This window comes from Carya illinoinensis, chromosome 4 (genome assembly GCF_018687715.1).
Source record: "Carya illinoinensis cultivar Pawnee chromosome 4, C.illinoinensisPawnee_v1, whole genome shotgun sequence".
NCBI lineage: Eukaryota > Viridiplantae > Streptophyta > Magnoliopsida > Fagales > Juglandaceae > Carya > Carya illinoinensis.
The window spans coordinates 35364922-35437010 of NC_056755.1; the positions used below are offsets into that span (position 1 = coordinate 35364922).

General features: G+C 33.4%; 4 protein-coding genes across 8 annotated transcripts in view; 1 reads left to right on the plus strand and 3 right to left on the minus strand.

Moving 5' to 3' along the window:
• Positions 1-4062, plus strand: part of LOC122308181 (vacuolar protein sorting-associated protein 32 homolog 2-like) — a 5035-nt gene extending 973 nt beyond the window's left edge. Inside the window, exons 3-8 of one of the 2 annotated variants that reach the window (XM_043121373.1) lie at positions 1547-1646; positions 2148-2233; positions 2360-2451; positions 2868-2982; positions 3095-3287; positions 3699-4062. In XM_043121373.1, coding sequence (XP_042977307.1) covers positions 1547-1646; positions 2148-2233; positions 2360-2451; positions 2868-2982; positions 3095-3283 — 582 coding nt within the window. In that variant the 3' untranslated portion in view covers positions 3284-3287; positions 3699-4062. Of the gene's footprint in view, positions 1-1546; positions 1647-2147; positions 2234-2359; positions 2452-2867; positions 2983-3094; positions 3288-3688 lie in introns of both variants that reach the window. The other variant, XM_043121372.1, reaches the window with a different exon arrangement.
• A 3741-nt stretch (positions 4063-7803) lies between these two features.
• LOC122306793 (meiotic nuclear division protein 1 homolog) lies at positions 7804-11331 on the minus strand. 3 transcript variants are annotated; one of them, XM_043119308.1, is made up of 10 exons: positions 11175-11330; positions 10378-10458; positions 9971-10087; positions 9705-9743; positions 9479-9586; positions 9337-9399; positions 9190-9241; positions 9029-9073; positions 8812-8891; positions 7804-8298 (listed from the first exon to the last, which is right to left on the minus strand). In XM_043119308.1, exons 1-10 carry the CDS (start codon positions 11175-11177, stop codon positions 8242-8244), a joined length of 645 nt encoding a protein of 214 aa, XP_042975242.1. In that variant the 5' UTR covers positions 11178-11330; the 3' UTR covers positions 7804-8241. The 3 variants fall into 3 exon arrangements, with proteins under 3 accessions (XP_042975242.1, XP_042975243.1, XP_042975244.1); XM_043119309.1 differs by lacking the exon at positions 9190-9241 and having other exon boundaries at positions 11175-11331; XM_043119310.1 differs by lacking the exons at positions 9190-9241; positions 9337-9399 and having other exon boundaries at positions 11175-11331.
• An 8776-nt stretch (positions 11332-20107) lies between these two features.
• Positions 20108-21815, minus strand: LOC122307729 (transcription factor MYB36-like). Of its 2 annotated transcripts, XM_043120794.1 has the most exons (4): positions 21518-21815; positions 21204-21333; positions 21016-21097; positions 20108-20922 (listed from the first exon to the last, which is right to left on the minus strand). In XM_043120794.1, exons 1-4 carry the CDS (start codon positions 21651-21653, stop codon positions 20479-20481), a joined length of 792 nt encoding a protein of 263 aa, XP_042976728.1. In that variant the 5' UTR covers positions 21654-21815; the 3' UTR covers positions 20108-20478. The 2 variants fall into 2 exon arrangements, with proteins under 2 accessions (XP_042976728.1, XP_042976727.1); XM_043120793.1 differs by having other exon boundaries at positions 20108-21097; positions 21518-21813.
• A 32789-nt stretch (positions 21816-54604) lies between these two features.
• LOC122308102 (zinc finger CCCH domain-containing protein 20-like) lies at positions 54605-56376 on the minus strand. The gene has a single exon (XM_043121275.1). It carries the CDS (start codon positions 56330-56332, stop codon positions 55151-55153), a length of 1182 nt encoding a protein of 393 aa, XP_042977209.1. The 5' UTR covers positions 56333-56376; the 3' UTR covers positions 54605-55150.
• Between the last annotated feature and the right edge of the window lie 15713 nt (positions 56377-72089).

The following is a 72089-nucleotide window of genomic DNA, read 5'->3' on the forward strand; positions in this document are numbered from 1 at the left end:
GATGTCCACCCCTTGCTCATATGCTGCCGCCTAGATCATGAACATTCTCTCTCTCCCTCCCCACCATCCACCCCCCCCCCCCCCTTCTGCCCCGGGGGCGGGCCAGGGGAAAATTATCTGCTCCACCTGTTATAAAATAAAACCTCATATTTAAAGATCAGTCATCCCCAAAAATAATCCCTAAATCAAACAATTTAGATCAAGTAAGCCAAATCAAACAAGCCACAAGGCGAAGAAGAAGAGAGAGAATGTCAGATTTAAAATGGATCTCAAATTTCAATTTGCTTAAATTTAATTTTTTCAAAATAAAATTGATATTTTTTTATATATATTAAATAAGACAAACTGATAGGTGACTCATGGGCTGAGTTTTGACCTGTCTGTCTTTCCTAAAATCATTTCAGAATCTACCTGCCTGAGGTAATGGTTGGAAAATCTGCCCATTATCCTTACAGATGGGCGGCCCCATCTTCCGGGGCCCCACTGCACCCACATAGATTTTCTTCAGTTGCAGCGTTTTATGGTTTGATGTTACCGTCCGTCAAAGTGATTACTTTTTCTCAAGGAACTGTTATGGATTTTGTGAGATGTTAACATATTTGCATCAAGTGCTGAAAACTTGAAGAAGATGAATATTCTTACTTATTAATAAATTAAGAGCATGAATTCCCAAGTAGCAAAGACGATATGAAGCTGATTCTACATTTCAAAAGAAGATACCTGAGAAACCTAGACTCAGTAATAGGTTAGTGAATGTTCCGTTTAATGCAATGATCCATCGCTGTTCAATTTCATGATTTTCTTGCATACTTTGAAAGGTTATTGTGGTCAACACTGAAACAGAGGAGTTTTACATATGCAATTTAAGAGTAACCAATTATTATGAATCACAAATATTAAGCGAAATTTGCAATGGGGGTTTATGGAATTTATAAACGTTACTTGCCCCTGAGGGTTAGCTCTAGTGGTCAGGGCCTTGGTCTTGGGAGTATGCTTCCCTAGATCTTAGGTTCAAACCCTTGGGTGCAAACAACTTTTAGTGGTCACATCCCATGGGTGAAAAGCTGATGATTTACCTGATATGTGTGATGTGGACACACTACATTGTTTCATAGTCTAACCTGGTAAAAGACACATTGTGTTTGGATGGTCTCTAGGGTCCTCGTCATAAAAAAGGAATTCATACAATTTACTGCTTTAAATAAGTATTTTTATGTATTTGAACTATGTGATCAATTCTGCCTGTTTCAAAAATAGCAGATTTTGTGGAGGAAAAAAATATATTAAAATTTGTTAATGTTCACCCGCTTATTATTGGTTTTTGCTTAACAAACAACAAGTAACGCTCTTGAATTGAATCTTTAGAAATAGGTTGATTCATAGATAAAGCGGAAATGTTTTTGGTAGTGCATTATCACTTCAATTGTGAGATTGGTTTGCCACTCGCACTATTGCTTTTTTTGTATTTGATTAATAATTTTTCATTTATTTTAAATAAACATCGATTACTGATTTGTTCAAACTCTTTGATCCCTGAACTATGTAGACACTTGAAATGCTAGAGAAAAAGGAGAAAGTACTTATAAAAAAGGCTGCTGCAGAGGTTGAAAAGGCCAAGGAGTTTACCAGAGCAAAGAACAAAAGGGGTATGGTCGGATAGCACATTCTTGTTTATCTGTAGAATCTAAACTTTTCTATTGTTGGATTTTTTTCTTGAACTATTATGTAGGGATTTCCATTCGCTGGAAGTTGTAGTTGCATTTTTTTTTTGGTATAATTAGTGTACTAGTGTACTACCTTGCTGATAGACTTGGCACACTAACGTCATGTGCTTTTAGTTCTGGTTTTACGTTCCTGTGGTTTTATTATGTGGGTCCTGTTCTTGTACTGTAAGGGAATTTGATTTAGAATCAAAATACATGATTGGGTTTCTGACCCCGAAAGCCAATGATGTTTGAGGAACTTCACGTTGAGGATCTCCAATAAATTCTGCTGCTACAGTCACTATTTTTCTTAGAGATTTGTAAACATTGGCATGTTTGAATTTTAGTATTTTGGTTTTTCAATGAATAGATTTTTCTACAGTATTATTCACATTTTCTCATTAATTCTTAGATGGTGGAATTCTAACTTATCATGTCGTGCAGCGGCTATACAATGTTTGAAGAGGAAGAGGTTGTATGAACAGCAAGTGGAGCAGCTTGGAAACTTTCAATTGCGTATCCATGATCAGGTGTGCTTGTTATGTTATTTTTAGAGAGTATGAAAAAAGGAGAAATGGAGGAGGGTGGAAGAGCCTGATCTGCTTTATGTTTGTTGTTGGGATGATCCTAAAATTGCTGGTATATCAATGTTGCAGATGATAATGTTAGAAGGGGCAAAGGCCACCACTGAGACTGTAGATGCATTGAGAACTGGAGCTTCTGCAATGAAGGCAATGCAGAAAGCAACGTATGTAGCATTTTCCGGGTCTACTCTGCATTGGTCCATCAATTTCCTTCTTAAATTGCTACTCGTTTGTTTATGCATTTTGGGACAACTCTGTTCATCCTGACCATGTTTCAATTCATGGTCTAATATGCAACTTGCATTTTAGCTCAGAAGCTGTCTATATGTTTATCATAAACCTCAATGGAATCATGGTTCCCCGTAAATAGTTCCATGAAGCTTTTACAAATGATTATTATTGGAATGGTTTCTAGTCATTCCAGTGGTGCTCACTTGAGAAGTAAAAAGTATATGAGGACTACAGCCTCTGACCTAATTTATGTAACTAAATAGCTAACTGTTCTGCTTAAAAGTTTTTGTTTTGGTAATCAACGTAGCACCTTGGTTGAACTAATAGCAATCATCTTGTCATTGAACAGGAATATTGATGATGTGGACACGACCATGGATGAGATCAATGAGCAGACTGAAAACATGAAACAGATTCAGGAAGCATTGTCAGCACCAATTGGTGCAGCCGCTGATTTTGATGAGGTTAATGATCTCATGATTTATTTTCAATCCCCCACAAAAAAGGGCATTCGTTGATTTATCAATTTCTTGAGCCCTGTCGTTTCTGTTGGAGAGTAAGGTTTTGTAATTGCAGGATGAATTGGAAGCTGAACTCGAAGAGCTGGAAGGTGCTGAGCTGGAAGAACAACTTCTTCAGCCTGCAACGACTGCTCCTGCAGCTCCAGTGCAGGCCCCAGCAGGTCCACAACGAAACCGTCCTACTCCAAAACGTACTGCTGAGGAAGATGAACTGGCAGCACTACAGGCTGAGATGGCACTTTAAGCAGGTCTTTTTTTCTCTTCTGATATGGTTCATCCACCTTTTTTTTCTAATATATATATATATGTAAATTGATTCATCCACTTTAACAATGCTTATTTTACTTTTCTTGTAATATGATATATCTATATCTATTATACATCTTCTAATTTACTCATAAAAAATAAATAAATAAATAAATAAATAAAATTATACTTCTGAATATCTGTTGTTCATTCCGTAGTGCATGAAGTATTGTAGTTGGTTGGTGTTCAGTTTGTATAGTCTAGAATGGAACTACGAGTGGTTGACAATGCTATTTTTTCCCAAGTTGGAAAGGCCATACTAATAACAATTGAAACAAATCTACTTTTTATGCAGTTAAGTATTTTTTCATTATTGGCTTCTAATAGTGAGTTTGTTGGTCAGAATTTTGCAGATATTGCTCATTTATTTAATGTCAGGAGTCTATGTAAGGAATTGCTTGATTGTTTGATGGAGATTACTATTTCATGCGTTCTGATTTCTATATGGAATATTGGTAAGCAGACAATGTATATAAAGGTGGCATCAAATAAAAGGAAAGTCGCCGTTCTGAAACTTGTAATCTGCCTTATGGAGCTTCCAAAGTTCCAAACAACTCTTCTTTTATTTTCTTTTTCAAATTTTCATTTTCCAATATTCTGTGGACCATATCTGATAGCTTACTGAATATCTCCCATGTATATATCCAAGGGAATCTTACCCATCTTGGAGCCATATTCATATATCAAATGAAGAAAGTACCACCTTGTTGCTGTCAACCTTGGACTTGCTTGAATTATTGCTAGCTAGAATTAACATTATATTTTTTTGAAAAGGGGGAAAATTTATTGAGGTTAAACATTTTTTTTTTTTGTGGCGGGGGTTCAATTGGTATATTCATTTAGAAGACGTGTAGTGGCAAGTAGTACTTCTTGGGAAAGGAGCCCATCTCATCTGCCTCTGCATTGGCCAAGCACTCAAACATGCAGTTTACAGGACTCTATGATATGTTCCCTTCTTTAATAGCACGTATATTTTGCGGGAAAAATCTAGTTGCAAGTATAATTATGTATTAATTTTATGTGATTAGTTAAAAAGTAGATTTTATTAAAAACAGTGTTAATTTAAATTTTAAGTATGAATGAATCAATATTGATATGCAGATTAGTGTACAATTTTGTTTGTATGAAGTAAAATTCTTTCTTACGTGTGTGAAATGCGATCTCTTTCTCTATAAGGCAAGAGCACCTATATCTTTCCCATTTTCATTGGCGGAGGAGTAAATAAAAAAAGAAAAGTGATATGGTTAGATGTGATATATTATATTTGCTTTACATGTAAAAGAGTTTTGCAATCTGATGAACTAAAACAAGCTACGTCAATTTGATGTTTTACTTTTGTGAAATTTTTTTTATAGATCAAATATTTCTCAGCTAGAAAGTTGGTCTAGCATTTCTATACTCACGATTAAAGAGCAAGTTTAGTCTAAAAAAATTTGTGTTTTTCTTGTAATTGTTCAGACTAAAATACCCTTCATGCTGATTACTATAGTTGTTATGATATTGGTAAATAAGTGACATTGTATTATTTAACGTCATTACCCTTGCCGTCAGCCCCTTCTTTACGTTTAGCCTTTTGTCTTGTCATTTTAGCAAGTCTCTTTTTTTGACATTCAACCTTTTGTCGTCATAGAGCTCGGCAATGTGTTGAGCATTTTGCGTACCTTTTGTTCCTTTGGTTGGGGCAAGTATGGGAGTAGGAAGAGACCAGGTGATCTAAGCAATATCATTAGTGGTTGGACTTCGGGACGAACACTGAGGGCTCGAACTCTAAGGCAAGAAAAGTGGGATCACATGGGAACTTGGTTCTCGAACATACAAAGATCAACCTTCGATCTAACAACCTAAAGTATTTAAACCCTAAGGTGAGCACTAAGTTCTCGAACTCCGGGGCAAGGAAAGCGAGATCACGTGGGAGTGAACTTGCAATGTGCTTGTATCCAAGGTGAATAATGCTGAAGACAAAGTGCTTTTACCTTAGGTGAGAACCCTTGGGAGGCGAAGTGCTCGTACCTCAAGCAAGCAACCTAAGCTAGTATCCCGAGAGAAAAAGTGATCATACCTAAGGCGAGTAACCCAAAAGGCAAAGTACTTGCACTAAGGCAAGCACTGATTAGGCCAAATTGCTCGAATTCCGATCGAGTACCATGAGAAGCAAAGTGCTCATACCCCAAGCAAGAGCACTTTGGAAGGCAAAGTGCTTGTACATTATACGAGCACTCAAGTATTCGCCAACCGCAAAGTGGAAAGCAAAAGTGCTCGCACCTCCCATCCTATTGCATTTTCCGTTTTACTTCATTTACCTGTCCAATTGCAGTTGTTTGTCCTATTTTCTTTTTTCAATCTTATCTTCATTTTCAATCCTATTTCATTTTTTTGAAGTATCTTTCTATTTTTGACCTATTGCATTTTTTAGTCCTATATCTTTTCTTTCCATCCTACCTTTATTTTTTCGTCTTGACATTTTTCTGTCCTATGTAATTTTTTTCGTTTATTGCTTTTTCCATCGTATGTTTATTTGTCCATCATGTTGCATTTGTCAGTCCCATCTTCATTTTTCTGTCTTGTTGCATTTTTTCCGACCATGGTATTTTTCTGTTCTATGGTATTCTTTTGTCTTATCTTCATTTTTTCATCCTCTTGCATTTGTCAGTCCTATCTCCTTTTTATTTTCAATACTATCTTCATTTTTCTATCATGTTGAATTTTTCTGTCCTATCTTCATTTTCCCGTGCTATTGCATTTTTCCAAGAATATAGTTTTCACTTTGTCATGGATTATTATTTGACTATTATAGACATGCATATTATGATTTTTTTAGCATTTGTTTACTCAATTAAATTTGATGAGTTTGACACATTTCTAGCGTGGAGAATTAAGCATGCATTGTAGTGGGATTCTCGACTAATATGTAAAAAACAGACTCAGAGAGATAGGTCTGCATAATACATTCTGATTGGGATTACATTCAGATATTTGAAACGCACGCATAAATGCAAAAAAGGATTGCCGGTCCTCAGAAGAAAGGAAAATGATTTATACAACATTTTTCATAACACTTTACATAATTATGTTTTAAATGAGGGGTATTCTTGTAAAACACCTTATAAAAGTAACATCATTTTACAAAAATTGCCTCATCTTCCATCATTGTTGTGAAAATGTGTTGTGTGTATATCATTACTCAAAAAGAAAAACGTTTGATGGTTTAGGGTGGGGCTAAGCTAAGGCATTCATATTGGGAATCAACATAAGAAAGAAGCGTGTGGTATGAATGAATACATTCTTTTTTTTTTAAGGTCCACTTTGAAACCATTTTTATGTGCTATAAATTACATAAAAACAAAGACTCCTCTCTTGAGTCCACAGACATTCACACACAGAGAGAGCTTCACAGAAAAGGATGGGGAAAAGAAAAAGAATCTTTAAATTGGAAAGAATACGGGTGTTCACAAATGGTAGTACAAGAAGAAAGAATAGGTTCCAAGCATGAGATTGAAGAATTCTCAATGAATCATATAGGTAAGTAGCAGAGCAACTGCCATCAACACGTACGCAATTCCTTGGTCAATTGCTAATGCTATCCCTGCAAAATTAATATCCATAACCAACCATATTAGACTGATTTGCAAACCCAGGCCGATAATTCAAAATTAATAATAATAATATAGAAAAAAATCACCACGCAAAAAGAAACTATGAACAATTCAATCAGCAAAACCTTTGAAAATATATTTCCCCTTCGTAACAACATGTATTTCCAGTGTGTGTGTGTGTGTGTGTGTGTGACAGAAAGGGAGGAAGCAGACCAGGCGCAGGTGCAAGGCTCTGGGCATGGATGAAAGGCATCCCCATTATCAATAATACAAGTGCAAAAGAGGCCATTACTAGCAAATGAACCCTCAACATCTCCATTGTAATTGAATCTAAAACTCCTATTTGGGATTTCTTTCTTCTATATGACTTGAACTCCTTCAACACCTCAATGTGTTTGATTTGATTTGGCTTTAGCAATTATAAAGAGGAAGAAAAAGAGGCAAAAGTCTCGGGCTGGGAGAATCTTCAGAAAATAGAAGGCCAATCTTCCTTATATAATTGGTGTTACATAACAAGGTTTTAGACCCATATATTTGGGTCTCCAGATTATTCAGCGTGTACCGGCATATGTGGGTGCACGTTCACTCTCCACGCAATGTCGAGCTGTCTACAGAGACAAGACTACTCCTTTTTACTTTACTAAATAATAGGGCCACATGGGTAAAAAAATAAAGAAAAACTCAAATATACAACTGACTACCGGGTCGTTGCTTTGGCCTGGTCTCAGAATTGAAGAGGGACCGACCAGGAAGGCCTTTAAATTTTTGGGGACAGCTCGATATTATCTTCTTCTCTTTTCTCTTTTTTTTTTTTTTTTTTGATATCTCTTAAAAGAAACAGCAAAGAATAATAGAAAATTGGGAATGGGCAGCTCGATATTAACTTAGCAATGAGCTGGCATGAACACAACATGTATTAATCAATACCATTACAGAAAAGAATTCGCAACAGATGGCTGCTTAGAGGTTGTGGGCATATTAAGATACTAAAATTATGCTCATTTCCTTTTATTAAGGTTAGAGGGCAGATGAGAAAAGAAACTGCCATCGGAAACGAGATTTCTCATTTGATCAAACATCATCCACTGAATGGTTCTGCGACACGGGAATCAGACACTATTTTTTCGAGCATCAAAACCAATTTTTAGCTCAGCATTCTGATTTCATAAATGTCATGTTGGAAATTGTCTCGAGGCTGAATGTTAATCTGCACTCTAGTTGTGAGAAACTCGTCAAAAGAAAATATAAGCCATAACTCCCATAGCTTTAGGAGTTAGAATTCCTCAAGCATCTAATCACCACCTCAGCTTAGTGGAACTGCTGATAGCTCCAGATAGTCGAAATCATCAGATATTCCAACCTGCAATTAGATTTAATACCAATACATCAGAAAGGAGAGAAGAGAAACTCACCAAATAAGGCTACTGGTCTTGAGCACATGCTATTGCTCTTCCAAATTATGGAAAAGTTATTGTCCTTTAAAAAAAAAGGGGGGGGTTTAGTCCAATTTATGGGGAATGACCAGAACACAAAGGTGCCTGATCTTCATTACCAAAAAAAAAAAAAATTCATTGGGTTTTCTTTTAGGATGCATTCTTGAAACCCAAGATCCATATATTGGAGTTCGCTCCAGTCTTTCTTTTTTCCTTTATGAAAAAAAGCGAGTTAGTAGAAAATGTGGATGCCCAAACACTGGATAGTTAGTAGGTATCATGGCTATGTAAGCTTATTGCACAGACTAACACAATTTGAGGAAACAAGCCATAAACAATGAAAAACGCCATCCAACACCTAAGTGGCAACGATGTGTTTTATTTATCTGTACTGTTTGCAAATACACAAATACGTGTAATGAAGAAATCAGGCAATGTACCTCCTTGTACATGTTTTCAAGCTGTTCTTTGGCCTGGGGAAAGTTGTTTGAACACCATTGCCGCAGTGTGAAGATGTTATCTGTGGAGTTTTAGCCCACAAAAATAAAAAATAAAAAGGACACCGTTAGAGTTCAAGATCTATGGGAACCAAAAACATCCAAGTAAGAAAACAAAAAAGAAAAAACAAGGGAGAAAACATAGGCGTAGAAGGTAAACCTGTCCATCTGTTAGCTGCTGCATGGGCCACTTCAATTGCTTCCTCTGCCGTTAAATTTTTAAAACGATCAGTACACAGTATCATCAGTTAAATTCCTATATTTGATAAAGTTAAAAATATACTATTTTTGTATCAACTGGGATTATAAGAATTTCTCAACTCATTGCTTCAAAAGCAGCTGGATCATTATCTGCATACTGACACATCTCATCCTGATAATGTAAAAGACTTGTAATCACAAGCTTGAATAAAAAATACATGTTTCTTGATGCATTAGTCATTACAAAGGAACAGGATCCAATCCAACCTTCAGCATATTATGCTTTTTCTCTATGGCTTTTAGCTCAGCTAAAGCCTTCTCACGTTCATCCTGGTAAAAATTTCTAGTCAGATACATGGACATGACACTCCATCCTTGCCCTTCTAAGAATGAGATGAAATGGACTTACAGATTCCTCTCGTCCCTTCTTTAATGAATTACATTGGTCAACTAATTCCACAAGCCGTTTCTTACTGCTTTGGAGATCAGATTCAAGTTTGTGATACACATTCCTCAGCTGGTCAAAAGTATCGGGGAAGTTCAATGAATTTGTTACATAAACATGTATTAGAATATGGGACACCAATTCAAAGCACCAAAATTCAGGTTAACAAATAAAGCACTAAAATCCTCACCTGATTTCCAGCACAGCTAGGAAGGCTCCAAAAGTACACCTGGTATTTCAAAATTATTAGCACTCTAAAATGATGGGATAAATTGTCTATGTAATATTGTAATATCATTGATGGTTACTGATGAAATAAAATTATCATCGACAGTTGTATAGAACAACTTCATCTGCAAAATTCGCTTGTGCACGCATGATATCTCTACAACAGAGCTACGTACGCAAAGATATGAAACTTCAGTTTTAACATCCCCTCTAAAAATGTTTACTTACGGAAGTTCCTATCTTGTCTTTTGAAACAAGGTCATCATCCACTAAACTTTGGACGACATCTTTCACAGACTGAGTAATCACCCCTTTCCTGGGGCCCAACTTCTCAAGCTCCTTAAGCTGAAATCATCAAGAAAGCATATAAATGTTGCAGTTTTCCACCATAATGGTATATAATTCATCAATTTAGTTGAGAGAGAGCATAAGAATACCCTTATGAAACCGAAGCTTGAAACTAAGGCCATCAAATGATACAACGAATAAGTTCATAAGTCAACTTAATAAACACAAACTTTCCATCCTTTGATGGTCATCTTTTTTAGGATATATATTTTCCATCAGGCTACGAAAACATGAAAGAAAGAAACAATACTGCATACTCGACTAAAAAAGCAATCCAGTTTACTCACAAGGAAGAAGTCTTGAGATTCATAGAATATTTGAAGCATCTTCTCACGCTTCTCTTCCAATGAAAGACCCCGTTTCTTAGACTACAACAAGAATCAAGCATTGTTATGCAAATAAGACATTATGGCTAGCAAAATCAACAAGCTATAGCAATATGTTGAGGGGAAAAATAGTAGAACCAGCAGAAAAAATTAGTAAATGACATGCTAAATATATGTAGTCCTGAAATGACAATCGTTTTCACAGATAGGGAAGGGGCGCTCTCATTTCTCTCAGTTATTCTTCCATTTATAACACACTTAATTTTGAATGCATCCATAACTTAAAACAATGTAATTCTGTAAGCCTATGTTTGGTAGTCCGAGAAAATTTGTCAATTTCACTTAAAATGTAATCTTAATTATACTTCTAACAGACTCAAACAAATAAAAAATAAAAATAAAAAATTTGCTGCATTCCTCTGTGAGTAACCAAACAGAGCAGTAATGCATGAGCCGAGGAATCAACGCTAGGGTTTATAATTGAATCTCACAGACCATAATCCAACATCTATTAAAAAATTTCACGAAAAGCTCAAAAAATTGAAAATATACTCAACCGCCCGACCCCCAACCCAAAAAAAAAAAAAAAAAAAAAAAGAAGAGAGAGAGAAGAAAATATTAAGTCAAAACAAGTAATATGGGTAGAAGATACGGATCTGATGGTATGGTCAGGACTCGGGATCAGATATAACAAGGCAAAATAGTATAGACGAGAGATTAAATTGGGGTTTGAGGGAATGAGGGAATAATTAAACTACCATTGCAATGTTCGGGTCGTTTCGCGACGAGGATGGCGACGACGACGAAGGCTCAGATAGAAACAAGAGTGTCAAAGGAGGCTCTCAAGCAGTGATCTGTGCGAAATCAGAACCTTCTGATTAGGCGGGAAAATGGTGGATGCAGCCATCTACGTATTTATAAGATAGAATTACCCGTATGCGGATATGGAAGTGCTACTCTACAATTAGGGGTATAACCCTCCGGTTCGGTTTAATTTTGAACAAAATTTAATATTGAATCGGTATGTATTAATTTTATATTTTTTAAAATCGATTATTCTCTAAACAGGTACTCTAGTTTTCGATTTTAATATACTATATTATATATTATATAATATATATAATACTATAGTGATAACTTATTGTATAATATTATAATATATATTATAATTATATTATAGACTATAATGATATATTATTATATATAATATAGTGATGTATTATAATATATTATAATATATAGTAATGTATATTAATATAACTATTAATATGCACTATATAACATTAGTATAATTATTAATATAATAAACAAAATAATATAAGATTTTAAAATTTAATATTATATTAATTAGTAATTTATCTTATAATACAAAATTATTTTATATATAATTATATATTATATATATAAATTATATACAATAGAAAAAATTAAAATATATATATGAACTGGTCTGGTCCAGTTTTTGAAAAAAAAAACGAAACCAGATCAATTTTAATCAGTTTTAAGAAAAATAAAACTGGTATCAAACTGAACCAAACTCGGGGTCGGACCGATCTCACCGGTTTGGTCTGATTCAATCTAGTTTACTGGTTCATCGATTTTTTGTATACCCTTATCTACAATTTATCTCCAACTTTATATTAAAAAGTTATTTCTTTTCACTCTAATTCCAAATTATTGTCCTAACAACAGTTTAAAGTACATAAAAAAATAATTACTTAATATTTAATTGTAAATAGATTGTGATAAAGTTATTATTAGAAAATTTCTACTCATTGTCAGGGGTATTTTCGTCAGGGCCTAAAGCCCATAATACCGTTACAAACCCATTACTTCGCCAGACCTCATGAGTCGTAGGAATGCCAGCCCGAGTCTGGAAAAAGCCCCATTTGGTAGCCCGAGGCGGGTCCCAGACTCATGTGAGTCAGGCGGGCTCCAGGCCATACGAATCGGAGATAATCATCAACATTGAAATGAGACGTTGCAAAAGAACACGGGAAACCATGATCGAAAAAAATGGAAGCGACGGCATCAAACAACTCTGTCAGAGACCCACGCCACATTAAATGACTGACATCAAGAAAATTATGATGCATTAAATGCAACATGGCGATAGAGACTCCGGGGGGAGGTGTCCCTCTACCCCAGAACACAGGGCATGACCCACCTGACCTAAAAGATCAAGTATAAATGCTGCCCCAAAAATGCAAGGTAAGGGGGGATGAACTCAAGTCTGTTGTGAATTATACTCCATTATTGTCTTTTTCTTTAAAATACTTTGATCTCTATTATATACTAACTTTAGCATTGGAAATTCCCTGGACCATCGCAGGGCCACCCCTCTCTTGACTCAAGATCCGACTCAAGCGAAGACCTGGACCAGCTGAGCGACCCAACCTGAGGGCATACAAAATACGACATTAAAACTCATCATCTTTATACACCACACACCATATATAATTTTTTATTTTTTCTTATCAAATGTGTGGTATATAGATAATGAGTAAAATAACTCAATTATTTTATGAAGAATAAAACAAAAAATAATTTAAAAATAAAATATAGTGTAGTATATGGAGATGATGAATAACAAAACTTTTGTTATTAGAACATTTTCCAATGCATATATTTGTTTCTGGGAAAATTATTGAACACCCACGAATCCACGACCATATGGATTAGGTAACACTTACTATAGTATGTTGGTTGCCACGTTAGTTTAGAAATAATAAGTTTTAGATGATTTGAAAGTCAAAAATAGAATAAAATATTGTTAAAATATAATTTTTTTAAAAAATTGTTAAAATAATTTGTGTAACCTAACGAAAAGTAAACACAAAATTAAAACTGAGAGGACACAAAAGTTGAAAATTTGGAAATAATGAGTAATTTTACATATAACTGTAAAGTGCATAACTGCTGCATAATCGCTTTGAAAAATAGTGAAGTTTACTATTAAAAAATTAATTTTTTTTCATGTAGGTCTCATATTTTATTCATTTTTTTAAAACAATTACACGACAATTACACAATTTACAAATTCAAATATATTTTCTCTTTCTCTTTTTCTCTCCTCACTTTTCTGATCTTATCCCAGTTGCCCGTCAAGTCCTTCCTCCTCTCCCCTTCTCTACATTGAATGAATGAAAATGATCCATGTTCAAAAGAAAAAGGAAAAATATAATTGCAAGCATAATTATGTATTAATCTGTGCACTAATATGATATGATTAGTCAAAAAGTAAATTTTAATGAAAAAAGTATTAATTTAAATTTTAAGTATAAATAAATCAGTATTAGTATACAGATTAGTGCACGATTATATTTGTATGTAACAAAACTTAAAAAAAAAAAAAAAAAAAAAAAAAAAAAAAAAAAAAAAAAGAGCAAAGCTTTGCGAATCAGCCACCCCAGGCTAGGGCGAGTTGTGAGGAGGGCAACTAGAAGCCCATATAGAACGGGCAACAAGCCCATATATCTAGTCGATAAAAATAATAGATATATTATTTTTCAAAAGTGGAATTCCATTAATATAGGTGACGAAGCACTTTGAAATCCAGAGTCTCAAGGTCTTTGGGCAATCAAAACTGCCTAGTTTGTATGGGCTTTCCGGTTGGATCTTGTGTGGCAATGGCCGTGACTACCCATAAAACCGAATCTGCTTAATAGATCTCCATGACCATTATTACTAATTCAGTTCCGATGAAATCTTGGATCAAATTTCGGATATTCTTCTAATTTGGTGCTTCAACCTCGAGTTATGTAATCAGTAACTACTGCAAAAAACTTCATTTGCTGCTTTCCTTGATGAAGGATTCAGACAATATTGACCCCTTTTTGTGTGAAGGGCGAAGATCTTGCAACCCTTTTGGCAAACTCCTTTGTGTTTTTGAAGAGTTTTGGCTGTAGTTATTGCATTTTTTGACGAGATCTTGTGCATCCTTTTGCATTCTTGTCTTTGTTAAAAGGGCCAGCTTGTACGTAGGCCAATGCGTAATATTTAAAGTGTTTTCAACATATTCTCATGATCGAGATCTCAGATTTATAATATACGAAAACTTCAAACGCCGAAAGGAAACGAATGTGTAGATGATTGAAGCTCCATGGATACATGATTCTGTCAATCAAATATGTACCTTTCAATCTAACTTTGACCTTCCCAGTTTCCTTTCTATTCTCTGAAAATCCTGAGAACGGGCTCACCCCTTGTGCTTGTTTAAGGAGTACTACTTGTGTTGAGTGTTGACATCCATATTCTCTTCATTTTTTATTATCTAACTTCTCTTATTGCTTAACCATAAATCTTGCCATGAAATCAGCCACAACTTGTCCTTTGATCTTTGTTCTCCAGCAATACCAATTGATATCAAATTCACCTAGCTCGATTGATCATTGGATGAGACATCTCGATCGATGTGTCCCATTTATATAAGATCATAACCTTCTTTTAAGGGAGAGAAATGTGTACATACCCTATATATACTTTAAGGGAAAAACCTTGGGGATCACACAAATTCTAAAATCAAGGTTTTCGTAAAAACTATATGACCTAAATTAAGCTATATATTAAAATAAGAACAAACTACACAAAATCAAAAGTCTAGTACTACTACCTAAAGCAAGCTAACTTATCTTGAGCATATGAACCGAGTACTTGACATGGAAGATGAGATATCTTTCCATAGTTCAAACTTCAAAGTATCTACGTACAGGCATGCATATATGGTGGTTTACCAACTTGCTACTTATAAGTTTTCAGTACTGCTGGGATCTCAGCAAATACGTTTGTGCCTATTAAAAAAAAAACATGAAAACCCCAAATCATGAAACGACCATATGAAAATTTGAAAACTCCCCACAGCTAGCTAGCTACTCTAGAGTTAATTACCTTTGGAAGCACCATTAATATTATTAATTCAATTTAATTTATCTTACCAGGAGGAGGCAGCCTGCATCTAACAAAATGCTATTTTCTTGTATCTACTTCTTACTAGCTTTTTGTAATAGTAAGCAGCTGATACGTATATGGCTGATTTGCATATATGTAGGCAATATATTACAAGGCAAGCTAGGTACGTGACTAAGTTGATGATGATGAGCATGCATGCATCTATATATATTCAAGTGTGCAATGAATTTGAAGTTGATGATGATCATAAGCTGAACAATTCAAACTTGACCTCCATCATATATCGATCGACTTCCAATTAAGTTTAACTTTTAGGAAAATAATCTTTTCTTTGTAAGCAAAAACAAATCAATCGCGTGCATATAACCTGCCACATAAGACTCGAGATAATAGTAGGAATTTCAAACGTACGTGTGAATATTTTATAATTTATTTATGTGGAAAAAGGCACAAACTCCTATTAAACTACGATGTCATTTCATTTAAGGAAAATGATACTACACTGTCTGAGTTTACTCTCTCGATTTGATTGCTCTTATATTTTATTTTATTTTTTATTTTTTTTGTTTAATCTTTAGAAGTGACTATTAGTATATTAATATTAAAAAAAGATATTTAAAAAATATTCAATTTGCACTCATTAAGGGGCACGCCTAACAATCAAACCTGGCGGCATGGTAGCAGCAGCCCTTCATGCAATATCATTTTTTCTTTCAATTCCAGCATAATGTCCCCTCCAAACTACCAACAAATTTTCTCTTTTGAAAGACAAAATAGTACTCCTAAAAATTCTCAAAAAATAAAATTTTTGTATTAAAGAAATTTTAAATATCAAAGCCCAAAAAAATACAAAAAATATAATAAAATTAGAAAGTTAAAACTTAAATACCTAGAAAAGTATTCGACTACAACTAAATTTAAAAAGCTAAAAAAAAGAGTTGGATCCCACACAGTTACCATGCATGGGGTGGCCTGGATCCATTGCACTAGGTTTAGAGGTGGTTAGTGATTAACCCTGCAACGGGGCGAGTGGCTGGCCACCCCTACGGAAGAGACCGCCCATCACTTGGTGACGTTATATATTGCGACCTAAGATGGCTTGTACATGCAGGGGTGTTTGACAAGTCACCACTACATGGATGGAAATGGGTCTGCTCTCGCGAGGCCAGGTGACGGTGCTCTCGATCTCGATCTCCTTTCACGAGGCTTGCCACCCATCGCGGACTGGCTTCTGGGCCACCCTATAACGACCATATATGAGAGGGTCCGGAATCCAGTACCCCCACCCATAATTTCTTTCTATCTTCACTTTTCTCATCATTTTTATTGGCGAAGTAGTTTCTTAGTAAATGAGTGGCATATATTGGTATCTATCTCAATTAATCAGGCCCACTTTTAAAATGAAAACAATTATTAACATGGATCATTATTGATTCTTGGAGGTTGAGCTATTCTCTAGTCATGTTGTACTACTGCCAAAAATGAATACGAATTTCGAGCCATCCATCGGCATCAAACTAGCTAGCTAGCATTATAAATTACAGTAAATTAGACTAAATTAAGAACATTTTTCCCAGGATCCAAAGCGCTTATATTTCGTGAATATATACAACAAGCAAGGCTGTCTTGAGACGTAATTCAGTTGAACTGATATATGGGTGAAGCCGAGGGTACGTGTAGGCATCATTTGGACGGTAAGAAGAGACGAAAAATTTGTAAATAGTAGTAAAATAGTTTTAATTAAATTATTATAAAATTAAATTATTGTTAAAATATAATTTTTTAGTATTATTTTTATTTTAAAATTTAAAAAAAATTAATTTTTTTTTTTTTTTTATGTTTCATTTAGAAGTCTAAAAAAGTTATAATGATTAGGTAATGTTTAGATAAAAAAATTAAAAATTTGAAATTAAAAGATGTACGTTTAAATTTGAGTGATGTTTAAGAAAGAAATGATATGAGATGGTAGAAAAAAAAAAACAAATTGGTTTGAATGAGCAGGACTTTCTTTTTCTTTTTAATCTTCTACTTCTAATTGATTTTCATGTGCTTACTGATCATAAGTGATGATTAAGTAACTAATTCAAAAGGACATGTGGCAGCTATCTTGGTAGAGAAGGGCACGCCTATCAACCAAATTAAGGCTAAGATGGGCATCCTCATCATAGGCTTAATTAGTTCAAAATGTTCATAGATTTGAATGACAATTAGTCAAGAAGGGCATGCTCATCAACCCAAAAGACAAGAAAAATGGGGAAAAAAGTCAGGAGTGGGATGGTCTGAATACTTGAAAAGATACCCAAGAAAGTTCATGGAAGCTGATCAAGAGGGTGGGGGAGCATATACAAAAGCTTAATGAGTTGACAAAATGCCTAGAGCTCTTGACTCGAGGACACACACAATGAACTCTCTGCTTTGCAATTTGTATAGTTTAAGCAGTGTTTTTTATTATTTTTTTTCTGGTCCCCCAATGCCAATAATGAAATGATCAAAAGCCGGCACTTTTTTTGGTCATTATTTTTTCAAGTACAAGTCGTTGCAAAAGGGCAGATGGCCATCACGTTCCATATTAAAATGCTTGCCATTATCACAAAGCCCTCGAAATTTCTAGATAACGATCCCCCCCCCTACAATGCTAATTGGCTTCTCACTCTTGAAATGTCGTTCATACTGACTATTTGCATGAAGTACTACTGCTTTTTTGAAAAGGCTCAGCCCAAAATCCTGACCTAAGAAAATGTAGCATAATTCGAAGACTATTTGCAACCAAATTAGATATAAATCTTGATAAATGAAATTTTGGTGTATGAATATTGGCAGAACTCTCTAGCTAGCTTTACAGAAGTCTTGTATTGCATAATTAGTCAGAGAATATAAATATGATATATACATGATTTCTTGACTGTTTGTACTCTGAGTTCATGCATTTGTCATTAACGTACATACTACGACTGCGCGGAGTAGTGAAATTTCTGATAAAATTCTTTTGTATACGTGATTTGTCATTTACCAATTGTCGCAAAAATTCATGATGGAAATGAATGAAATTAATCATTTAATTAAATATTATATGAACAATATTTAATAAGTAGAATAATATTGTTCATTCACCATCGGTTTTATTTTTTCATGCTTCATAAATATTCCTCTAGTTTTTTAATTTGATTAGAGAGAAGATATTTGCAACCATGAATTGTGTAATCGTTGCGTAATCGCTTTAAAAAAAGTGAATAAAACATGAGATTCACATGAAAGAAATTAAGTTTTTAATATTCGATGTCACTATTTTTCAAAGTAATTACGCGACATTTACGCAATTCACGGTTTTATATAGAATTATTAATTTGGATTAAGGTCTAGTTTGATTTTATAAACTTTTAAAACCATCTCATCTCATCTCAACATCTAAATACCATTCAAACACAAATATTTTTCAATTTCAAATTTTTAATTTTTTAATTTTTTCATCTAATCATTACAACTTTTCTAAACTTTCAAACAAAACATAATTAAAATAATTCAACTTTTTCAAATCTCAAAACAAAAATAATGTTAAAAAATAATATTCTAACCTGCCTCTTTTAATTTTATACTTTTTTTTATTCAACATTTTCTCCCTCATTTTTTAAAATCTCATAAAAATCTTAAATCAAAATATTTCATTACTATTCACAAATTATCTCATTACAATTTACAAATTTCTCATCTCACAAGAGATATAATAAAATAACATCTCATCATTACAACTTTCTCAAACAATGTCATATCTCATTATGAGAGATCTTATTTGTTTTCACAACTATTATCAACTCTTCTCATTGCATTATTATAATTTTATCAAATTTTTATATAAAATAAAATAAACAATTCAAATTTTTTAAATTTTAAATTAAAAATAATATTAAAAATATATATTTTAATAATATTTTATTCAAATTTTAACTTTTATCTTAAATTATTTTATCTCAACTGCAAAAACAAACTCATTGTCAAATTAAAAAGCTAGGAATTAACTGTGCACCAGTACTAAATGCTTTATTGCCAAAAATGGAGTTAGCCGATCAAGTACAGCGACTAGCAGAATAGGATACGTTAAAAGCAAAAAGGAAAAAGGATGCGCTGTTGAACTGCTTTGGTGTATCTTCCAAGAGATCAGCACTTTAAACGAAACATTAGTTTAATTTTAAAGATGATCAATTTCCGTAACTTCTAGAAAAAAGCCCGAAAGGTAATTCCTCGTGTCTCAAGCATGAGGAGTCAGGCAACTTGTCAAGAAGCATGAGGCGAATTAAAACAGCTCTAGCTAGCCATTGTTAACGGCCAACAGGTTATGATGCTGCGCTTGTACAACTTTCTGCTGAATATATTTAGGATGTATTTTGGACCACTTCAATGGAAATTTAGACAAGCTTAAAAATCGACATAAATAGGGTTGCTCCATCGCTATTACTCTCAAATATATTCATCAATCTGCTGCAATTTACACATCTCTGCAAAGGGTATATATATTGTGTGTATATATTTGTACCCTAAGGTACTAAACCAGTCCATGTGATTTGCATGTACGCCAACAACCAGAATTTCTGAGACAATTTAACATGCATGCATATGATGATCTTGACGTGATAAGATTGCTTAATTATGTATATGATCTGATGAATCTCCAACCCAGACAGAGAGAGAGAAATATTTGTCAGATGGAGACGTATTCTTTTCTTCATGTTTGAATTGGTAAGAGGGCAATGCATGCACCTTTCGTGACCACTGACCAGTCAGAAGTAAATTAACAAAGATTGCTGACCACATCTTTCACATTCATCATGAACACTTTATATATATTTATATGCGACTAAACAAACTTAAATTGACAGAACAAATTAGCTAGATAGGCTTCTCCCTGCACCCACATGATAGACTTCTCCATATATAATGTGGTATATATATAATAATCCCATGCTCATTACTTTTATAAAATTTCTCTAATTTTCTACATACATCGATCGAACATCTGGACAAAACAGCACCCTAAAACTGCATCTAAAAGCTAATTGCCAATCTTATTTTTCTCAATTTTCAAATTGTGGTCAGTTTGTTACATTTTGATAGGTTAATGTCCAGAATTAAGTACTATCAGCTAGCCGGAAAAGTAATAATCTAGGGAGAGTTGCCCAAGTATGGAGCAATCTGTTCACTAGTATTTTCCTGAAATCCAAAACCATTGAGAAATTCATCATCATCATTATGGGACTCAAACTCAAAATCCAGACTAACTCCGTCCTGTTTGAGCATTCCTCCTCCATTAATGCCGGACCATGTCTCCAAAGCCAAAGTAGATGAAGTTGAAAGAGTACCGGACAAGTGATCCCGAGATGATGTTGTAGTACTAGTGCTGTAATTCTCATGACTTGGATGAAAATCTGAAACTTGCATATGCCTTGAAATAAGCTCATCATGACTTTGATCCGAAACGAGACCATGGAAATCACAATTTTGCATGTTGTCGTCTGCTGGATATGGCAATATATGGGAATTTGTATCAAAGCATGCTGACTTCCCATAATCATAGGTTTCATCAGCAGGATTAATTGAAGCCCAAAACTGTGCCAAGTTGAGATGACTGATATTGTTAGCATTCTGATTGTTATTGTCAGTAATCCTGGGATCACAATTAGTATTTCCTGCCAATAATACCTTTTTCTTCAACTTGGTGTTCCAGTAGTTCTTAATATCATTGTCTGTTCTACCCGGCAGTTGGGAAGCTATAACAGACCACCTATTCGCAAGAACATAATATTCGTAAAACACTACCATATACATTAAAATTATTTTAGGAAAAAAAAAAAAAAAAAGAATACAAAGTGATCGATGAATTGACTTACCTACTTCCAATGCTACCATAGAGAGTGCAGATAATTTTGTCTTCCTCCTCAGAAAAGCTTCCACGCCTGATGTCTGGCCTGAGATAATTCAGCCATCTGAGCCGGCAGCTCTTACCACAGCGTTTAAGGCCTGAAACATAGAAGAAACATCTTTAGGGCGAAAGGGTTTCGAGGAAACGTTCACGGAATAACGAAGATATGCTAGTTTCTTTCAAAGAGGGGAAAAGAAAAGGCACAAGAAATAATTAAGAAAAACATCATATTCTGTGGGAAAGAGATCATGAGGAAAGGAGAAAGGACATGAACGGAGAGACCTGCTTTGTGAGGCAAAGCAATCCAATTTCCACCAGTGCCATGTTTCTCGAGGTAGTCCTTTAGAGTGGCATCTTCTTCAGGGGACCAAGGCCCTTTTTTCACGTTGGCTTTGTCACAACATGGAGCTCTGCCCATGTTCAATTCCCTCACTAGATTAATTAAACAGTAGAAAAGCAAACCTTAAGGGAAAAAGAGACAGACAGAGATAGAGAGAGATGATTGCAGAAGTGAGCAATACTGCAATATGGTTTTGAAGAAGGATAAGAAGAGCTTTTGGAAGTTTGACTTAGTCCGACTGACTGAGTACTCCATTTTAACCTTTTTCTTTAAACTATCCAACCAATTTGTTGGCTTCCATTATAAGTTTACGAGATAGCTAGATCGGGCCCAGTCAATATTGTTGGTGCTTGAGGAAGCACACAGATTTCATGCTTTTGCTGTCAAACAGGAACCTATTAAAGGTACACGCTTTCATATAATGTGTGTATGTTTCTTTTTTTCTTTTTCTTCTCTCTAAAGAGAGGTAGAAGGCCGCAGGCCGGGGTGCCTAAAATCGTCGAACAAACTCGTCTACGTCACTTACATGGGGTTGTAAATAAACAAATTCATTCAACAAATGTTTGGGATTGGGTCGGTTAAGTTCGACTTCGACTGGATTTGTATATATATTAAAATTCGTTTATGAAGGTAAAATGATCTTTGATTATTAACCGAGACAACTCGAATAAATCTCGACTTGAATTTTACCTTATAAACTCGAATAACTTAATTTCTATTTATTATTCTTTCTAGTTTTTTTTTTAACAAACAAAGATCAATCTTATTCATTGAGCTAAACATTACAATGCTTTTCACGGTTAATACACTGCATGATCTCACCCGGTCCCCTCCTCTATCCACACTATTTCCCCATGCACCATAGTCTAATGCTAACTTACTTAGTTGATGTGCTGCTTGATTACCATCTTCCTTACCTCTTCATGGCAGAAGAAATTTTTGATATCTTCTGCAATCTGTCCATACCAAGACCAATCCTCTTCTCTACTCTGTAAACGCTTCAATGGCATCCCCGGCCCTCAAATATCACCTGCTGAAGACCTAACTCCATGCTAAATTCTGTAGTTTTTTATATTTACAATAAAAATGTCCACTTAAGTATTTGAAAGATATAAGAGGAAATCATATTCATAATATCATACATATTGTTTGAATCCTTACAAATATAATAATCACTGATGTATATCTATAATATATATAAAGATATTTATAAAATCCCAAAATTTGTTTGAACGGAATTTACAAATAAAGTTTTTAAATATTATAAACAATAAATCATGTTATTAAAATCAACCAACTCGTGAACAAGTTCAAGTTCATTTAAAAATAAGTGAGTTGTTCGTGAATATATATAAAATATAACTTGTTGATAAGTACGAGCTCGACTAATATGCAATAAAAACTAAACAATCCAACCTTTTGACCATCTACAATTCGGTTTAGCTTGATCGACCTGTTTACATTCACCACTCTCATCCAATATCAAACTAATTTTATACGTATTTTTATTTTTATTTTGTAGCAAATTTTATTTGAATTTGAACCAATTTGTGCATGCTTGATTTGGTTTACTTCACATGATCATAAATATTATGGTTGTACTGTTCTATCTATATATAAATTTGGGATCGAAGTCAAACCCAAGATTTCCTATTTGAACCTCTCAAACATAATAGGCCATTGATTAATACAAAGATCATGATCACTTCAAGCAATTTGTCATTTAATATTGCTTTTGTCCAGCATTCATGAACTTATTTGTAGTATGAGAAATACTTTCTATAAACTAATTACATAAAAATAAACCCATAAAATGACGTGACTTGATATTGTATGTATATTAGATTACAAAGTTACATTTATCATAAAGTAGATCTAACAGATCACATAAAGCCATGTCACTATGTGTTACTTTTGTTTAATCTCTTTGTATCCCTAGCACTTTTGAGTATATAGCATTCACAGAGTAGCTTAATTATTACCTCTTGGGAAAAGCTTTGCATTACAGTACTAGGTATATAGAAGATGAAATCTGAAAGAAAATAAAATATAATTACCAGAAGAGTAATTTTATATATCACATTCTCATTCTATTTTCATCGTACTATATAGAATGTTACATATGTATCACTATTGGATGATAAAGAATCATCAAATGATCGTAAATGTAACATATCTTACATAGTAGGATGAAAGTAGAATAGTAATATGGTATATATAATTTTTCATACCAAAAACAGATCATATCTCAATGTCAACCATGCAACTTCTAGCTTACAACAACTGCAAATTCTACTAATATTTTCAATACTAATAATTGGAAGCTTAAAGTCTCGTTTGGTTACTCAGTTTAGATAAAATGAGATAAGATATTTAATTTGTATAGTAGTGAGATTTTAAGTTAAGATGAGATAAAATGGTTAGTAAAAAAATATGTATTTAAATAATGAGATGATATGAGATAGTTTTTACTTTTTTTTAATTTGATAAAAAGGTAGGTCCCACTAATAATTAAAAATAATTTTATGATTATTGAGTAATAATTATGAATATATTAATAAAAAGTAATATTTATTATTAATTCAAAAATCTATAAACAAAACTGTAAGCTAGAAGATAGTACACTTAGCTTTAAAAAGTAATAATTAATTATTATTAAAAAAATCTATAAACAAAGACCATACACTAGAAGACAAAGGAAGGATGGACGAAATGAAAAGGGAAACTAAAAAAGACTACGGGAATCGCTGAAGAAGGCAGTGATCACGTTACATTATTTTCTTTACTTTTTACTGTTTATTTCAGTTTTAATTTGAAAATTGTCAATGGTTGTTATTATTTGTTGAGTTTTGTTACATATAAGTACAGTTATGCACTAATCTATGTACCAATACTGTTTTATTCATACTTAAAATTTAAATTAACACTATTTTCAATCAAATCTACTTTTTGACCAATCACATCATATTGATACACAGATTAGTGCACAACTATACTTATAACTATATTTTTCCTTACTTGTTAAAAACGTAGAGATGAAATAAAAGAACAAAACTCAAAGACCGAACGGGTGAGTTTTCAATTTTTACACCCACTAATAATATGCTGCCATGTAGAAAGTGTAAGAAACTCTATTCTACATTCACATGCATGATAAAAAATAAAAAAAAAAAAAAAAAAAAATCTCATTTCTCTCCCCTCCCTCATAGGGGTGGGCAGCGGGGCCCCGGAACCCGCTGCCCCGCCCCGTTCGCCCCGCCCCCGCATAGGCGGGGCGGGGTGCCCCGCACCGTTAGGGCCGGGGCGGGGGGCCCCGGCCCGTATCCCCACCCCCAGCGGAGGCGGGGGACGGATACGGACCCCCCCCGGTCCGTGTTTCCCCCGCCCCGCATCTCTATATATATATAATATAAATATATAATATATTATATATATTATATATATATAAGTTATATAAGAGAAACGGCGCCGTTTTGTGGTGGACAAAACGGCGCCGTTTCAATTAGTGGGTTAATAATATAACCCACTAATTGAAACGGCGCCGTTTTGTCCACCACAAAACGGCGCCGTTTCTCTAAATACCCTAACCCATAACCCAGCCCCCCCCCCCGATCCCCTGATTCCCCTCCCCTCCCCTCCCCTCGGACCCCTCCCCTCCCGAGTCCCTTCACGGCTTCACCCCCTTCGGCCTAATCCATTCGGTGTTCCCTCCTCCCACCGGCAACCAGTCCGGCCGCCGCACGTATTCCATCATCCCTCTCTCTCGCACGACGCACGAGGCCGGACGCACGCCGCACGCCGCACGGTAACATTTCTCCTCCCCTTTTGATTTTCTCCGTTTGGTTATTATTTTTTATTTTTTTTTTAGTTTTGATCGGAGATTGGAGGTAGGATGGGGTTGAATCGGAGATGGAGGATGGGATTGTTTGGATTGTGTGCTGTGGATGTCTTCGGATTGTGTGATTGTTTGGATTCCCGATTGAATGCTCTGTTTTTTTTTTTTTTTGGTTAATTTCATTGTGATTCGGACCCCTAAATTGATTTAGGGGTTTCATGATTGAAACCCCTAAATCAATTTAGGGGTTAGGGTTTCGGATTGGAACCCCAATCCGAAACCCTAATTTTGATTTAGGGGTTGAAACCCTAAATCAATTTAGGGTTTCGGATTGGAACCCCAATCCGAAACCCTAATTTGATTTAGGGGTTGAAACCCCTAAATCAAAATTAGGGTTTCGGATTGGAACCCCAATCCGAAACCCTAATTTTGAATTAGGGGTTGAAACCCCTATCAATTTAGGGTTTCGGATTGGAACCCCAATCCGAAACCCTAATTTGATTTAGGGGTTGAAACCTAAATCAATTTAGGGTTTCGGATTGGGGTTCCAATCCGAAACCCTAATTTGATTTAGGGGTTTCAACCCCTAAATCAAAATTATTGTTCTGAAATTCTATCAGAGTTGCATTTTTATCAGAGTTGAAAAGTTTTAAATGTATTTTTATCAGAGTTGCATTTTTTGAGTTGTTACTTGTTATGATTTATGAATGTTGCTTTTATTGTTATTATTTTTAGACGTTGGAAATTGGAATAGAGATAAATGATTGGACAAAAATTAAGAGATGAAAATATTATAATATTTAAAATAAATTTTCTTATTAAAGTGAAACTAATCGGATCTAATAGGGGTCAATCTGAAATTGAAGGAAATAAGTCATTTTTGTCAAATCATCTCATTCTGCACATACATCCAATAAACAAAGTACAGCTTCTCTACACAGATTTAATATATCCATAAAAAAATATATATTTTTCTGTCATAAATTATTATTTCTTTTGTCATGTGGTAAATAAACTATTTTTTTTAACATATATCTCATTTTCATATTTTTTAAACATCTTTCAAGATTTTAAAAAATTAAAAAATATACCAATATACTAATATTAATGTCAGTAACTATTAAGAAATGAATTTTATAAAATTAAATATATGAAAAGTAAAAATGAGAGAACAAAATAATATAATGCCTATTAAAAAATGTATTTTAAAGTGGCCTATTAAAATAATGCCTATTTTAAAGTGGTCTATTAAAATAATGCCTATTAACATGGCCTATTAAAATAATGCCTATTAACATGGCCTATTAACTATCATCATTATATATAATAGTTATGAATGTAGTTTGAATTGCACTTTGATTGTGTTGGATTGTTTCTTGAAATTTTTTTTTTTTTTTTTTTGTTGGAAAATCAGGAATGTCTTCGGATTTCAGTGATAGCTCACCTTCCCCAGCCAACACCCCTACCCCAGAAACTAACCCTACTCCTACCCCTATAACGAGTACACCTTGCCCTGCTCCGAAGCCCACACAGGGCAAGAAACCTGTATCTATAGTTTGGCAACACTTTACCAAACTAGAGGGGGGGACCCCAACAACCCACAAGCTAAATGTAATCACTGTGGGAAAATGTATGGATGTCACTATAAGAAACATGGTACATCCCATCTGAAGGTCCATCTAGAGGAACAATGCAAGAAGAGTCCAATATTAAAATCCTTAGTAGAGAAGGGCCAATCTAGACTAGATATTAAAATGGCTGATGGGAGTAGTGGGGCCGGGGGGCCAACATTGAAGGGGTATACGAAGTATAACCCCGATGAGTGTAGAAGGAAGTTAGCTCGTATGATTATCATGGACGAGCTGCCTTTTCAATTTGTGGAGGGTAAAGGGTTCCAAGAATTTGTCCAAGAGTTGGAACCCAGATTTGTACTTCCTTCTCGTCACACCGTGGCAAAGGATATTAAGAAGATGTACCTTCGTGATAAAGATGTTTTGAGGGGCCAACTCACGGGTTTGGTAGTTTGCCTCACTACCGATACTTGGACTTCTATCCAAAATATGAATTACATGTCGTTGACTGTGCATTTTGTTGATGCTGATTGGGTTCTGCACAAAAAGATTATTAAATTTTGTCAAATAACTGATCATAGGGGTGAGACGATTGGGAAGGCATTGGAGGCCGCAATAAAGGAGTGGGGGTTGGAAAAGGTTTTGTCTGTGTCAGTTGATAATGCGTCCTCTAATGATGTCGCATTGGGATATCTAAAGAATTATCTTAAAGATGCAAATAAGACATTCTTGGGTGGTGAATACTTGCATGTTAGATGTGCTGCACATATTTTGAATTTAATTGTGACTGAGGGGTTGAAAGATGTTGATGACTCGGTTGCCCGAGTTAGAATGGCTGTGAAATGGGTGAGGTCTTCTCCTTCAAGATTGGAGAAATTCAAAGTTGCTGCAAAGGCTGCGGGCATAACATCGAAGAAGGGTCTTTGTACTGATGTTCCTACCAGATGGAACTCAACCTTCTTGATGTTGGAGGCGGCCCAGGAATATAAGGCAGCCTTTCAATTATTGGGTGATGAAGACATCCAATATGTCAAATACTTTGATGAGCACGGGGGATCACGAAAGCCTAATGATGATGATTGGGTGGTAGTTTCTACTTTCGTTGATTTTCTTGGATTATTTTATGATGTCACGTTGAATATATCTGGTTCTTTGTACCCTACATCCCATGGGTTTTGTCAACAAATATGTAGGGTAAAAGAAGAATTAGAAGATATGCGTAGGGGTTCCAATGAAAGGATGAGGGGGATGGCAAGTTCCATGATGCTAAAATATGACAAGTATTGGGGAGATTTGACTAGAATGAATATTTTCTTATATGTGGCTGTTATTCTTGATCCCCGTCTGAAAGTTTCAGGCTTGTTATATGGGTTGGGACTTGTTCACGATCAGGTATGGACTGACATTATTGGTGAATTGGCCCGAGATACCCTGAAAAAATTGTATGACGAGTTTATGGCAATTAAGGGTGGTACTACATCGAAGACACATACACCGACCCCAACTCCTTCTACAGACATCGTGACCGGGCCTCCTACAAAGAAGCGCAGAATGCCGTGGACTAAGACCCTCGCACAGAATCCCACACTAGTCCATCAATCTACGGAGGTCGTTTCTGAGTTAGACAACTATTTGTCAGCGGATATGGTCCAAGATGATGATGATCATTGGGATATATTAGGATGGTGGAAGAATGCCTCAAAGAAATATCCCATCATTTCTGAGATTGCCCGCTGTATTTTGGCCATCCCTATTAGCACCGTTGCCTCAGAGTCAGCCTTTAGTACCGGAGGTCGTATATTGGATCCTTTCCGTAGTTCATTGTCTCCTACAACTGTAGAGGCATTGATATGCACACAGAGTTGGACGATAGGAAAGGATATTCATGTTCCGGATATTTTAGATTTTAAGGAGACCGATGAGGGTGGTGATCAGTCTGGATCTGGACCACCTGGTAATTATTTTTTATTTTATTATTTTAATTTTTTTATATTCATTTCCATTTCATCGTTATTAATTTTAATATTAATTTTTGTAGTAACACATGAGACGTCTAGCACCTCTGCAACATAAAAATGTGTTCAAGCCCGGGCCGCCCCAACTGTCACACCTCTTGACTCAAAGACAAGCCACAGCTGACAAGCCTCTTTAGAATGATCAATTTTTAATGATTTGTAAAAATTTTGTATTCAATAATTTGTAATGTTGATACAATGTCCTTTGGACACTTTTATGTTTGTAATTTTGTAATTGTTTAGCCTTTCAATTTTGTAATAGCTTAGTTATTATTATTAGTTTATTACGTATTAGACTCATAACACTTTTTTTTTTCTTTTAAATTTCGGAATTTTTTTTTTTTGTTTTTTACTTATAATTTTATGGGCCCAAAATGGCCCATTGCTGAGATTTCTGGGCCCAAATTGGCCCAGAAATTGCTTCTGGGCCCAAAATGGCCCAGAAATTGCGTCTGGGCCATTTTCGGCCCAGAAATTGCCTCTGGGCCCAAGGCCCAGAAGGGGGGTGCGGGGGGCCGGACGGACTGGCCCCCCACCCCGTACCCCGTCATGCGGGACGGGGTACCCCGCCCCCGCACACCGGAGGCGGGGGACGGGGTGGATTTTCCCCATCCGCCCCATGCGGGGGCGGGGGGCGGGGGGGGGGCTACCCCGCACCGTATGGTGCGGGTAGCACCCCTACTCCCTCATGTAGTATCTCCTCCTTTCTCCTCTACCCGTGCCAATTTCCCCTTTCTCCTTTTCCCCAACGCCAATTTTCTCCTGAGAAGCCATTTCCTCACCCCTTCTCCATTTCTTTTTCTCCCAAACCCTCCTACAATAAGATGTGAAACATTTTGATAGAAATTTTTTTGATGCTTTTTGTCAGTAGAAAACGATGAGAAAATTTCAAACCAGAAGCAATTAGCGAAATATTGCTTGTAGAATTGCAATCAGAAACTACAAAAAGTTTCAATTGAGTTACATCAAGAAGTCATTACATATGTATATAATTTTGCAAGCTAAAAATCCAGAGAGCAAAAATCCACATCACAAAGCGATCGTGGGATGTTCAGGGTCTAGAACTCAAATAAAAAGTGAGTCAAATCCTACGTAATGTTAATTCTATGAATGAGACTGAATGTCAGCCATGGAAAAGGGAAAAACAATGAATACAGCTACAACAAAGGAAGTCGCAACAGCACAAGAAAATCTCACATTTTCTAAGAAGCCAAACAGAAATCATCCTCCTCTTTTTGTTAGCACCCAAGCGAAAAATAAAAGGCAACAAAATCAGAAGACAAAAAGGCTAAACCGAGTATATTCTGAGAGAGAGAGAGAGAGAGAGTGAATGGGGGGCGATGGGATGCAGGGGCAGGGAGGTCAAGAAATTTTCTTGAGAAAAAGAGTTGGACGATTGGGTCTTGTAATTTTTTTATTTTTTTTTATTATTATTTTTTATTATTATTTTTTATTTTTTTATTTTTTTTTTTATCATACCTGCATGTGTATAATGAAATTTCCTACACCTACTACATGGTGGCACATCATTGGCAGGTGTGAAAATGGGATAAGCACCCAACCGGCTTGTAGCTTCTTCCAAAATAAAAACCCATAAGGTACCATTTAGATACCAAGATCAAACAAGTCGTATAGCCCAGATGAAATTAGATCTGGGCATCCAAACCAGGCCTAAATCCTCATGATGCATAAGTGTCATTAAAAAGGAAAAAAAGAGTATAAAATTTTCCACTCTCCACTCTTACCTATGATCTCATGCACACCATTGATCTCATTTCGATGTTAATTTGTTCCCTCCTTCAAAAATCATATCATTAATGTTTATTTGAAAGGAAATATATATATGTGTGTGTGTATACGTAAGAAATATATATATATATATATATATATAAGACTGCATGGTTTAATTTGCTAGGAATATTAACTACCAACTTATCCAACGTACATAATTAAAACCATGTCTCTGACTCAAGCCCATGGTCCATGCTTTATACATGACCTTCCAATAAAGCAAGAGATCATCGTCATCGAGGGCAAGGGTGTGTATCTAGACTAAATTTTTTTTTTTTTTTCCGTCCAATCCGAAACTAGAAAATCCAGATGAATCCCGCCCAAATTCCACCCAAGTGGGTAAAACTAATATTATATCTGCCCGCAACCTAACCGGATGCGGATTAGAGGTGCGGATACTAGATACCCACATTGTAAAAGCCTTCATTTGTTACTTTTTAGGGTTGAACACTAAAAACCTCTCTACCTCACGCTATCACCCTTCACCCACTATGCAGCACCATTTCTTCTTCACTTCACACCATTGCCCATGGAAGTTTTCCACTCTCTCACTTGCTTTCTCTGTGTGTGCCATCGCAGAACCTCATATCCCTAGATTCATAAGTATGATTTACGTCTTCATCTCTCAATTTCCAGTGACTTGGTGATTTTAGTTTTAATCCGCCATGGCGTCTTTCATCTATTGCTAATGCAACCGAGGGTTTGTTATTAAATATTTGATCTTAATCCAACTGTGGGTCACTGAAACCCTAAGTTCCTAACTCCTACACTGTCGTCGCCGCAAGTATGGCTCTCTCTCTCTCTCTCTCTCTCTCTCTCTCTCTCTCTCTCTCTCTCTCTCTCTCTCTCTCTCTCTCTCATTGTTGTATTAAGTTATTAACTCCTTTCAAATATGTCGGTTCGGTACTCATTTTTGTTCAATCGCAAATCTGTTGGCTTATCTCTATTTTTCTTCCTCTTTTTTTTTTTCCATATTTTTGGTTTGGATCTGTACCTGTAGTTTGTTTTGCTTTTTCTATTGAAACCATTTTTTTGTTGTTTATTTACAAATTTTGTAACCTATAGCGAGAAGACAAGATTTGATTTTTGTAACCCACTATATATTTTTGCACTCATATATTGAATCTCGCTTACAGTGTTGAACTTTGGCAATGAAGTTCCACAAAGACATTGCACCTAGAACTCCATTTGTATCCCACTATTTCTATCATTGCTACATAAGAACTGATTTGAGACATTTGAGTTGTTCCATAAAGACATTCATTCAAAGTATAGTCAAGACATGGTCTAGTCAGAGATGGAGGCTACTGCAATGACTAACAAATCCTCTATCATTTGTTTCTATGTTTTCATCTTATGAGTGTTTATGGAAAGGGCGTGAAGAATATTGGGGAAGTTTGAGTCTTTTTTGTCACTTGCCATGGGAGTTTGAGTGTTTCATGGGTAATTATTTGGAAAGTTTCATGGGTAAGTATGTATGAAGATGAGATTGCATCAAGTTGTTTAATTATAAATAAATAACATCACTGGCATGCACAGATGGAATAGGGTTTCTGCTTGGTTTGGTTGTGCTCATTTGATCCATTGCAGAGGGGTTTTGAATTTTTTTTTAATATGTTATTGTTTTACGATCTGTTATAAACAACCTAAATACTTGCAAAACATTAAGGCTGGTTTACTCTTTATAGTTCAATATGAAGCAATCCAAGTTGGAGATTTTGTGAGTAATCTTATTTGATAGAATTTTATCTATATTTATCTAAAACTTCACTTTTTTTAATTCTTAGATAAGGTTGCAAAATGTCTCCCGACTGATTGTGGTACACAAAGAGCATGGTACGATACGACAGATTTCTACTTAGACTCAATTGAAACTTTACTGCTATACAATACTGCTACATTATCATATTTCCATGATACATAGCCGAAACCTTAAGACATTCATTCAAAATATAGTCAAGACATGGTCAGTTCAGAGATGGAGGCTACTTTATGACTAACAAATCCTCTATCATTTGTTTTCACTAGACAAATGACTCTTAAAGCCACACTAATAAATGTCTAGATTGACCCAATGCAGATAGACTTATATTTACTTGTTTTTAGACTAGCTTTTAAAAAATGTTACAATGCGCGCAATAGCTTTGGTGGAGAAAATATTAAATATATGCCATTGGCTTGTATTTTGTTCTTGCATTTATTTTTTCAACATTATTTGTATCTTTCTCTTGTAAAAAATTGGATTGGCTATAAAGTCTTTTTAAAAAATAAAATCTAAAAAAAATAAGTAACACAAAAGAATTATTAAAAAAGGTATTTAAAAACCTTTAAAAACTTTGTATATAAATTAAAGGCCCAAAAAAAGGCTAGAATAATGAATTTTCACTTATTTTTTACATAAGAAACATAGAATGAGTCCAGTTACAATCCTGTTAAAAAGATTTTAAACATAAAAAGAAAGTCCAAAAAGTCTTTTAAAAGGATTTAATAAGATTTATTAAAAAAAAAAAAAAAAAAGAGGTATAAAACCATATATCTGGATTTAACATATGTCCAAATCCGGTTATCTACCCGGATTTTGGCATGATTTATCCAGACGAATACTCGCCCACTTTTAAAAAACCAGATCCGAATTCGGAAGTTCCCTAATATCTAGATCCGAATATAGATGCACACTCCTAATTAAGGGTAGGGTTTTTTTGATGCATTGTGACACTTCATTGATGTAGATGAGTTTAGGAGTTTTAATTGTAAGCTTCTCATTTTCATTGTGGATTTATCCCCTATTATTAAACGACCCTGGCTAGACGTACTTGTACGTCATGCATGCACGTACGTTAAATATTTGTATCGTTTATTTTCTTGTCTAATATACATAACAAGTACTACGTGCATGTGATTTCCATTCTTTGGCCTTCTCATTTTTTCCAATCGGCCACCATTCATCAATAATATCAATACGGTAAAAAAATCAACATTAAACTACATAAATTTGTAAACTTAATTTTTAAAATTTTTTACCATACCAAACATTACTTAAGCAAGAATGATATTCGTCGATCAAATGTATATGATGACACAGAAAAATTAAAGCCGCTGGCACGTTGAGATCATGCTGTTTGCTTTCTGTTTCAGCTACTTGCATATGGTGAAAGGTCGGTCACATGAGGATGCAAGCAATTGAAAGGCCATCTTAACCAGCCTGCAGCTCAGTTTTGATGACGCTGGATTGTTGGTTGCTGCATGGATTGACCCACTCAAAACACTGGGTTACTCACTCATGTGTTGGACCTCAATTTAATTATAGTGCATTCTCATATCGTTCTATATGGGCTCTGACCCAAACCACCTTGGAATTGGACTCCTGATCCTAGCTAGCTAGCTGCTAATTATAAATTATATTTTGGTTTTCTGGGTACGTAGGAGTTGGAGGCAAACATATTTTAATATTTCATTGGTCTTAAAATGTGGTGGTCAATTTCAGATGGTGACAAGTGGATGGATGGAAATTGGTGATCACTTCTAATTTTTTTAGGATTAGGACTCATAAAACCTAAATGTTAATAGTCATCATTTTCATCATTTCCATGCGTGATATCACAGTACATGATGAGCTTGGTTCAAAATGTCGCATTAGTAGAAAACGAGCCAGATTCTACCAGATCAAACCAATGTACGAGAAGTCCCAGCAGACTGATCTTTCTGTTGAAAATAATTCATCCAGATCAACCTTTATTGTTGCATTTTCTCGTAGACAACATTAAATATTCGATAAATACTAGACTTATTTCTGCATTATGTGTTGATCTCTTACGCTCAAGACTTCAAAGTTCTTAATTTTGACCCCATTTTCTATTCAAATTACCGACATTTATGCATCAATATTAATGAGAACAGGTCGGCACAAGTCACGGCATATATTTATGCTACTTTTGATTTTTCTCCAACACTATATCTAATCGTTTATGTCATCATGAGATTTGCAAAACGACCAAATCAATGTATATGAAGTTAAGCAAATGTGTTTTAGCCTAGAGAAGCGCTTGGCAACAGCCTCGCTGCTGTTGGGTGGAAAACAGCCCACCAATGGGCTTTCTCCACGTAAGTTAAAGAGGTCTAAAGAGGGTAGAATGGAAAGCAGCTGATTAATCCCTCTAACAGCACAACTCACCACTGCACTCTTCCCCTTTGAATTTGGTAAAAACCCACTGCACCAAAAAATCCATCCTCCCCCTTCCAATCTGATTTGTCCTCCAAAATATTGCCGAGATCTTGCTATCGCCGCCACCAATGATTTGATTTTTGAACTTTATTTATCTCTTTTGCTTGGCAAATATGTCCTCTTGTTACTTATCAAAGATTGAAAAAATGGGTTAGCTGTGGAGTCTGTGAAAATGGACGTCTATTTACTTTTCTTATATCAGGGTATTAATGTCCAACCCCACATTTTGGAAATGGACGGCTATTTGGAAATGGTGGGTTGATGTGCGATTATTGCAAAACCTAAAGGTGATACGTCCTCTTCTTTTGGTCTTCTCTTATTGATTTGTTGAGATATTACAGTAGGGTGGGGAAGACATTTTCAGCATAAATGAAGAGACAGAGAGCAACTCAAAACCGATTGAGACATTTCTACAAACAGTTGCTATGCATTTCTCACATTAGTTACTATATGCCTAACAAATTTCCATGGCCAAGATTACAATCACAGCAAGACATTCAATTTAACTCCACTATAAGACTAAGCATTTTGGTCACCACGTTTTCTCTTTAAGTGAAAAACATCCCACTGTGTGAAATTCACTTCAGAAGGTATTGATGTAGCACACTATCCTGGATGTGCTTGATCGCTGGTCTGTGTGAGCTCCATCACAGTCATGTTATATTGTCGTTGCCAATGGGAATGAGTTGGGGGGCAATTTGGGTAACAGACTAAAAACTTGATGCACGGATGAGCGGGGGTAGTTTGTTTAAGGGATAAAATCTAGCGTAGGCAAATGCATAAACAGTCCACCAATATGCTAACGTGGCAGAATGGGATTGGAGGGTTAGTTAAGGATTGAGACTAGACCGGCTGGTCACCAAGCTTCTCGTTAGCCTAAGATCATATGATGACAGGGAATCTGTTTTTGAAAGCCAAAGACCAAAGAGTTATGCATCCTTTAGATAATGCATGGGGATATATACATATATATATATATATATATATATATATATATATATATATATATATATATAGAGAGAGAGAGAGAGAGAGAGATGATAGTTACAATTATAAGTGTGTAAGCGCCGTAAGATCATTTTAAAAAAATTAAATAAATACGAGATTCATATGATCAAAAATAATTAATTTTTTAATAAGTGAACTCACTCTTTTCAAAATGACTGTATAATATTTGTATACTCTATGACTATATATAATATTATATATATATATATATATATAAAATTACGGTTAGGCAATTGAGTAGGGGAACATGCATGATGGCAACATCAATCATTCAAGACGTATTGGCAATTACTTAGGTTGACAGTAACCTCAGTGTGCCTGCAAATCAAACTGCATATCCCCATTTTCCTGGTAATCTTCTTAGCTTGTCATTCACAATACATGTGCCAATATTATTTCGTATCATTTGTGTAATGAAAGATATCATTCATCGTTGTTTTGAATATCATCATTTCACTATCTTCTGATTGGACGGTACCAAAGTATTTAAAAAGTTATTTTTTATTTATTTGTTAATGACTTGATGCCACATAAAATTAGTAAACAATCTTTTAGGAAGAATATATAAATAACTAAAGAATAAAATAAAATAATTGAAAATTAAAAATGACATATTAAGCCAACGAGGACTAGTAAAATTAATAAAATAGTTTGCTATTTGGCTTACCCACCTATACGAGTCTTTCTCCGCCTATATAATAAGATATAATTCATAAGAAAATTTTTATATTAAATTAAATTATATCAAATCAACTGTCTTTTGAAAGATATATCACTTACAAATATAATTTTTCTATTAAATATGTCCGCTTCTTTCCTTCCCAAATCTTTGCACTACACATTTTTGGCTAAACCTCGTTCTTAAAATACTAGGAATGTACGTAGAGGTCTGGTGGCCTAGGTATTATGTTTGTCCTAACCAAGAGGGAATGAATCATTGGCTATGCTAGGCATAACAGATCGACATAGAGAAGTATTATAAACTACAAAGTTATTCGACAAAAGAAATTTCATAAATTAATGTAGTTTTATATGATCTATTAGATATATTTTATAATTATAAAAAGAAAAAAAATACACAACCTCCTACTATTTACACAACCTTCACACACCATACTTTTTTTAATTTTTATTATTTTTTCTTTTATCAAATATTTAATATATAGATAATGAATAGAAAAATTCAATTAGTTTAAAAAAAATAAATTCTTAAAAATTAAAAAAAAAAATGATGTATAGATTAGGTTGGAGACGTTAAGTAGCATTACTCAACATAAATGCACGTTGAGAAATACTTTAATTATAAAAAAAAATTAAATAAAAATAATCTTATAAACTGACATAATTTAACGTGATTCGTCAATATACATATACGTTACTTCATCATCCCAGTTAGTATTAGTGAAGCCGAAGCCAAATGTGCTTTTTGACCATATAATTAGAGGGCCTTCAATTATATATGATTATCATCACCTTTGAAGTAGTCTGTTTCAAACGTACCATCGATGACATGCATCTAGCATTCTCCCATTTCACAATATTGGGTTTGAACGTCATCAATAAGGGATAGAGCTCTTGTAAAAAAAATTTTTACCAGTGTCTAAGACAAAAAAGTTAGAAATAGATAGCCACATAAATTGCATGCAAAACTACTTATCCTAACATGATAAATTGCATGCAAAACTGTAAAATTTATTTCATGAATCTATCTTTCCCTCACTCTAAGTCTTAAAATCTGATTAAAATTTCTAGATGATTCAAACCCATCAATGGGACCCAACTTATTCTCCCCACTTTGCATTTATGAATGTACAAACAAATAATACATATGATTCTTTTCTAACTCATAATCTTTTATATGAATTTGAGTCTCCTAAGTTCTTTCTTGAGCCATACAAAGGGATAGACATGTAAATTAGTAATTTTTAAATACCTTAGAGTCGAGAAGTACTCTAGGGTTGAGAGTGTGTGAAAGAGATGGATAGAAAAGTAGATCTCAAAATATTTATAGTTTTCCGAATAATTTTTCGGACATTATTAAATGAATAATAAATAATGTAGAGACCACTCTATGTGTCTAGCTTCTAGCTCTCTCTCACGTGATCAAAGCCTCAAGTTACCTTAGGATTCATCAAAAACTTTAGAAGTTGAATAATCAAAATAGGGATGAAAACGGTCCGGTTCGGTCGGGTTCGGTTCATTATTTTTTTCAGAATGGATCAGACCGAACATCTAGTCAGTCCATTCGGTTCAATCTATTTTTTTTTATTCTTTTTTTTTCTAAATAAATGAATTAAACATTTTATTTAAATTACTAAATTAAAATTAAGTAAATTATTAATATAGATTATGTAACTAACTCATTAAAAAAAACTTATATGGTCAATGATATATATTATAAATTATATATACATACATAATACATATTATAAATTATAATTTATATTTATATATAAATTATAATATATATATACACTATATACATATATACATAATGGGGAATTGGTATTAGGTTAGTTAATTTATAATTTACCAATTTCTTTATATTTACTTACAACTTAGGTATTTTACAAAAAATTTATCTAATAACTTTAATTACATATAGATGTAGATGTTAGTAATTAGTTAATGGTGAATTGGTTATAAGTTAATTGATAATATACACTATTTAATTAATATAATATTATTTTGTAATTACATATTTAAATTTTTATATTATAAATGGGAATAGGTTAAATGAAAATTACATAATTATTATATAAAATAATATATATATAATAAAAATATTTTTTTAATTCAGTCGGTTTGGTCCACTTCGGTTTGAGGAATCGTGGACCGGACCGAACTAGTCCGGTCTAAGGAATCATGGACCGAAATCGAACCCCATGTTTCTCAGTTTGGTCGGTTTTTCCGATCCCGACCAACCGTTTTACAGCCCTAATCAAAACTTGAAATATCTCTTATACTTTAATCCGAAGAATTCTAAAAGATCTCCCATGCAAATGACCACTAATTCAGAAAATCTTTCTCCTAATGTCTATATCTATCATCCTCGAGTGTTTTTTAATTAGATAATAATTAGTCAGTACTCAAGAATTCTTTGAACTAATTTACTACCCCCGCTTGAGCATGCACACGCATATATATATATATACTAGTAGAAGAAACGTCCTATGGACTTTTGCCTAGTTTAGGCAAAATTTATATAGTAATTATTTTCAATTTTTTCTTGCTCATAATAAATATTATATATGTTATCTGCAAAATATTTCTAGCTACAACATAGAATTTTCATAAACATATTTACAACTACATACGAATACTTTGTACTTATATATTACAACAACTAAAAGTTTAAAAATGAAGGTTTGAAAAGTTATCCTACTTTTCTTGGGATGTTATTAACCGACAATACAGTAAGTTTATTTTGACAAAATTTTCCATATTCACTCATTGGTGAATCTAATACTATCATCCATTTATTATCTTAGATTTTGTTTGCAATGTCCTCAAGATATGATAGATGTTGCTGTAATCATAAAAACATATAAAAATATAATGTATTAAGATTCTTGAACATATTTAAATGTATAGATTTTACATCGCTTGTATGTTCTATAAGATCTATCACTATACAACTCAAAATTTTTTCTACCAAGGATCTGAAAATAATTACTAGTGTTGATGCGTTGTCATCATACACATTTAGATAAACTCAACACCTAATAGTAGCAATTAAATTATTATTTGTTAATGTTAGTAGTTAAAATTTTATAATTATAATGTTAAAATTTTTAATTTCAAAATATGAAGAAAATGTTTACCTTGATTGTGCGAGTGTTACATTTTTGCAACTATAACATAAAAAGTTCTCACCACAGTCATATCCAGTTGCTTTATTGCAACTTTAGCATGACATGTAATGGAATGATTGATATAAATCAACCATCCTAAATTTTCCTTTAGCCAAAAATGTGGGCCTATGTGTTAAAACGAAACAGTTAGGTACATCAATCAAGATTCAATATTTGCATATCAATTCAATCTAAAAAACAAATAATTTCATACATTTTATTATAGTTTAAATTTTAAAAAAATAGAAGCATGAAATTAAAAGAAATATGTTCATGTTAATAAAATGATCGCCACTAATTTTAAAATTTATAGTTAACTGTATATGTTGCATATTTATCATGTCCAACGTAAATAAACGATGCATTAATTTAAAAATAAACCCTTAAATCAATCAAAAGCATTCAAAGCAGAGATTACCTTTACTGCCAACATTCCAACGCAAGTTGTTGCAAATCAATTATATGGTCAACAATCTAGGAGCTCCCATGATTTCCATACAGACTATTCCTATGAAAAAATATTTATTGAAATAAACAATAAATATTGTTTTTAATTTGTAGCTAATTCCTAAAAGCCTCCCACTATGTTTAGAAATAATGAAAACTGTAGTGATAATAACCAAGCTAGTCCAAATCACAATAACATAAAATAAAAATACAATATTTATAAAAAAAAATACAATTATGATGTCATCTTACTAATTGGTATAAACTAATGTTCAAAATTTTATTTAATTTTATCTTTTTTATATTTTTATTATATAAAAAAAATTAAAAAAAAAACATCTACTATATATATAAATACGAATATTAGAGGAACAATATTTTTATCTAACATTTTTGTATCTCCTAATTATTTGCAATAATATCTAATGTTTAAAATTTTTTTTAAAACTATTTTTTTTTAAGTTTTTTCCATATTTCAATTTAGCCCATTTATAATTTTTTTTCCATTTCCCCCTATCACATAGTCAGCCCCAACTCATGCATAATCTTTTATATTTTTCCACGCGACAACACTAAATTGAGAATTTTTTATAGACATTATTATTAAATTTGAAATAATTATTAATGCATAAATTAAAACAAACAAAATTTTACAACATTTTAAATTTTATTTTTTTACGTTTTAAATTCTTATTACAATTTTATGCAAAATTCACATGCTAAGTGCAAAATTTTAAATAAAATACATGCTAATAGCTAACTAAACAAACACATAATAATGTAATTTTTTGTTATTTGAAAAAATAAAAAAATCCAATTCATCTAGGCCCTGACCCATGAAGCCCAATAACCCAAGACTCAAAACACCACCATTCTATGCACAAAGAAGCCCAGCCCGCCCCCTCCCAAACGCAAAATGGCCCCGATTTAACAACAACAACAAAAAAAAAACCCAATTAAAACATACATAATAAAATATTACAAGCCTCAAGTATCATTTCAAACCAAACTATAAGACATAAACTCCAAATCAATACTCCGACGGAGCCGCCTCCTCGGGCTCAGCCTCCTCCTCCTCCTCAACCTCTGCATCAAAATCTACGATACCAAAATGGTGTCGCAGGTAAGTAAAGATCCAAACGTCATAAGATAAAAACATATTAAACTCAAACAATATGCATGAAAGAATGCCAAATACACATATTTTATAAATCCACATTTTTCCCACGCACGCCAAAAAAACCCATTTTGGCCCAAAACATAACCTTTAAAACCAGTCCTTCTCATTATCCCACATAATGACCCAAATCAAGAAATCACAATTTTTCCAGAAAATGGATCACAAAACCTCAACATAACCTCGCCATTTTCCTAAAAAATGGCCCGTATCCAATATCCAAAACCAGTTCCAATTTATTGTATGCACCATGATCTCCCCTAAGGATCATCCGTACACTCTGACTCCTGTGCCATACCGCAAGTAACAACTACGCATGTGACACCTAAACGAGCGATGCTCAGTCTCGCGCCCTACGCATACCTAGACCAGGCCATCCTCTAGTCCCCGCCAGCCTAAAAACCACGGAGTCGATACGACAGCGTTACCGTATCGTGCGATCCAATCGTCGCCCAGGGACAACTCAGGGGATGTCACTCAGTATTATCCACTCCCGAGTGACCAAAGGAGCTCCACCGAGATAATACCTCATCCCGGCTTCGAGTCGTGATACACACGCACCCGAAAATCTATTTACACAAATAAAACCAGATTTTCTCAATTTAAAACATGTACATAAATGCACCATGCAATGCACACCTCAAGAAACAATTTAACCAACCAATCACAAAATCATCAAAATCAAGCAACTCCGTCCTCAATCCATCGGACTCCCGACTCCTCGGACTCAGTCCGGAATTAACCAACCAGTCAATGAATTTATTGTAAAAGTAATAATATATTTAAATCTAAAATAGAGTTTAGAAAATACTTACAGCGCTATATTATAATTTTTGAAGGATCACGACGTTGCAAACGACGGAGAGAAAGCAACGTAACAGTGTAAAATACACTGTGGCCGTGGGTTGTAAAATACCCATTTTCGAACGGGGACAAACCAAGACTTAGAATTGATAGGGAATAACCTATAAATGTTTATGAAGCTAATGGAAGTGATTTTTAGCTGTGGGTGGCGGTGAAAATGGCGGTGGAAGCGAAAAAATGGCAAATCGGAGTTGAGCTCGTAAGAGCTACTTCGGCAACGGATTGGGGCCAGAAATGGGTGTTTTAGGACGGCAAGAGGTAGGTGATGAAGTGGTGACGAGATGGTGGCCGCAGGTGGAGCGACAGCGGCGAAAATGCATAAAAACCGTGCGGCTTAAATGGGCTCTCGTCGGCGAACGATGGCTCGGATGGAGGTGAAACTTGGTGAGGTGGTTTAGCGGCCGGAGGGGAAAGTTTCTTGGGGGGTGGTGTAGGCCACAGTGGGTGGACGACCGTGATCTGGGCTGAAGAACCAATCGGCGACAAAGGAGAGAGAGAGAGAGAGAGAGAGAGAGAGAGAGAGAGAGAGAGAGAGAGAGAGAGAGAGAGAGAGAGAGAGAGAGAGAGTAGCAGCGCACGGGAGGAAGAAGAAAGAAAAAGAAGAAAAAAGAAAAGAAGGAAAGGAAAAAGAAATGGAAAAGAGAAAAAGAAAAAGAGAAAAGAAAAAGAAAATATGGGGAAAAGAAATAAGGTCCAATCCTCACCTCCGGAGTCCAAAAACTAATCCGACCAAAACATATTTTAAAAACTATAAAACGACTAAAATAATTTAAACACTACATCAAACTAAAATAAATCCAATTAAAATACAATAAATTAAAATAAAAGAACTAATATATAAATTAAATTAAAATACTCGTTCAGTGAAAATACACGTAAAAACAGGGTATCACATCCTCCCCCCTTAAAACAAATTTCGTCCTCAAAATTTGCAAGATCAAACACCAACTTGAAGCAAGCCACATGATTCCACTGAGACCAAGTTTAAGAAACGTACCGTCATTTACTCAAACAAATAGGGGTACTGCTTTCTCATGTCTGCTACTCTCTCCCAAGAGAAATCTTGAGCTAACAGATCTCCCCATGCCACATTTACCAGAGGTATTGTCTTGGATCTCAACTGTTGCTCTTTCCAATCCATAATTTGTGAAGGAACAACCTCATAAGTAAGGTCCGGTTGCAACTGAATACGCTCTGAGTTGACAAAGCGCGGCTCTTGTTGTCCAAAACTCTTCTTCAATGATGACACATGGAAGACATCGTGAATTTCCTCAAAATATTCTGGCAAAATAATTCTATAAGCGACAGACCCTACCTTCTCCAAAATCTGTAAATGGCCAACATATCTCGGATCCAGTTTCTTACTTTTACCAAAACACTTTAACTCCTTTCATGGGAGAGACTTTGAGATAAACCCAATCACCTTCTTCAAAAGATAACTCTCTCCTCCTTGTATCTGCGTAGCTTTTCTGACAACTCTGAGCTGCCGCCATTTTATCCCTTATAATTCGGACTTGACTTTGCATCTCTTAAATTATTTCAGGTCCAATTATTTTATTCTCCCCAACTTTATCCCAATACAATGGCGATCTGCACTTCCTCTCATAAAGAGCTTCATAAGGAGCCATCTAGATGGATTCATAGAAGCTATTATTATAAGCAAATTCTATTAGCGGCAAGTGATTTTTCCAACTTTCTTGAAATTTCATAACACATGCTTGCAACATATCTTCAAGGGTCTGAATAGTGTACTCTGATTGGCCCGTCCGTCTGAGGGTGATATGTAGTACTAAACTTCAACTTAGTACCCAATGCTGCCTACAAACTTTTCCAAAATTGAGATGTGAACCTTGGGTCTCGATCTGATACAATACTCTTCGGTATACCGTGCAACCGCACCATCTCTTTTACGTACAAGCGAGTCAACTTACCCAAGGAATCAGTATTATTAACAGGCAAGAAATGAGCACTCTTAGTTAACCAGTCAACAATCACCCAAACCGAGTTCTTTCCACTAGGAGTCCTCAGTAAGCCCACTACAAAATCCATCGTAATGTCGTCCCACTTCCACTTAGGAATTGGGAGGGGTTGGAGCATACCAGCGGGTCTTTGATGTTCGGCCTTGACTTGACAGCATGTGTGACATCTCTCAATATACAAGGCAATATCCTTCTTCATCCCTTCCCACCAATAATTTTTTTTCAAGTTTCGGTACATCTTCGTACTGCCAGGACGAACTGAATAAGAGGTCGCATGTGCTTCTGCCATAATTCGCTCCTTGAATTCTGAATCTTTGGGGACTACTCTACGATCTCAGAAGCGAAGAATTTCATCCTTATCCATACTATAATGCAATGGCCCTCTAGATTTTTTTACTATTTTTCTGATATCTAATAGCTTCGGGTCCTTCCTTTGAAGAGTCTTCAATTCTTCAAAATCAACTACTCGAATATCAAGAATTAAAGATAATATTTCCTCTTGCTGTGAACTTTCAATAAGAAGTCTTCTCATCCCGCAAAGTAAAGAATTCAATCCTGACGATTCGGCTTCATCTTCTAAGCGCAACTTTCGACTCAAAGCATCTACAACTATATTTGCCTTCCCTGGATGATACTTGATCTCGCACTGGTAATCATTGATTAACTCTAGCCATTGCCTCTGCCTTATGTTCAGATTCTTCTGAGAAAACAAGTGCTTCAAACTCTTATGATCGGTGTATACTTCTCAAACTTCCCCATACAAATAGTGATGCCAGATCTTAAGAGCAAACACAATCGCAGCCAATTCTAAATCATGCGCCGAATAATTCTTCTCATGATCCTTTAGCTGACGAGATGCATAAGCAACAACCCGTCCCTCCTGCATAAGGACACATCTCAATCCAAATTTAGACGCATCGCTGAAAACTACAAATGGCTTGTGCGGTTCTGGAAGTGCCAATACTGGTGCAGTTGTCAATCTCATTTTCAATTCTTGGAAACTTCTCTCACACTTGTCTAACCAAATAAATTCTGCATTCTTTCTAGTCAAAGTAGTGAGAGGTCCAGATGAGCGAGAAAATCCCTCCACAAATCTTCGATAATATCCGGTAAGTCCCAAGAAACTCCGAATCTCACGCACGGTCGTCAGATGCTACCATGACAAAATAGCCTCCACCTTGCTAGGATCAACAGCCACCTCGTCTTGGGAAATCACATGCCCAAGAAATTTGACTTCCTCCAACCAAAATTCACATTTGCTGAACTTTGCATACAACTGATGTTCTCTTAATTTCTCAAGAACTAGACGAAGATGATAAACATGCTCTTTAAAATCTCGAGAATAAATTAAAATATCATCAATGAAAACTACCACAAAAGAATCCAAATCAGGTCGAAATACCCAATTCATTAAATCCATAAAAACTGCAGGGGCATTGGCTAACCCAAAAGGCATCACCTTAAATTCATAATGCTCATATCTCGATCTAAAAGCAGTTTTGGGTATATCCTTATCTCTTATCTGCAACTAGTAGTATCCTGATCTCAAATCAATCTTCGAGATCATAGCTGCTCCTTGAAACTAATCAAACAAATCATCGATCCATGGGAGAGGATACTTATTTTTTATGGTCACCTTATTTAGTTCTCGATAATCAATGCACATTCTGAGAGTACCATTTTTTTTTTTTTAACAAACAGCACTAGCGCACCCCATGGCGAAGTACTTGGCTGAATAAACCCCTTATGTACCAACTCTTGCAACTGAACCTTCAACTCTTTTAATTTAGCTGGTGTCATACAGTAAGGGGCTTTATGTATAGGAGACACTCCAGGTTCCAAGTCAATAACAAATTCCAATTCACGAACAGGGGGTAGCCCAGGCAAGTCATCCACAAACACGTCAGGAAATTCTTCCACAACTGGGATATCAACCAATGACTTCTTCTCAAACGGCGTAGACACCATTTGGATTAAAAAGGCATCCGCTCCACAAACAATCTCTCTTCTCGGTTGAATTGTCGATATAACTACCGGCTTTTCTTTTAGTTTACTCCCCGCAAATTCTAAATAATCACCATTTGGGAGCTGAAAGCTAATTACTCGACTTCTACAATTAATACTCGCAAAATATCGATATAGCCAATCCATCCCAAGGATAATATCAAATCCCAGCAGCTTGAATACAACCAAATCTGCATCTAGAAACCTTCCACTAAAATTCAAAGGACAACCCAATGCAATTTTGGAACACCACACCACTTCACCATTTGGTAGAGCCACTACCAATGATTTTGGCAAAAGTCCCGTAACCAAATTACATATCCGAACGAAAGTGGAAGATACAAACGACTAAGATGCACCCGAATCAAACAAAGTGCAAGCATAAAATTCATATAAACGGACTCTCCCTGAACCAATCACATTAACCAATGAAATCCAAATACAAAGAAGAAATCAAAACACCCCAAAAATCAAATCCAAAATTAAATTAGATCCATACCTGTAATTACTCCAGCATCATGGGTCGCTGGTGCCTCATCATCAACATCTCTGGGTGTAACAGCATATACTCGAACTTGCACTGTTTGCCTCTGATTCGCTCTTCCATCGCGTCAACCTTCACGGCTTCCTTGAACTGGCCTAGGACAATCACGAGCAAAGTGTCCCTGCTGGCCACAATTATAGCATCGAGCTCCACCGAAAAGGCACTCACCCACATGGGTTCTATTACAACTTCAGCAAACTGGCACCTGTCCTCCCATATGTACACTTGAGACCATTTGTGGTCGAGTCTCAGTCTGCTGAACAAACTTCTGAGGAGAACTAGAACTACTTCCTTCGCGAGTAAACCTCCGTCTCTTTTGTCCTGGAAGTGAGCCCATACTCAAATTAATCTCTCGCTCTGCAAGAGTGTCTAAGTCAACTAAATCCTAAAGAGTGGCAATCCGGTAGCAGACTACCATTCTGCATATATCAGGACACAGACCATCCTGGAAACGTTCGGCCTGCATCTCCTCCATGGCGATGAGGTGGGTGGCAAATCATCCAAGCTCTATAAATCTTCGGGCGTACTGTTCCACGGTCATACTTCCTTGGACCAAGCTTGTAAACTCTCTTGCTTTTTGCTGCCTCACAGAAGCGGGAAAGAATCGATCATTAAATTCTTTCTTAAAGCGCTGCCAGGACACAGCAGCAAAAGACCCCAATTCTGACTCCAACATTACTCTTTTTGTATCTCACTATTCAGAAGCAGTGCCTTGCAATAGATAACTGGTATAAAGTACTTGTTGTGTCTCAATGCAACCACAGACTTTAAACAGTTCTTTCTAAGTCTCTAATCCACTTTCCAGCCCGAAGTGGATTCTCTTCTCCCGTGAAGGATGGAGTTCTATGCGCTAGAAAGCGCTCATATGTGCATCCAGCTTGCACCACTCTACTAGGCTCACCTTGTTGTGGCATAAAATTCTGTTGCATGAACTCAGTCATTTGCCTTGGCGCTTGGGCTATAGCATCGTCTCTCGGCGTATCGTCCCGAGACTCTTGAGTAAACTTTCTTGGCCTAACCATTTTCCTGGCACAATACAACCTTTGACCCCCTTTAAAAAAAAAATAAAACCAACAATATAAAACCAAAACCGAAACCGAAACCACATAACAAGAACATAAAATATACTAGCATGCAATAACATAACTAAATAAATAAATACAAACAAGTTAACTCAAATAAATTCAAATCAAATAAAACATATCAAATAGCAAACTTTAATTAAAATAAATTTCAAATCACAACTTTAAAAAACTTTCTAGTACTACACCTACGGGACATGTGGTTTTACCCAGAACCAAACTGCTCTGATACCACCTGTGATGCCCCCAAATCCCACGTACGGACACATAGAGATCGAGACATCGGAATGATAACAACATAGGTCACCACACTATCGCCAAGTGCCAAGTGTGTGTACATGCAACAAGTGTGCAATAAAAACACGCAGCGGATAAAAAAAGTCTTATCACTAAGTACCAGAATTTTTCTTTGTTTAAAACAAACCCGATTAAAACATACATAATAAAATATTACAAGCCTCAAGTATCGTTTCAAACCAAACTACAAGACATAAACTCCAAATCAATACTCCGATGGAGCCGCCTCTTCGGGCTCAGCCTCCTTCTCCTCCTCAACCTCTGTATCAAAATCTACGGTACCAAAATGGTGCCGCAAGTAAGTAAAGATCTAAACGCCACAAGATAAAAACATATTAAACTCAAATAATATGTATGAAAGAATGTCAAATGCACATATTTTATAAATCCACATTTTTTCCACGCATGCCAAAAAAATTCATTTTGACCCAAAACATAACCTTTAAAACCAGTCTTTGTCATTATCCCAGATAACGGCTCAAATCAAGAAACCACCATTTTCTCAGAAAATGGATCACAAAGCCTCAACATAACCTCGTCATTTTCCTAGAAAGTGGCCCGTATCCAATATCCAAAACCCGTTCCAATTTATTACATGCACCATGATCTCTCTTAGGGATCATCCGCACACTCTGGCTCCTGTGCTATACCGCAGGTAACGACTATGCATGTGACATATCGAGCGATGCCCAGTCTCGCGCCCAGCGCGTACCTGGACCAGGTCATCCTCTAGTCCCCGCCAGCCTAAGAATCACGGAGTCGACACGACAGCGTTACCGTATCATACGATCCAGTCGTCGCCCAGCGACAACCCAAGGGATGTCACTCAGTATTATCCACTCCCGAGTGACCAGAGGAGCTCCGCCGAGATAATACCCCATCCCAGCTTAGGGTCGTGATACACACGCACCCGAAAATCTATTTACACAAATAAAACCAGATTTTCTCAATTTAAAACATGCACATGAATGCACTATGCAATGCACACCTTAAGACACAATTTAACCAACCAATCACAAAATCATCAAAACTAAGCAACTCCGTCCTCAATCCATCCGACCCCCGACTCCTCAGACTCAGTCCGGAATTAACCAACCAGTCAATAAATTTATTGTAAAAGTAATAATATATTTAAATCTAAAATACTTACAGCGCTATATGATAATTTTTTAAGGATCACGACATTGCAAACGATGGAGAAAAAACAACATAACAGTGTAAAATACACTGTGGCCGTGGGTTGTAAAATACCCACTTTCGAACGGGGAGAAACCAAGACTTGAAATTGATAGGGAATGTCTTAGAGATGTTTATGAAGCTAATAGAAGTGAGTTTTGGCTGTGGGTGGCGGTGGAAGCGAAAAAATGGCAAATTGGAGTTGAGCTCGTGGGAGCTGCTCCGGCAACGGATCGGGGCTGGAAATGGATGGTTTAGGACGGAAAGAGGTAGGTGATAAAGTGATGAAGATATGGTGGCCGGAGGTGGAGCGACGGTGGCTGAAATGCACAAAAACAGTGCGGCTTAAATGGGCTCTAGGCGGCGAACGACGGCTCGGATGGAAGTAAAACTTGGTGGGGTCGTTCACCGGCCGGAGGGAAAAGTTTCTGGGTGGGTGGTGTAGGCCACGGTAGTCGGACGGCGGTGGTCTGGGCTGAAGAAGCAACCAGCAGTAGAGGAGAGAGAGAGAGAGAGAGAGAGAGAGAGAGAGAGAGAGAGAGAGAGAGAGAGAGAGAGAGAGAGAGAGAGAGAGAGAACGCAGCAGCGCACGGGAGGAAGAAGAAAGAAAAAGAAGAAAAAAGAAAAGAAGGAAAGGAAAAAGAAAAGGAAAAGAAAAAAAAGAAAAAGAAAAGAAGGAGAAAAGAAATGAGGTCCAATCCTCATCTCCGGAGTCCAAAAACTGATCCAACAAAAACATATTTTAAAAACTATAAAACGATTAAAATAATTTAAGCATCACATCAAACTAAAATAAATCTAATTAAAATACAATAAATTAAAATAAAAGAGCTAATATATAAATTAAATTAAAATACTCATTCAATGAAAATACACGTAAAAACGGGATATCACACACACACACATACACACACTCTCTCTCTCTCTCTATTAGTTCGTCGCACATTTTTTTTAACTTACAAATTTGAGGTTGTGGTTTTAAGATCTACACAAAAAAAAAAAAAAAAAAAAAAAAGTTCCCTCTCATCTATATTGGCTTTGTGTTTTTCATTTGTGGAAAATTTTTTTCCTTGCCTCTGACTTGATCTTGTTTCAGATCTGTAGAAATTTTTTTTTCTTGCAGCTGAGTTGGTCTACTTTTCATATCTTCAGGAATTTTTTTTCCCTCGTGTTCCATGTATATTCGCTTTGTATACCTCTCATATGCATAAAAAAAAATTTTCCTCGTGTACGAGTTGATCTACTTTCTAGATCTGTAGAAATTTTTTTTTCTTTTTACGTTTCATGTATATTCGCTTTCTACACGTCTCATCAATGGAAATTTTTTTTTCCTTGCATCTAAGTTGATATAGTTTTCAAATTAATAGAATGAGTTTTTTTTTCCTCGCATTTCATCTATATTCGCTTTTGATATGTTCACATTTGAAAAAAAAAACAAAAACAAAATTATTTTTTGTTGTCATCTGTGTTCCTAGGGTTTTTCTATTTTCAATTTAAGTTTTTTTTTTCCTTGCGTTTGATTTCTTCTTTTTTTTCTTGTTCTTCGACATTTGATATATAATAGCTTTGTATTTTTCATGTATATTGACTTTTTCTTTTTCAGATATGTAGAAGGAAAATTTTTTTCTTGCATTTGATGTGTATTGGCTTTGTATTCTTCACATCTATAGAAAAATTTATATATATATATATATATATTCTTACGATTTGTGTTCCTAGAACTTTTCCGTTTTTTATTCAAGTTTTTTTTTTTTCTTGCATTTGATCTATTCTGTATTTATTTCTTATTATTCGGCGTTTGATGTATATTAGATTTGTATTCTTCAGATCCATACAAGAAAGTTTTTTTTTTTCTTTCAATCTGTGTTTCTAGGGTTTTTCTGTTTTCGATTCAAGTTTTTTTTCCTTGCCTTTCATTCCTTCTTCTTTTTTTCTTGTCCAGTGTTTAATGTATATTAGTTTTGTCTTTTTCAGATCTGCAGAACAAATTTTTTTTTTCTTTGTGATCTCAACCTAGAGCAGTATTTGTTCTATGTAGCTCACCCTCACATGCTCTCTCCCTCACGACTTTTTCACCACCTCCGTGCTTCTGTGGAGCCACCATGAACAACCCGACCGACACATTTTCTGAAAGGTCAAATTTATTTTTTCAAAATTTTCGAAAGATGTGTTTTGTTTTTCACGTTGATTGAGCTTTTTTTTTGTGTTTTCAGTACATACGTTCCTGCTTGCCTCCCTCTCTCCTAAAGGGCAACTAAATCAGAATATGTGATTTGTTTTATTTTTTGGTGATATGTATATCTATATGGATTCGGTATCATGTACATCTACATGGAAATATAGATACGGATATGCAAATATGCAAATATGATTCGAATATGCAAATATGCTTTTTATTTTGTTTTGGTTTTTTCTTTTTTCTTTTTTTGCTGTGATGCAATTGCATATGCAAATTCATTCATACAATACTAAGAGAAGAAAGAATAAGAAGCATTCATACAATACTAAGAGAAGAAAGAATAAGGAGCATACATGAGATTCACGAGTAGCACCAGTTCTAAGCACACAAACAATTTTTTATTTTTTTAAAGAAAGTGAGCTGAATGCAGAACACAAACAGCAAATATTAACATTTAAATTTGATTCCAACCGACTCTGTCAGACTAAGCAATAAGATGGAGTGTAAAAAGACAATACCATTTAGGCGGTGAAGCAGAATAACAAGAAGCACAGCGAAATAAATAATAAAACTAAGGGGCAAAATTGGAAACAAAGTAGGGAGGAAAATTAGACGGTTAGAATGTATAAAAAGACCCAAACATCTGTTGGCAAAAACAAATTTGACTAAAAGGATTATAATTTTCAAATAAAATCAAGGGCAAAATTGAAAAAAAAAATATTAGATAAAATTACTGTAGTAAGTTGATTTGCGTTTATAAATATAGTAGATATATATATATATTTATAAAACATATTTAGTACGTTGAAAAGAAAAGAAGATTCTGACTTACTTTTTTTTTCAATTGTGGTGAGGAATTGTAGTCAAATTTCATTGAGATTAGCCATGACGTACATTTACCAAGACTTTTGATACCTCGTGAATTTGTTCACTTCCAACGGGATAAACGATAAACCAACCGTTTTAGGTCTCCCCTTAAGAACTTAAAGTCAAATGAGTCATAATCAAATAATGCATATTGTCCCATATAATATATATATATATATATATATATATATATATATAATTTGGGACTACGAAGTCCCCACCAATTCCACAATGGGTTTTGCCATGATTTTCGGCTCCGCCAATATAGAATTGAGGCTTTGAATTACAACAGTGTAGTTTTCATTCTACATCTTATCATACTCAATCATATTTATTAATGTGATATATTTAAGTAGATTCATATCTCAATTACTTAAATACTAACCACTTAAAACTATCATCCGGCAAGTAATATTTTTAATAATTATTGTTAACGTCATGTTTCATATACTTTTAGACCAGGCTTTCAGCAACTTAGATCTTCAATCTTTGGCCTATGAACAAAAAAAAAAAAAAAAAAAAAATAGTGAGATGAGGTCGTGGTGGTGGCTGGGAGTCTCCAATTTCAAAGTCAGTATCGATTTAGTACAAGTGAATAAAGACTTCAGAGAGAGTTCTTTGTACCTGAGTATTGCCTTATATACCTAGTTTCTAGGAGTCAACTCCCATACTGTGGGTACATGTCACCTCAATTGTCTCTTTAGTCAAGTCTCATAAATGCGACGTAGCCTCATAAGGTGGCACAATAAATATGGTGTAGCTTCTTATCCCCTCTACTCAGTTGCAGGCATACTCCGTCAGTTTTTCTCTACCCATTGTTAAGAAATCAAGAGCTCTCCACATTTGCTATTGCCTACCTGCACAGGCTTTTTGAGACTATGCACCGTAGGAGGAGGCCGAGAAAACATGTTCCTTGCTCCCCTTCCTTTGTGCCAGGGGGCCTCCTATGGACCGGTAGATCATCTAGCCGACCTAGGCCCTCTGTATCTAAGCTTGTACTATGGGCTTTAGACCCGAGAGGGAAAAACCCTCCTTACAATTATAATATTTAGAATGAAGAAAAATACTTTTGTTTGAATCAATCAAAGATCACCTTATTCTTAGACCATGACAAATTATCCACAATATATAACACTCCATAATTATGAGAGTAGAAATTACATTATCAACATTCTAGTACGACTAAATTCCTAATTGAAATTCCTTCCATGTAGTTTATTATGCTAGAAATCATATTCCTATTTCATTTTCGTCTCACTCTGTTAAAAACATATTACTTTTCAGCACTCGAGTCATCATTTATACTCGTAAAAGAAAAAGTGAAAATTTGATGAAATATGCCAACTCATAAAAGAAATATGACAACCCTATACCAAGATTGAGGAAGTTGTTAAGCATCTTTTTTACCTTGTGTTTGTTTGCTTTGCTTGTTAGAAGGGTTAAACGATCGAGGAAAAGCATGATGCAGTCCAACCCAACGTCCAAACGTACTGCCATTTTTTAGGTTGTCCAACTACATTTTCTTTCACCACAATAATTTTCTTTTCCTATGATACGTATCTCTTTTTTTTTTTTTAATTTTTAGAATGTATAGAAATTAAAATTGAGAGAGAGAGAGGTGGCCCAGGTGGTGGAATGAGCTGGTGGCTCAAATTTTCCAGACAAATCCAAAGGGAAGGAAAGACTTTTACAGGGGAGGAAAGAAAAATTGAAGAAATGTGAGAAGTAAAGGGCCAAAGGTAAGGTCTTTAAACCTAATCCTATCATATCCGAGTGTCCCTTCAAATAACGACATCCATTTGGAAGTTGACTGTCCAAAATTAACTTTGCTTTTGAGGGTCACCGGCAACTTCCCCCACCCCCACACAAAATTAATATTAACTGAGAATATGAATCCATTTATGGTACAAAAGTAGTGGTAAATCCACTTCCATTTCATTCATTCTTCGCATCTAATATTAAAATAAATGAAGAGCAATCATAACTTTTTGTTACTAAATATAATTATCAGAGATCATTTTATCCTTAAAATGCATTCCTAAAGAGCATTACAGTAATACCTACAAATCACAGAAGATGGTGAAAAAAAATAGAAAACTGGATAAAGAAAAATAAGATATACAATACAGTAATAATTTCATATGGATAAAGTGCATTACAATGCCAAGAAATTTTTACAATGTGATATTTCAAAAGAAAAGCAAAGATCAGTAAGTGGGGATGGTAATAATAAACATAGCAATAATGATCAATAGAAAAGAAAACTGGGAATGATTACCCACTCCTTCCCTATCTATAAAACATAAAATCAAACAAAAGTTTCCATCATTTTCTTTTTCTTTCTTCCTTGCTTACTTAACAATCTGAACTTCTCAGAAAATTCCACCAAAATAGAGATTCTACTCATCACCAATACCATCTCCCATACCATCTGATAATATATATATATATATATATTTGAAAAGAACAACATATTTACAGTACAGAATCTTCAACAGTCTGTTGCTTCCAAAATCATCCTCCTTTTTGAGTCTTCTTCCTCATCACTCCCTTGCTTCAGATTCTATTCACAGTGTGTGAGAGAGAAGGAACAAAATAAAGGCCACCCAAATTAACCAACCCAAAATATAACCAATCATCAGAGAAAATACCCCAGCTTTGCCTCAGTACTTTACCAGCTCCGAAACCCAACCCACATCCGGAGCATTACTTGACGGACCCGGGTCCACCCTCTCCAGTGAGTTCTCCTTACTCAGTTTCTCAAACATCTTAGCCCTTAAATCCCTCCCCGACTCGACCCTCTCCATCGCCGGCTCCTCCTCCCAACCCTGATCCCAGAAATCAAGGTATCCGATTCCTGGACGCGTCAGGGCCTGGGTCGGGGTCGTTGGCACGCTACAGAAACCGGGTCGGAGAATAGACCCTCTAGGAGACCCGAAAACGGGAGAACCCATTGGAACATTCCGAGAAGATGGAAAAGACTTCATCTTCCCAAGCTGTAAATTCCGCAGTGATGCCACCATTTCGTTGATCGAGTTCGAGCCAAGGGACCGACTCAATGGCTGGGTCATGGGCGACATAGGTGGAGAGTCCGATGGAGGAGTCCCCGGTGGAGAAATGGACGGAGGAGAGGACATAAACGTCCGGGTTTTTGCACAAGATGCCTCTATCGCCTGTCTCAGAGGCGATCCATCATAGGACTCGACCGAGTTGCTGGCCGCACTCCTGGGACTCTGCTGAGGCAAAACCCTGAGTTGCTCCGGGGTGTGAGCAAAGAAACAGACCCTCCTCCGACAACTGGTCCCGTCCTTGCATGGCTGCGTTCGATAGCGGGCAGGGTGGAGCCAACACTCAAACACGCCATGCGCGAACTCGCAAGCCTCACCTTTCTTACAGTTTCCCTTTCGGAAATCAGGACAGGCCGTACCAGAATAGTGATACTTCCTCGGGTCCCTCCGGCGGGCCTTCTCTCCCGGGTGGGCGTACGGGCACTCTGTCCAGTCATGTGACCTGCCACGTGCGCACCGCCTCACCTTGAACTCGAACATGCGGAAATGGTCGCAGGAGTACGCGTCAACCGGACCATCAGACTCCCGGCCCAGGATTTCGGAGTCCGACTCGATGTCGGCTCCGTTGGAGGGCAAGTAACGCTGGAGCGCCGTCAGGGCTTCTTGGAGATAGTAAGGTGAATAGTCGCCGCCGTTTCCGTTGCCATTGCCGTCGGAGGTGACGGAGAGGGGAGATAAGGAGAACGGGGGGCAAGCATCGGACGTTGGATTTTCTTGGAGTTGCCAAGGAGGGACGTGGATCGCTTGATTGTGTCGGTGTGGCTCACCGAGCATCATCTTTTCTTTTCTCTGGGTTCGAAAGAAGGGATTTGTTTACAGGATCCCCGGCAGGGTCTGGTCGTTTATAAACTACTGAATTGAGTGGAATTAACCGTGGTCAAGTTATTTTTAACCGTGGTTGGGTTCAAAACCTAGGAGCTCTAGATTTTCCACTGCGGTTAAAAATTAAAATATTGGGTGGATTTTAAGTTACTGGACTGTCAGCGTAATGCTTTGACAGTCGGCTTGCAACAACTCTTTTTAATTTCCCCTATTAATAGTTTGTCCTGTATGCAATTTTGTTTTTTAAAAAATATTTTATAATCATGCATAAAATTTTTTAAAAAAAAAAAACTCAAAATTAAGTAATTTTAGTTATTTTGATTTGGCGCAAAATAATTATTTTTGTATTTTATTATTTCGAGTAAACTATTATATAAAATAAAGCCTATTTGTCTTGAAAAGAGTAAGGTCCCGTTTGATTATACAGATGAGATGAAATGAGATATTTTAAATAATAATAAATAAAATATTAATATAATATAATTTTTTAATATTAATTTTATATTAAAATTTGAAAAAATTAAATAATTTATTAATTTTTATATAAAAATTTAAAAAAATTGTAATAGTGAATCGAGATGAGATAAAATGAGATTTTTAATTTTGTGTAACTAATCCGAACCTAATTGTGAATAGATATAGTTAGTTTTAAAAAGTATAAATCACATGTAATTCTTTTTTAAAAATTAAAATTATTATTAAAAATATAATTTTTTATGTTAATTTTTTATTTCTTTTTTTTTTTGTTTTAAAGCCTGTGAAACTTACAAACTTAGATTGTAAATTTTTTTTTTTTTTTTTTATATATATCTAAAGAAATAGTTACACAGATGGTTTATAAGTTTTTTTTTACATAAATTAAAAAAGAAAAAGAAAAACAAGAGAGGGATGATTCATAGTCCCAGACATTAACGCATAAAAAACAAAAATAAATGTAAAATGAGGATATGGGCCTAATGAACAAGTCCAAATTTATGTCCAGACTATAGACCCAGTAAATTAATCTCCCGACCTATTCTATATTTCTTGACCAAATAAGGAGATAATTGCCTTCATTAACAGTTTTGAATCTTTTGATAAAGTCCGTTAGGATTATTTTGTTTTTACGATATATCTCGTATCATTTCATTTTATTATTATAAATTTTTTAAAATTTACACATAAAATAAAATAAATAATTTAATATTTTTAAATTTTTATCTTTTCTCATTTTATCTATAAAAACAAACAAAGCTTTAGTAATTGGATACTTCAACTTTTTTAAAATTGAAAAATTTTACCCAGTAGCTCTAAATTACACACTTACTAAGAAAAAAAAGTAAAAGAGTTCTTCTACTTAATAAATATGTAGTGTAGGACTGCTTGGTAAAATAATTCTTTTAGAATATGATAGTTGAAAGAGTCATCTTCCTTTTGATAACCATGAAGATTGGTCATTGGAGGCTATTTATGTTAGATTAAGCTTTTTTCCTTTCAAAAAAATGGAGGGAAATTAAGAAGGGTGTTTTAGATAGGTTTTGGATCGTTATGGGGACAAATATAAATAATTTAGAATACAGTTCGAAGATTCTAATAATTTGAGGTGTAGAATAAAATATATTTGATATCTTATGAGTCAAAAGTGCATTTATTTTTCAAAATTAGTTCCAATAAATAATAGATGATGGGATAGAGTTTGCTTCAAGCATTCTCGTTGGATTAACTGAATGCATCTTCAAATTTTAGTTAAGAAAAATTTTATTTACAGTCTCTAAATGCGGATTGCATATGCAGATCATTTATTAAATAAAAAAAAAAACATATTTTTATGAAGAATATTTTTATAATTTTAACAAATTTTAAAGATAAAATTATCTATACTTACATTATAGTCATCAAATGGGGATTATACGTAGCATTGCTTGTTAGCTAATATCACATGAATTTGTATTTATTTATTTCGTTTAAATTCAATTCTCACATTAGATTATCCACTTACTCTTTATATAATAATAAAATATTATTAATTTAATAATTGTTTATTTAATTTATTTTTATCACATTTTAGTCAACATTAAATTTTGACCAAACCAATAAAAATGCTCTTAAAATAAGACGGACAAAGGACTCTCCATGTACACATAGCCATTGAGAAGCTCAAAGGACTCTCTATGTACACATAGCCATTGAGAAGCTCTTCGTCTTTATACAAAGTTTTAACAATCAAACCTTAAATAGATTGAGGTTTTTAATGTTTTACTAGGTAAAATTAACAATAAAAAAATGCTAATTTATAAACAAAAGAGGAAAATAGCATGTAACATTCATGGTGCTCTTCAACCTAAATTGTAATATTTTAATCTTCAACTATATACATAGATATTTAAAACCAACAGCATGAGCGTGACATCTCTCTTGATCACATTGCATGATGTCTACTCTTCGTTACGTACGTATATAATCCAACACCTTGTCGTTAGTGATTTTACCTCACGACCTTATCATCTAAACTTACCCTGTCCTGTTTCACTTGGAAAAGCAAAGGAACCATTCCACTGACCTTATATTTTTAAACAACCATTCCACTCAAGTATAGAATCTAATCCATGAACAGTAAAAGAATAAAATTATTTACTAGATCTTAAGATATTTATTATTTAATTTAAATATATTTCTATTATATTTAAAGTTTATAATAGAACTATATATAAATATAATAGAATTATTTATTTAATACTATCTAAAATATTTATACAAATAATAATAAATATTATAAGATTCATTTTTATGTCTTGCTAAAAAGAAAAATATTTTCAACGACTTTAAGGTCTTCTTTACATATAAAAACGATCTAATCTCATTTCATTTTATCATTATAATTTTATTAAATTTTTATATAAAATATAATAAAAAATTTAAAAATTTTAAATTTAAAAATAATAATAATATTTTATTTAATTTTTAAATTTTATTTAAATTATTTTATTTAATTATATTATCCAAACCGCATCTAAATTCAACTATAAAAGCTACGTTTTGTCCGAAATAACTAATTATGTAAAAGAAATTATTAAAATACTAAAAAAATAGACGTAAACACTATGAGCCGAAATTTGGAAAACAAAGATGAAGGTAATGATACCTTCCAACTGGTTAACAACTGATTTACAATTAAGGTAATATAATTTTATCACTTTATTATTAATAAAATTGATAAAAAAAAAATTTATTATTATACTTTATATATTTTTAAACATTTTTAACTATTAAAAAATTTTAAATATATATATAATTTTATTAGGAGTTATTTCTTTAATTTCTACTAAATAAAATAAATAAATATAAATAAAGAGGTTAAGTAATATTTTATTTTACAAAATTATAAGATAAATTTACATAATTTTTTATTAATATTTTAAATCTTTTTAAAACCGACCTGGTTGTCAACAAATGGCAAGACTAACAAATATCCCATGTAGGAAAGGGTTTTTTTTAGGTGTAATGAGTCCATGGATAGGAGTTGTAGGTTCTGACCAAACGTCTAATCAAGAAAGACATATAAACCATTTACCCCATCACCATCGTCCAACAGAGTTGAAAATGATCTTTTAGTAAACTTTTGGAACTTGCTACTTTCTTTCTTTTAATTGTATACCATTTTTAGTTTATACGATGTTTGAAGCTCCATGTATAAAAGGTTGTCTATGATCCAAAAATGTCAAACTACTCATGAACAGCTACGCCTACACGGGAATCCAAAAGTACTCCCACGGGTTGTTTGGGGGTACGCAGCATATACATTGAGTTGAGTGAATATATGATCCATTTTGAGAAAAAATAAAAATAAATAAAAAAAACTATTAGAAATACTCAATTTATTTTAATTGAATTATATTAAATATAATTATTTTTACATATTCCTTATTTACTGAACTGATATGATTAGTTAATATAATTATTTTATATTAAAAAAATAATGTGATTAATTATATCAGTAAAGTAGTTTAAATAACTATACATAGAGTACAAAACTAAAGAATGAAATTAACCGATTGCAACGTAATTATTTCTATATTCTTGTTGTTGTAAGGATATACTATTTGAAAAGAGAATAAGATTCTCTCCGTTTCGTTTAAAATTGATAATATTCATGAATTTAATTTAGCATAAAAAATTAAATATTTCACAGCATGCTTACAAATCAAATAGAAAAAAGTTATACAAGCTTTTACAATTCACAACACGTTCACACACAACACTTTTTCTAATTGTTATTATTATTTTTTTCTTTTATCAAATATTTAATATATAGATAATGAATAGAAATATTCAATTAGTTTAAAAATAATAATATATAAATAATTTTAAAAAAAATATTAAAAATCAAAAAATGTAGTGTGAAGAAGTTGGAGGAATTGAATAAAATAATTAGTAAAACAAATATTTTTATTTCCAATCACTTTTACATATTCTTATACGCATTTTATTGATGTGATTGGCTGCTTATTAAAAACAAATTGATACAGTCAATTATATCAGTGAAATGCATAAAAAATATGTAAAAATAATTATATGTATTATTACTCTTACAGCCAATCATCTCACTTTTTTTTTTTTTTAATTAAACCGATGATGCTCTTTATTTCATTTTAATTGGATTGAATTGAAAACGATAAGAGCCCTCGATCAATAAACTCGTGACCCTTAAGTTCGTAACCACTTATTTCGGTAAAGAATATTTATTAACGTGGATAAGCACATTCGGATATTGTCCAATCACTGACTTAAATGAAGAACATGATTGATATATTGAAAGACCATAAACGGTGGAATTTGATTCAGGTCATTTAAATATTCATTGTCCACACGTTATATTTAATTTTATATTTTTTATATTTTTATTTTTTTATCTTTTATGTCGGTAGATATCAAGACTAATTTGCGTGAATCTTAATTAATTTCACGAGACCTTAAAGTTAACAGGCACATAAATCTCTCGTGGCCATGAAAAGATTCGAACTAACGATTATTGAAAAACAAATTCGAGACCTGACTAATTGAATTATCTTTGAGAATTATTTTTTAATTTTTATTATACCAATATTTTAATAAAAAATAAAAAAAATGATGTGGTATTAAATTAAGTATTTTTTAACATCCTTAATTATTAAAAAAATTAAAAAATATATATAATTTTATTAATAATCATTTTTAATCATTAAATAAACAAAAAAATTAAAAAATAAAAAGAATAATAAAATAGTGACACGAGGATAATAAATTTATCATTATTCTTAATTTAGGGTGTAATTAGTGAGGCCAGCAAGCCATGTGCAAAACGGTGAGGAGTGTCGTGGAGAGGCCATGCAGAAGCATTAAGATTCAAACCTGTCGTCCTTTGCTGCCTAACTCCTCCTACACTTGGCAATTCTGGATGAGGAGTTCGAATTAAAAAACGCAAACACCTCTTAAAGAAATGTGTTTTTTTATACTTGTTTTGTATTTTTTAAGCTAAGATTCTCATGTGGCCGTATGACTTAATTAAGATGTTGAGTTCACATTAATTAATGTGGGGGCTAGAGTTAGACCTTAATTAAAATATTAATTTAATTTTCAGTGGACCAATTTAATAAACAGTCCATCTTGATATTTTGATTACTATATTGTATAATGTAAAGTATTTTAAGGTTAATAAGTAGTTTATTAGATGTAGGAATTAAATTATGGGACCTAATGATCTTATCCACTCTCTGGATTCTTGTCGTTCATTATACATCAAAATCAAATTTTAATAAAAAATAATATTTACAGTCGTAAAAAATTATATACTTGTGTTGTATTTTTTTAAAATTGACATCATTCTTTAATAATATATATTATTTTTGTTTAAAATAATTATATTATATTTATACACTCCCTGACTGTATATAATATATTGCACCCTCGTGAACAAACATACGAAATCAGCTCAAAATTACTTTCAGCAGCCCATATGCATCATGCTAAACATAATATGAATGCACTCAAATTATTCCTAAATGATGATATATTGTAATGTCTGTGGATCTTTTAGAAATCTTGATCGAATTTTACGGTTTGGACTGTGAGAGATGTAGGTATTTAAAGTATATCTCATAACATTTATAGTTGCTTGAATAAATTATTTATTAATTGTTTGATAAATTCTATGCTGCTCGTTTCTTGTGTATATCTTTTACATATTTTAAATTAGAAGAAAATTTTAGAAAATCTCAATTTTATTATAAAAAAAATAATATTTGTAATTATAAAGTACTCAAAAAAAAAAAATACAAAACCTATCCGATAAGATTAAATTTTTAATAATAAACTTGACTCTTTTTTAAAATAAATGTATAACATTTATACATGATTATATCTAGAGTTATTGCAAGTGTGGTTTTTTATAAAGAAAATTTTATATATAATTACTTTTATGTATTTATTATGTATTTTATTAATATAATTAATTATTTTATTTTTTAATATAAAATAATTATTTTAACTAATTACGTTAATGATATCCATAAAGAATATATAAACGTATTACAAAATGTAGTGGGTTTTTTAATTTATAATTTGACTATATAATAAAAATAGATAGATGATTCATCAATACTGTAATTTCATATTAAAAATTAATAATTAAAAATGATAAATAACTCTAATAAAACATCGTAAGCGGCGGTGAAAGGTCACGTGAATGGCGGAATAAGAAGGGCGTAGAAGGTGCCAGGGCATTAGTTGTAGAGCGACACGTGGCTCTCACATTCGGCCACGCGAGACTCCTCCGACAAAACATAACAGGCTCGACGTACGATAAATTAAATAAAATAAAATGAATGCTGACTATGGTACGGATAATCTCTCCCACGCGTCTGTCCTTTTCACCCCCTGAATTTGACCGTACACGTGTCCCCATTCCTTTCCTCACCAGAAGCCGACGACATTGTCTGTCTGTTTGTCTGTCCCGCCACGACCTCGAGATTTTAACACGTGGCACATCGCATGTGCATCAGTACCGATATTCGCGTCACTTTGACGCTCTTTTTTGTCTAATTATCATTTATTTTATAGTTTTTTATTCGGTCAAAAAGTTCACTAATGACAAATGTAATTTTGTTTTTGGTAAATAAAAGTGAATCAGTTTGATTTAAATATTTTATTAGGTTTTTAGATAATGAGGGAAAAAAAATTAAATAAAAAATATTATAAATTAAAAATAATATTATAATATAATATTAGAAATTATTTTATATTAAAAAATATAATATAATTAATCACATGAATAAAATATATAAATAATACGTTAAAATGACTTCAGATGAAATTTTTGTACACGATAAATGACTTCAAACCCACTCCAGAAAATAAACTAAACTCATAAATAAATATCCTGCAGATTCCTAACTTATTGGTATTTATTAATACCACTTGTTCATGTGATACCTTGTACATATAATTATTATATTTTTCTGTCCCTCCCCCACCTCCCAAATTAATTAAATTACCAAAACGAGTACGTGTATAGATAAGGATGGGCATAGCCATTGCTTATCTTCACAGTTAAAGCAAGTCTACCAGCACCAGCTAGTTGAGATTATAAATAACAGATGTGTAATTACATGCACGGGGCAGTAGGGTTTGTAGGTGAGGTTTAAATTTTTCATACCTCAATCGTGCCGTGCTCTTTCAGGTTATTGCATGAAGTACTTTTAAGGTCGAGTCGACCACCCAGATCATCAAGTTCCTTTTCAAAGGTCTTGCATGTGGATGTATGACATGTACGTATACATGTAATGAAACATAAGATCTAGTTAGGTTAGTTTTTGCAGGGTTTTTATTTTACTATTATTGATGGCATGCACCATGACCCACACACATTAAATTTTATTTAATGGTCGAATCAATTATATATGACAACCGCCCTTATTCTGCTTAATAAATTATTTTGGTCACACATTACTCTTTAAACTTTAAATAGTTTTAAAGAATTTTGTTCTTATACAAAATAAAATAAAATAAATTATTTTTATCACATTATTGGATGCAGATTCCGTTTAAATTAAGAAACACTCTTAATTAATCATTATAATTTTTTTAAATTCTCGCATAAAATAAAATAAATAATTCAATTTTTTAAATATCAAAATAATAATAATATTTTAATATTATTTTATTTAATTTTAATTTTTATCTAAAACTATGTCATATATCTCATTATCCATGGCAGTAGGTTGTAAGCCGGTCGGTCCGGACCGAAGAAACCTATGTCTAATACGAACTAGATCAAATCGAAATTAGGACCAATTGGTCTCAGTCTCAAAATGTGTGAACTAATTAACATTCAGTCTGGTCTCGAGATTTATAAAAAATTTAGACCGGATCAAGCTGAATGGACCAAATCCTATATATATATTTAAAATATTTTAATAAATTGATATATTATTTTTATATAATAATTATATAAGTAATGATGTACTTCTCATTTAATTTATTATTGTTAATCATATAAAATATTTTTTTAATGAATTAGTTATGTAATTTATATTAATAATTTATTTAATTTTAATTTAACAATTTAAATATTTTTTTATTAATTTATATAAAAAATAATAATTAGATTGAACCGACCGAACCAATAACTAACCATCTGGTCCGATTTATTGATTCAGTTCCATCCGATTTGAAAAAAATGGATGAATCGAACAATTCAGACCGACTCGGAACGAATTTACGCCCCTAGGACGGCACATCCAATTGGGGCGGCTGTCAACGTTACACGGATTTAGAAGATCTAGGAGCTGATAGCAAGCTGAAAGCGAAAGAAAGCAGTACGTAGTAGTCAAGAGTAGGGAATATATGGATAAAAATAAGAGTGAAAGTGAAAGATATTTGTGTAGTGGTTCAACGTCTAGGAAAATGAAAGCCTAGTATATAACATACATAACTAGGTCGGGTGTGAGGGGTACGCGGCCATGATCTAATTAAAGCTGGGTGGGGGCAAACATTAATAAGCTGCTGGATCATAACCACGTACGTAGTACTATTAAATTAATTACATATGTCTTAAATTCTTTAACAAAAGAGCTGGAAGATGTTTCATATCATGGGAGGAATCCAGAGATGTTATATATATTAAATAAGCAAAAATTCTATAGCTTTTTTTCATTTATTTATTTTATATATTTTATTAATATAATTAATTATATATTAAAAAATTAATATAATTAATCATATCAATAAAATATATAAAAAATATATAAAAGTGACTGTATGTAACATTATTCTATAAATTTTATATGATATTACTCAACTCTAGTTGAATTATACTGCTCTCTTATAAAGGTATTAGCTAGACTATAGGATTTTATCATTAATTATTATTTTAAGTTAATTTTAATTATCATTCGCTTAATATCTTATAATGTGAAAAAATATATTAAATAATATTTTTAATAATTTAATACCACATAATGAGTTAGACGTGAGCAATAATTTATTTGGTCAAAATATATAATTTATATATATAGTTTTATTTACAACACTTTGACAAACTAATTTTGAGATTTTTAAAAAATATCTTTATATAGTTTAAATATATATTCATATGAATAAAAAAATGGACAAATTTTAAAATAAAATAAGATGACAGTCTTCGGTCTTTTTTGTTTTGTTTTCATAATATATCTCATCAAATTATTATAATTTTTTTAAAATATTTATATAAAATAAAATAAATAATTTAATTTTTATATAAATTATAAAATAATAATAATATTAAAAAATATATTATAATAATATTTTATGACAATTTATCTGTTCTAAGCTACGCAAACAAACAAGACAAAGCAAGTAGAAGAGTCACGAGTTCTTAATTATGGGAGTATATCGAGGAGAGATGGGACAAAGTTAGGCACATTTCCTGGAGGTTGTTCCGCTTGTTCTTGTCACCTCCCTTTTGACTTCGTACGTTCCTAGCTCGTGAAGGCTGGTCGACTTCACATATTTATGCATCAATTATTATTGCTAATGTAGACTGTTCTTAACGATATAATTGGAATAAACTATTAAACTTAACTTTAGGGAAAATTTGTATGCCGTCACCATTTTGACCGCTTCAGTTGATCGGTTAAAATTTATTTATTATTATTTTTATTTAATAATTAAAAAAATAATTTTAAATATATTAATATATTTTTCTATATTTTAAGAATATTTAAATTTATTAAAATATCTTCTATATATAAAAAGTGTGTATGAAACGGAAAATCTTGTTTTAACGATTTTTCTTGTTTTTCCGTTAAAATTAACACCGTTTGTTTAAATACGTGTGAATGTAATCGGCATATAGAATGAATACATAAATGTTGAGAGAGATAACATTCAATGTTGTTATATGATTTATTAATCACAATAATTATAATACTTAATAGTTTATATAATAATAAGTAATTAAAGATTAGTTATTATATTTTTCTCTTTCTCCTTAACATATACATGTGTATTAGGTGCATAAGACGTGAATTCCTAAGTATAATACATGTGTATTATATGTTTCATTAAATCAGATTATTGAGTATTCTAAATTTAAAAATCTCATATAATATATAATGCAAGTGTGTTTAATCAAAGTGTTTTTTTTTCCTATGGTAGTAGGACGTAGCTTCCACTAAGTCATATTTCACACGTGGGCTTGCTATGATGGGCACGTGACAAAGGTCGTGATCCTTGAGCTAATCAAGAAAGAGTAAATTCGGTCAACAACTTCAAAATATATTTTAGGATTTATATATATACTATATATAAAAAATATTATACCACAAATTTTATAAAAAGATTATGTTTTAACTTTATGTTGATCCTGATTGATTCAACCAACAGCAAAATAAGAATTTCAATGTTACCTCTATTGATCGTCTACAGGATTACATAAATTGATGAATTATAATACAAATATCAAACGACACATATTTTGAACTACCGTTTGTCTTAGACTTTTATTAAATTTTTCGTATACATCTTTGTTAAAATTATGGATGTTATAAATATGTATTAGATTATATGATATTTTAAACTAATTTTTTTATCTTCTCCAATATGACTTAAATTATTAAGTGACATCAATAAGTTTTATAAAATATATATTATTTTTTACAAATAATCATTTCATAAAATTAGACAAACGTGCTTTACACGTTACTCCTACCTAATAATAAAGAAAAATATCTAGATGTAAAAAGAGGGGTGTTATACAAGCGGTAGAGTAACCAGCTCCTAAACTTTGTATAGAGGGTAATGATACATTTACTATCCTCGTATCACCCGTCTATTATTTTATAGTAAATTTAAAATTTATGATTTATGATTATTTTCTTTTAAGTATTTTTTTAACATCTTTAATTATTAAATTTTTTTTTAAAAATATATAATTTTACTAATAATCACTTACTTAATTTGTATTTAAAAAAATAAAAAGAATGATAAAAGAGTGATAATAGAGTAATAAGCCTATTATTATTCTTACATAGAATACAAAATTTTCTTTTCCAGCAACTCAATCTCATATACTATCTATTCCCCTTATCTGTATTACAATTTCCCTTAAGTGGTCAATTCATCGAAGGTGTTACACCTCATATCTCATATATATATATATATATATATATAATTACATGATCTATATATTAAAATGACTAATTAATAATATAATTAGAATCAATTAAAAACTTATAAAAATTAATAACTTTTCATTTTCAAACATTATGAGATTCCATCCACCATTTATTTTTATTCTTATATCACAATATATATATATATATATATATATATATTAGTAATACCAATTCTGTGAGTTGAATAAATACATACGTTAGGTTGTAATTATATGTTGAGAAGATAACAAATTTAAGTTAATTATTTTTATTAGAAGATGAACATACATCAGGAAGTTGACGTGACGATCTTTGATCTGTGTGTCAAGTAACAATATAAAATTTGAGTTCAGCAATCTTTAACGGGAATTAATGTCAATACCATGCTTTGAATCTACAACTTTTATTTAATTATGTTTTAGTAGATGATATGATATTTGAATAGACCAAAAGCAGTGACATAGGCTAGCTACATGGACGGTGCAGGCAGGAAAAGAGAAATGATCGGAACTAAATGAATTTAATTAAAATAAAAGATATTTTTATAAAATTAATTTTTTTTTAAAATTAAATTATATAACTACATTAATTGATTGAATTTATTTTAAGAATAGTATAAACGTATCATTATCTTACTTAATATATATATATATATATATATATATATATTTGTTTAGATTTTTATATAAATCAAACATTCTTTTAATTAAATAATATGAGGACTTAAAGAAAGAATGTGTTAAGTCTTAAAAAAGCAAAGCAAAGCAAAGCAGTTTCTAATTATAGGAATTAGGAAGTGAAGTTAAAGGCTAATATTAGGGTATAGAAGTGACAAAGCAATCGTCTTATCGATGGTGGCAGGCAATTTAAAATGGCACTCTTCATTACATTTAATACATTGCTTCAACTTTCCCATCACCTCCATCCACAGTTCTATCTTGGAGGCTTCCTGAATTTGGATAAGATCTTCTCCTCGCACGTGAAACCCATTTATGCTTTTCAAACCACGTGCTATCGTACATTGAACCCAACACGCCATTTCTATGCCTCCCTTCATTTTTTTTTTTTTTTTTACAAAAATTTTATTTGTAATTATTTTTTTATATACTTTAATGATATAAATAATTTTATATTAAAAATAAATTAATCCAATTAATCATATCATTAAAATATATAAAAATTATATATAATATTACTTAAGTCTAATTATTTTTTATCAGAGTGATTTGTTTCCATGTTTTTCTAATTTTTCTCTTGATATTCCTCACTGTAAAAATATGTTGTATTTATTTCTAATCAATCTATTATATCATAAAAAATGATAGCGTAAAGTATAATTATTTTTAAATAAATAAATAAATATAAAATTTATATAAAAATTAATTTTTTAATAATAAATTAATTTTTTTTAAAACGATTACGTAATATTTACACACTCTATAATTTTATATTACATTACTCTTATATCATTATCATAGTTGGATTTGAGATTCAAAAACTGTTATTGTTTTACTTAATAAATTTTATTAAAACTTTTTTCATCTTTTATTGAGTATTTAATATTATATAAAAAAGAGTTATATAAAAAATAATAAATATTATACAATTTATTTTATGTATTAAATGATGGTATTAGCATTATAGAAAAATAGACTTGCCAAGACGTGTTGACGTGGCAGGTTAGTGTCAGCATAGTTGCCAATCCATAAATATCCATTTAAGTGGTTTACATAATTGCTCTCAATTCGGGCGGTCCCTTAGTGCTAAGCTTGCTATTTGCTCTTGTTATACGAAAAATTCTAAACATAAGTTTACATATCATCATATTTTTTTATTAAATATTTAGTTTATAAATAATAAATAGAAGAATTTGATTAGTTTAAAAAAAATAAATTAAAAAAATTAAAAAATAAAAATAAAAAAATAGTGTGTAAACTTATATATGGCAAAGCTCAAATATAAAAAGGGTAAAAGGCATCCGCCCCCTACATTATCCTCCTAGCTTCATAAGTAGGCCTTATGCCACCATCCTATATTCCCTCTCGAACTTGCCTACTCATTATTGGTATAAGGCCAGGTGGGTGGACTGATTAACCCAACTTTTTATTGAGCCTTATCCCTAATTTCAAATAAGGTTAGTTATAGTTTTGGAGTGGAAATTTTTAGGGGTTGGTTGGAAATCTCATCCTATCTAATCTCACATTTTTTTTAAATATTACTCAAATATAAATATTTTTTAATTTTAAAATTTTAACTTTTTCATCTAATTATTACCTAATTATTATTATTTTCTACTTTTTCAAATATTATGTAGTGTTCATTGATAATTTCTCAAGGTTTACTTAGATTTATCCTCTTAAAACCAAATCTGAAACATTTTGAGTGTTTTGTCAAATTCAAGGGCCTAGTAGAAAATCTATTATCCAAGCAAATTAAAACCTTTCAATCACATGGTGGAGGTGAATTCCTCTCCATTTAGTTCAAAAGTTTCCTTACCTCTAATGGCATAACTCATCCCATCACTTATCTATACACTGCTCAACAAAACAGACTTATTGAAAAAAGACACAGGCATATGGTAAAAAAGGGACTTGCTCTCCTAGCACAATCTAAAATCCCAAACACTACTGGATAGATGCTTTTAACACCTCTATGTATCTCATAAATCGACTTTTCAGTCCTGTGTTGAATAATGATTGTCCCTACTTCAAGCTACTCAACAAGGCACCTGACTACTCCTCACTAAAGCTCTTTGGTTGAACCTACAACACTCTTCTCAAACCTTACAACACTCACAAACTCATGTACAGGTCCAAGAAATGGATTTTCTTAGGCTGTTGTTCCAACTATCGAGGTTATAGGTATCTTGATCCAATGACTGAAAAAATTATCATCAGTTGAAATATAGTGTTTGATGAACATTCATTCCCTTCTCAAGATTGGAATTCATCGCCACCAGTGTCTTCTGTAAGATCTACCGCCTCTATAGGTTAGTACTTTGCAAACACTTGATGTCAGCGCACCTTTACACCACACTTCACCAACACAAGATCTTGATACTTCCCTCACAAGTAGCCTACCATATGCTACACCCAACTCCCCTCCATCTCAAGGCAATTTCACTTCCACTTCCATTCCAGAAGCATCCCAAGCAGAGGAACCAATAGTCTTTGCTGCACCTTCTCTTGAACCTATAACACTCCCTAGACATCCAATGACCACCAGGTCTATGGATGGCTCTCAAAGACTCGAAACTTTCTTAGACTTCAAGCTTTATTCAATCACTAAACACCCTCTAGTGGCCTTTTACTCCCTAGTCTCTTACACTACTCTCCCTGCTACACCTTTCTTTTTCTCCTAGGCCATCAAATCTCCCAAATGAACTTAAGCCATAAAAGAAGAGTTTGAGGCTCTCCAAACCAAACACATTTGGACCTTGTGCCCAAGACCCTCTTACTAGAATATAATCAACAATAAGTGGGTCTTCAAAGTCAAGCAAAAGGCTAACAGCCTTTTGTGGGTCCCTTGACATATTCAGAGCTAGACTAGTGGGTTTGAATTTATAAAATAAAAGCTTCGTATTGCCTGTTTGGAGCCCCAGTATAATTGCATAAATGACTCGCAAAGAAGTTCTTTTTCGTATCAGGGCAAAGTTGGAGTTTTCCTCTCGGGAGATGATCCTCAAGAGTTTCTTGTTTGGGCCGTCTAGATGATTGTCCTTGACAATGAGGACTTCTCGATAAACTTGTGATGACCCGCTTTTGAGTGTATTTTCGCTGAAATAATTGTTTTTATTTTAATTAATATATCAGTTATTTTATTTTAATTTATTTGCGTTTTAAAATTGGTTTTTAATTTAATTTAATTTATTTGAGGTTGTGTTTTATTTCTTTAAGTTGTTTTGTGGTTTTAATCTTTTTGGCGGTTTGTTTCGTTTTCCCGGAGTGAGGATTGGACCTCATCTCTTTTCACATCTTTTTCCTTTTTCCATTTTTCCATTTTTCCTTTTCCCTTCTTTTCCTTTTTCCTTCTTTTTCTTTTTTTTTTTCTTTTTTCTTTTT

Coding starts and splice junctions, on each gene's coding strand:
- LOC122306793 (XM_043119308.1), bottom strand. Junction 10,088..10,377: donor AATCTCAAGACTTCTTCCTT/GTGAGTAAACTG, acceptor TGATGATTTCAG/CTTAAGGAGCTTGAGAAGTT. Junction 8,299..8,811: donor TTGAAAACATGTACAAGGAG/GTACATTGCCTG, acceptor ATCTAATTGCAG/GTTGGAATATCTGATGATTT.
- LOC122307729 (XM_043120793.1), bottom strand. CDS start 21,653: ATGGGCAGAGCTCCATGTTGTGACAAAGCCAACGTGAAAAAAGGGCCT. Junction 21,334..21,517: donor TGCTTTGCCTCACAAAGCAG/GTCTCTCCGTTC, acceptor TCTATGTTTCAG/GCCTTAAACGCTGTGGTAAG. Junction 21,098..21,203: donor TATGGTAGCATTGGAAGTAG/GTAAGTCAATTC, acceptor TCTTGCGAATAG/GTGGTCTGTTATAGCTTCCC.
- LOC122308102 (XM_043121275.1), bottom strand. CDS start 56,332: ATGATGCTCGGTGAGCCACACCGACACAATCAAGCGATCCACGTCCCT.